A 70,943-nucleotide genomic window follows, 5' to 3' on the forward strand; every position below is an offset into this window, starting at 1 on the left:
TAATTGAATCCCGAAAATGTTAACAAAAGTGCCACTACCCCAAAGGCCATAGCCAATGCTCTTTTAATTCAGTAGCCTACCACCCTAAAGAAAAATATTAAAGTCTTATTAATCTTGATGTGATGCACAGACTCCTTGGACTTGTAAATAGCCACCTATGTTCATGATTGCGTGCATTAAAAACGATTCCGACACAAGACTCAGAAGGAAATAGAGCGACGACACTCTACGCCATCACCGCCACCGCCACCACCACCACCACCTCGGTAGTGTTCTTTCCCATTGGACGCTTAACCTTACCACCAGAGACACGAAACCCACAAAAACATTCATCCCATGAATTCGAGGCACGTGTCAGAGTGGGTTAGGAATGGTCCGAAATTGTACCACAGACCTCTTCCTACAGTGTCTCTTTTGCTTTAGGCCTTTTGTCTTACTTCCTCCTCCATCCAATTGTGACAGAACGCTCTCTCTTAATTATTATTTTTTTTTTTTGGTGAAATACTTGTTTCCAAAATGTAAATTTTCTTTTTGGGTGTACCCCATTAGTCTAGTCATATTTTTGTGTGGAGTCTATGTCTCTATATATATATAGTGCTGGTTCCATCTCACTTGGGCACTCTGCATCCTCCATGTTTTATGAGTCACTTTTGCCCGAAGTCTAAACCAACAACAACAAACCCAAGAGAGTTGGAAAAGGCTCAAGTGGTTGACATGGAAGAGGAGGAGGCTGTGAGGTCAAGATTCAAGAGGGTTTGTGTGTTTTGTGGAAGCAGTACTGGGAAGAGGGAATGTTACAAAGATGCTGCCATAGAATTAGGCCAAGAGCTGGTACTTAATTTTGTTTCAAAAGTTTGTTTCTTTTTTGTGTTGATGTAGTGTTTTGTTGTTTTGCCTCTGAGAGCTTTGAGCTATGTCAAGGTGTCAAGGAGGCTGGACCTTGTCTATGGAGGTGGAAGCATTGGACTGATGGGTTTGGTTTCACAGGCTGTGCATGATGGTGGAGGCAAAGTTCTTGGGTGAGAAATCAACAAGCTTTTCACTTTTCTTGGGTTTCTCATATGTTTTGTTCCTGAATTTCCTTTTTGAGTCAATTTGTTGTTCAATTTTCTGATTTGGGTTTTGGTGTACATTTCATAGGATCATCCCCAGGCCTCTAATGGGTGCAGAGGTAAATACCTAATCTCATTTGGGTTCAAAGTTGGCTCCTTTTTGCAATTTTCTCACAAAATGTTTGCATGTGATATGTGGCTGTTCATCAGATAACAGGTGAAACAGTTGGGGAGGAAAGGTCTGTAACCGACATGCACCAAAGGAAGGCTGAAATGGCCCGCCATTCTGATTGTTTTATAGCATTACCAGGTCCCATCTCTTTTCATTAGAAAACTTAGAAATAATGTGGCCTTTTTTACTTAGCTCATTTGGTCCTTAAACTATTCAAATGGGTTTTAATCTCTGGCTTTGGTGTTTCAGGTGGGTATGGAACTTTGGAAGAGTTGCTGGAAGTGATAGCTTGGTCCCAGCTTGGTATCCATGACAAACCTGTAAGAGAGCATATTATGATACTGAAAACCCCCACCACAAGCACAAGAAGAGTCATTAGAATCATCAAAATCTTGTCCTTGAAGTTTCTAACTTTTGAAATTTTGCAGGTGGGTTTGCTCAATGTTGATGGCTACTACAACTACCTCCTCACTTTTATTGACAAAGCCGTGGATGATGGCTTTATTGAGCCTTCCCAGCGCCACATCATAGTCTCTGCCACCAATGCCAAGGAGCTTGTTGAAAAACTTGAGGTGTGATTGATTATGTGTGACTTTCATTTTCATCACACTATTTTTGCATGCTTGTATGATTAATTTGAAGCTCATATATGGAATATAAACTGTCCTGTGATTAGAGAAAGAATCTTGACCCAATTACCATCTTTGGTCTCTGATGTTTCCTTTTGCCTTTGTTTGGTTGTGAGTAAATGATGACACTGCTTTTGTTTTGTTTTGTTTTGTTTTGTTTTGTTTGGGGTTAGGAGTATGTGCCAGTGCATGATGGAGCCATAGCCAAAGCAAGTTGGGAGGTTCAGCAACAAGCGGAACAGCAGGAGAAACAACAGGTGGGGTTCAATGTTGCTTCTGCAGCTGCTGCATCTGCTACTACTTTGCAGACTGAGATAGCTTTGTAAAAGAGGAAAGAGGAGGAGGAGGGATAAGGGATGAAAGAAAGCAAGTTGTAAGTTAGGGAAAAAGGTGCTTTGGGCGCTCTTTTGCTTTTGCTTTGCTCTCTGATTTTGGTCATAATAGACCAGCCTAATACCATAATGGTATGACTAGCTTTGATTGACAAGTAGATAAAAGGATGAAACATCTGACTGGTCCAATTGTCCAATCTTCTTTTGTATGCTTAAGTTTAATCAAAAGGAAGGGCCTCTATGTTTAGGCTAGAAAAATATCAATATCATTATGCTTGATGCTTGTAATATGTGATCCTGGATTTTATGTACAAATATTATATGAAAGGAACACGAAGCAAGATCCAAAAAATGCAGCAGCCAGCTTTATTCTCTCTATTTCATTGCTCTAGGAGTCTAGGGCATGCATGCCATTACTGCTTGATGTTATTATTTCTCTTCTTTTTTCCTCTCTTTCCTTTCCTTTTTTCGTATGCCAGTTTTAAGGTACTGTGCTGTTGTGTGGTGAGGTTTTAATGATGTAAACATTTTGCATCACCTTGAGTTAGATGAGGTCCACTGGTGTGGGACCCTGTTTTCCCCTAAACTTCTTTTGTGTGTGTTTTTGGTTGGGTTGGGAACTTGGGATACTTATGATGACGAGTGACCAAACAGTTGTATTCTACAGAAGTTTTTACTTTTGAAATGATACATCGGCAAATAATTTGCCTTCTTTTTTCTTGGTTGGTAATTGTACAATATGAGAAATAACAGATGACATATTATTTAAATAAAAATTTACTTTTGGATGTTATTTACTTTAATTATAGTTTTTTTTTTATCACATGAGTTATTTTATGAGTCTTTAAAATAGTAATATGAGTTTTTTTGTTTTTGAAATAAATAATGTGAGTGCTTAATTTAATAGATATTACATGAAATAGGACATGTGCGAAAAATGTTAATGCACCATAGATTTACTGATTTCTGAAATTTTTGCCTCCTTTAACACTAGGAATGTCGTCAAATCAAGAAAACCATAGGAGATTCGTCCATATATATATATATATAATATTAGATTATTGGAGGAACCGACTCCTAACATAAAGTAAAATAAAGAGGAGAGATTTCTATTTTACAATCCACACTCTTCATTTTATTTTTTGATAATTTAAAACATGAAAATCCATAAAAGAAGATTCATATGCAAGGAATCATGAGCCTACTAACATGTCATATAAAACAATCATCAATTAAACATAGCAGGAAGTGAAGAAATACTGGAAATACTTATTCCTAGCTTGAAGCATTGAACCAAGTACCATCTGATGATCATGACATCTCAAAAGACTGATAGACCAAAACATCAGATGGGCATATTCAAAAGCTGAAGAAAGCATACCCAGTAACCCAGATCCCAAATCCAATGAACATCAAGAATCTTGGACCTACCCCATCTGCACTAACGATAAAGTCTTACATTTAAAGAGTAGTTATTTGGCGGGTGATTTAGTATATGTATTACAGAGTTGCAGAGAACCAGACCTTAATTACTAGAAGAGTGGCAGGTAGATTGTAATCAATGTATAGCATTAGATTAGAACTTTTTTGGGTCCTTGAGGGTTCTAACCTGGCTGTCAACACCTTGTAGACAAAAAAGCAAGGGAAATGAAATCTTTATGCATTTTTTTTTTAAGAAGCAAATAAATTAGATATTAAAATCTCTGGGATATCCAAAGTTTACAGTGTCAAAAAACAAACCACTTAAGGCTTCCGTTGGAATCTTATTGGTCCCAGTTACATGGTATGGCCTAAGTTGCTATTGCGTCTGTTACAAAGTTTGTTTCTCTTAAAACATGCTTGAATGAAATTGACTGGAACTAGATATGGTAGCTATAACTGATACGTAATACTCTATGATCCACATAATTTCATTTTAACATAGCTTACAATTCAAAAAAAATTCAAATACACTTGTGCTACACATTCCCTAAAGAGTTTCATAGGCCTCTCTCTAATTCCCAAAGTTTGACTTTTCATTGCTAGCTACAGGCGCCTATCAATTTGGTAAAAACTTCCATCGAGAACTTTTGGCTCCTGTGTCCTTTTGGGTGATGTAACATACCTTCTCGAAGCTCTTTACGACAAAAACATTTGCGAACTTAAGCCATTATTTTCTACACTTTTATTTTTATTTTTATTTTTTATGCTCCATTCAATTACAAATGTTGAAAGATCAGTTTACTGATTAATTGATCTATAAGGCATTTGGAGCCAACACTGACGCTTGGTGGCAACGAGTTCGGGGGCTCCGTGCACTTGACAAACTTCCATCGTAATATCGTATGTAACTTCCGGCTAAAGTATAATTTTTGGTCACAAAACATACCGTCTCAAAGCTACAGATGGAACAGAAAATTCTAACATGTGAGAGTACATGTAGTTTTTACTTTGTTATTTATTTTTTTTAAGTTTTACTAATTAAAATTTGGAAAAGCTGGAAATACCAATTTACTGAATAATTGCTCTTTTCAGTGTTGAGAGCTGACCATCATGTTTGGTGGCAACAGTTGTACTCCCCCCCTAGTTCTTCTTATCGCAAGCTATAAGACTATCTTAAGCTCAAACCAGATGCCTAAGATAGCAAATATGAAGACCTTAATTAAGTTTCGCCTTTCGCCACCCGCATCGTGGCGCCTTTCAATCTAGTAAGAACTTCCATCATATTTAACTTTCGACTCTGGTGTCCTTTTTGCGCATGAAATATACCATTTCCAAACTTTTGAACCCAATAAATTTGTTGGCTTCTGCCGTTATCTTTTACTTGGTTGTTTCTATTTTCTAAGCTCTACTCAGTTTAGAGAAGCTGGAAGACTACTTTACAAAATGATATATTGGTCTTCAAGATGTTGGGATCCGACATACCCAATTTAGTTGCTTGAGCTATAGGAGTTATGAAGACCTTAAGTCCGACCTTTAGTCGTCCCCTCCGTGACTTGTTAATCTGTTAAGAACTTCTATCGTAATTTCTAGCTCTTATTGTTGGGAACCTAATATGACATCCCAAAGGTCTTATTGTGAAGAAATATTCTGGCAGTCTGGCTTGTGCCATTATTTTGTACTCGTTTATTTTTTAAGCTTCATTCAATTTAAATTTTAAAGAAGCTCGAATACCGCGGTTCAAGACGATAATTGGGAGCTGACTTTCAAGCTTGTTCTTCTCCCTTATACTTCTCATCGCATGCTTCGATCTCAAAAGACAGAGCTATGAGTTATGAAGACCCAAAGTTTGCCTTTGGGTAGCTCCATGTGCGCCTTTCAATCTGGACATTCAAGAACTTGCGAAAGTGTCTGCTGATGAGAAGCTCGTTACACATTTCTACACGAAGATTCACAGATAGAAAGAGTCTGCTGATGAGTGTTGACTCGTAATCATGATAATCATGTTATTTCTATCTGTTCCGTTGGCAAAGCCAATGTTGATTCAAGGAGAAGCTATTCTGGTTAAAGCTTGTCCCAACGCAGTCTAGCTAACTTATTTTCATTTCTTTCGATTGCACTTTTCATTCTTTGCAGCCAACGATTATCGCACCTAATGAAAACTAAAATCTTAAAAGAACATATATGTCCAACGTAAAGTTAAGGAGCAATAATGGAGAGAGTGTACAACGTACTCGATCTACCTCTGTCTGTGCCTGGTCCAAGAAATACATGCATATATATAAAGCTTGAGCAGAGTTTACCAAAACTAGTCGGTGGCTAAGGTCCTACTTCAAAGCTTGGGGGTAACAGTTTAGATGCTGTCTAACTGCCCTTTGCCATTTGTCACTGTGCTGCTGTTCTCGATTAGTCTGACCACTCAGAGATTCACAGAGAGAGTCTGTTGTGATGATGAGTGTTGGACTCATGATCATGGTGCTCGTTCTATCTGTTGTGTTGACAAAGGCTATTATGATTCAAAGAGTTGTATTCTGCTAAAAGCTTGTCCAATGGCAGACTGATAATAGCTAGCTAGCCGCTGATATATATCAACTGCTCCATGGTGGCTCGCTCTGGTACAGAACCAAAGGGCTGGGACCCTATGTCACTTAAACTAGCTAGTTTTTTATTTTATTTTTTGCCTTAAAAATATTAGATTTATTAAACTGGAAAAGAGAACCATAAGGGCATGACATGAAGCTAAGACTCTTAGGAAAAAGAAAAAGATAAAATTCAAAAGGCATAACTAAAAAAATAAATGTTTAAGACGCACAGTTGGCGTACGTCTGGTTATGGGTAGGATGGGGATCCCGCGAACTAGTTTGACAATAGTTGGTTTTCAATTTATTTGTTATGAGCTACCAAAAAGGAGACTTTCATCTTCTAAGGTTGTGTCAACCTCATCATACCAAGAGCTAACAGAATTGATGTCAGACCGAACATAAACACTCTGCCCAATAGGTACTTCTTTTTTTAAGTCACCCAAACAAAACTTAGTTTGAACATTATGTCGTGAAGAGCTTGTTGGAGTTGGACTTGTTGTCGGATTCAACATATCCTGAACTACATCATCAACATTAATCGCATTCAAGCTCTCAATTTGTATGTCAGGTTGAGCATCATTTAAAACCAAATTTGCATTGGATTCATCTCCTTCTTCACTAGAAGAGTCTACAACAGTTTTCTCCCCATGATCCCGTTCACGCTCTGCTGAAAGAACTTCAAAAGTATTAGACAAAGGAACTGGAGAGACATGTTGTTACCCAATCTTAACAAGAGGACTACGTGCATTAGGTGTATCAATAACACCCATGACACATGGACTATGTTGACCTTCAATGCGATTGTCCACAAGAGTGCTAGGTCTTGCCTTAGTGTGTTGCTCCTCACAAATGATCGTAGAAGCATGTCCCTAATTATTTGGAACATAAATGGGAGAATCTACAACATTTGAAGGGCTACTCCACTACTAAAAAAAACTCCATTTGCGACGCCTATTTTGCGACGGCAAATTGAGCTTTTGCGACGGAAAAAACTTTTTGCGACGGAAAATTGAACTTTTTGCGACGGAAATGTTAACGTTGCAATAGGTGGCGTCACAAGATCCATTTGCGACGGTAAATTTCCGTCGCAAAAAGTATTTGCGACGGAAAACTGTTGCCGTCGCAATAGTTAAACTATTTGCGACGGATACTTTGCCGTCGTAAAAAGATATTTCATTTTTAAAAAAAAATGGGATGAATTGGTTGCGACGGATACTTTGCCGTCGCAAAAGAGTATTTCATTTATAAAAAAAAAAAAAAAAAAAAAATGGTGTGAATTTCACACCAAAGCTAGTACCATCTGCAGCAAATATCATAAATTGAAAAATATTGCAAAGATCAACCAAAGGTTGAATTGCACACCAAAGCTAGTACCAGCCAAAGGTTGTTTAAAAACAAAGATCAGCCAAAGCAACTCATGCCAACACTACAGCACCTTCATTAGAAGTGGAAGAAATGGCCAAACTATCAACATTATCAAAAGCAGGGGCATCAAGTAAAAAATTCTTCAGGTTTTGAAAAGTGTTAAATTCACTTGACAAAACCACACACTCAATGCTAGGTAAGTAAACTTCTAGAATTCCCATCAAGTAGCTCACCAAAACATACATGTCCCGGCCCTGCACCAAAAAACAGCTAAAGAACTCAGTTTGAAGTCCATGTAAATGACAGAAATTCATATTCCATTTCATCTTGATTCTAAAACGGAAGCTATAAATAAATGAAGTTGCAGTGCAATGAGAACATTGATCCATCAACAATATCTAGTTGGTATTTATCTAAAGCACAGTGCCTCTAATACGTCAATAGAACAAAAGAAAAGCCCAAGAAAACTCTAGATCATGTTCCAAGCTACACCGAAAAGAAAAAAAAAGCAAACGCATACCAGATTACCAGGAGCAGTAGTGTTGGAACTAGTGCGGGCAGGAGAAGCCGCCTTAGCTTCTGTCTTGCTACCTGATTTTGACAGTAACACATAAGTAAATTCTAAGCGGTGACATAAAATTTAACATAAAAACATTTGTCAAGCACCATATCAAGAGTATATAAATTGATCATGCCCAGTTATTGTGAAATAAGAATAGAAAAGACCAATTTAGATTGCATCTCTCCATCAGTAAGCAAATAAGAACTAGCACTATAGCTTAGATTAACGGAAGTAAATTCAGAATGAGGGGAAGACCGAAGTAAATTCAAGATTTAGGGGAAGACTACCATACCTAGAGCAGTAGAGTCCAAACGAAGCTCTGTTTCTTGAAGAAGATGAACACGACTAAGATATGGATTGTCAGAGAACAATGAATTGGTCTGCAATGCAGCAACCCAAACTGTTCATTCAACAGGTTATTATTGAAGGATTATCCGTACTACCACTCAACCACTCCTACAGTCCTACTGAAGTACCAGATTACACATTACACTAAATAATGGATTGTAATATCGCACCTAGGAACATGTAGACATTTTTTTTTGGTAGCTAAACAACACAAAAAATAAATCTATAAATTACTAGTCAACTGAAGAAACAGGCTGTGGTATAGCGGTTATTTGTATGGTAGGTACTCTCCCTCCATGATTCCTAAAAACAAAGAGCCAAAAACAAATCCTCAACCAAACTGTCCAAAACCTGGTGGTGATCCATCTGTTCAAGACATTACAGGTACATTAAGGTCGTCTCTCCTTTAACAACTATATGATATGCTTAGGGTTCAAATTGCCGAAGCAAATGTTTTACTTAAGGTTAGACACTAGGTTTGTATTGTGACGCCCAACTCCTAAAGAGCTCTTTTAAATAGTCACTTTAACCTTCCATTTATAATCTCAAATTGTCGTACCTTGACATCTGTATTAATATGCTATGTGTCCATACAACTGAATTCAGATACTAGAATTTCAAATTGCAGTTTCATATTCCAAGGAATATCAATGAAAACTTAGAAGATAGAGGTTGGTTACAAGCCATTAGTGATAAAAGACTTTAGTTCTTAAAATATATTATCAAAAGTTTGATATTTCCACAGAGCATATACAAAATTATCATGTCAATTGATTATTCACTGTGCTATAACTTGGTTAGTAGCCTGGCAATAGAGAATGCACATATTAAATTCAATAATGTAGCCATATGTGTTGATAGCTAATAAAAACGGTGCATGCAGCCAACCATAGGTAACCAATTAATGTTATATGTATTCATATATAGCAGAGCTAGCATGCATGAGCGGTTAACTGAACACGTATATGGCATCAGACATATCACCCTATTAGATACGAGGCACTTGTGAGAATTCTATAACCAAATAGCAAGACACAGGTAATTAGAATTAACAAACCAATTAATAAAGCAAAGGGTAATCTATATTTTACAATAAAAGATAGAACAGTTCTATCTATATATGAAGTTAAGAACAAACCTGATAATGATTATAGTGAGGAGACAAAAGTAGACAGCAAGCTTAACAAGCCGGCACTTCTTCTCAGTATTAAGAACCCTGAATACTTCAGTGACATCAATAAGATGCTTTTGTTTTACAAACCTGAATTATAGAAAGTGGATGGTTAGGACTTGGGAGGGGGTAACGCTAGTTCATCTTCCACCAATACACCAAGACATACATAGAGGCAGACATGTAAACAGACAATATAAGGCAAAACAAAAGCTTATGTTGTGAGGATCAATTATTGCATTCTTTTGTGTTTCACAACCTATTCTAACTGGAACAGTAGACAAAAAGTCATGATCATCACAAGATGCACCAACCATAAACTGTACCAACCCACTAGTTGTGTCGCTGCATATATCATTTTAAAAAGAGATGTTCCAGAACTAATATATGTGTAATGTGAGTATAAATATAAATAACTCCATGCTATTAGAGCAGGCTTAGAGTAGTGAAAGACAAAGGTGTGGTGCCTGTTTTCATTATATTCTATGGTACAGAGATTGGTCCGATAAAATGTTTCAGATATCGGATCAAAATTAGGTAGGAAAGAATAATGAACCTACATATAATGGGTCGCTTAACAAGAAACAGAGTGAGAATAGAGAAAGTCGCTCTCATTCACCATCAACAATCAGCCAAGTTTACAATGAAAATTCATACTCTAAGCTAACAATCAGCCAAGTATCTATTGTCAACTAAGCAATCAACATAACCAAATCGAGCCCCTAACCTAAATCCAATAAAATCTACAATTAACAGCAAAATAAAATGAAGACATCAAGTAAAACTACCTTGGTGATTACTCGGTAGGAGAAATAGGCCTACATGCCATTGCCCAATTACCTTGGTAGGTTCCAGTTCGAGGAGCTGCAAAGCATACACAATCAAAAACCAAGATCCACAACCCAACCAGGTAGCTCCTAAAGCTACTGTAATTTGCAATCAATAAACTAGATCTTCTTCCCAATCACATCCCATACAAACCCAAAATCAGGACACAAAGACAACCAAGAGCCAAAATACACCGAAAGCTGAAAAGCAAAGAGTCACCTGTAAGCTGCCGGCGAGAAGAAAATTCGGTTATCGAAATGTTCAGAACGGCGGGAACAGTGAGGTTTCGGAGTTGAGAAAGAGGGTGATGTTTGGGCGAGAGAGAGAGAGAGAGAGAGAGAGAGGGGTGATGTTTGGGACTTTGGGAAAAAGAGGGAAAGAATTAGGGCTGAGTGTTTTGTTAGTAGGACATTTGGCCAAAAAAAACAAAAGAAAAAATTGAGGGAAAATTATTTGGGTTAGCGCCAAGACTAATACGGTGACGTTTATGTGTTGCCATGCTTCTTTCCATTGTATTATTATTATTTTTTTTTTTTGTAAAGAACATATACAAATAAGTTTTGCGACGGCAAGTGGAAAAGGCGTCGCAATTGAGTATAAAATTACTACGGCAAATATTTTCCGTCGCAAATGATAAGGCTTAATCGCGACGGAACATTTTCCGTAGCAATAGGGTGTCAATTGCGACGGCAACTGTTGCCGAAGTAAAAAGGCGAAGCAATTGAAGTTTTTTTTAGTAGTGCTCAAGCCATTAGAAGTAGATGGAATATAAGCTTTGCAACTACATCACCTGAGCCCACTGGCGGACCTAGCACATGCCCAATGAGGGCTGCTGCCGTCTTACCATATATGATATGAAAAAGTTTAATAAAAATCTAAGGACAGCCCCACTTAAAATGAAATTCAGCACATAGTTATAATTTTTATACATTAATTATACATTCTTTTTAAATTTCATTGTACTCGTTGGGCGCAACACATATTAACCAAAATATCGTCCCCACAAAATTAAAATCCCAAGTCCCGCCAGTGATCGAGTCTTAGAGCAACTCCAACAGATTCCCTATATTTTGATTTTTCTCTATTTTAGGGAAAAATAAGCCTCTTTTGCTCCAATAGATTCCCTATAACTATCCCTATTTTAGGGAAAGTGAGGAAAGAGAAAACCAAATTCCCTATATTTACAGCAAACTCTAAAATTTTAAGAAAGAATGTGGAGATTTTAGAGATTGTTGCAAAATAGGGAATCTGTTGGAGTTGGAGAAGAAAAAGAGGCTAAAGCTTTGACTTTTGCTTCCCTATAATATAGAAATTGTAGAGAAGTTGTTGGAGTTGCTTCCTCAGAGTAGATTTTTATATAGATTAAAAGGACAGCTGAGGCAGAGAGACAAAACCCATTCTACGAGCATTAAAATCACAAAACTCATTCATAATAGTATAATAATTACAGAACCCATTACTTATAGCATCAAAATCACAAATCTCTTTCCTAATAGCATCAAAATCACAATATTCATTATTAATGATCATTAAACCCATGCAAACAAAGTAAAAAAAAAAAAACCTAGAGTCACATAGAGAGAATGCGTTGCATAGTCTTCTATCAAGAGCTTATGCCCTGTCCGATGGTACACCCTCGCGGCGTCGACGTCGTCCGATGGGACAGAGGAGACTGAGTATCTGATTGTGGTTGATCATGGAGTAAGCCTAGCCAGAGAAGAGGAGACGCAGTGTCGACGCTGCTGTCCATATCGCGTAGAGGTGAAGTTGGGGAGTTGTTGTGGGTTTTTGACTGCCGGTGGACAGGGAGGGTGTACTTCTCTACGAGGTGGTCTAGGGGTCAACCCTTTCATGGAATTGATGGTGGAGGCGCAAAACTTGGATGGTGGCGCAAGCATCGATATGGGCTGGAAGGTTTAGTCAGGAGGCTTGGGTGAGGAGAGGTCACTGTTTGGTATGTGTTTCCCAAGATCACAGTGTGGTTGGTCAGTGATCTATCCATTCAAACTGGGTTGGTGGTGGAGATGCCGCTAGTGGTGGGTCGGTGGAGGAAATACAGGCGAGTGTGTACTGGCGTGGCACATGCTGTCTCCAATCTGGATTTGGGTTTGGTGTTAGTTGGGTATGAGCTTTGGCTCTGGGCCTATGTTACTCTTTTTTTTTTTTTAGTTTTTACTATTTTTTTTATTGTAGGATATGGCATTATGGTGGTAATAAGTCCTTACCGATATGTGGTAGGGTGGGGCGGGCTTGGTCCCGAGCTGTACATCTTGTGTGCCTTGTCTGTTCTGTGCAGGCGGCGAGTTTCTTACTTTGTCAAATGGTCGTAACCTCCTAGTGGCAGGGTGAAACTAAGTATCGTCGGATTTATCATTCCGCAGCAACATAGTAGGGAAGCTGTGCTTTTGGTAATTATGTTTCTTTGTTTCTTTGTAGTCTAGTTATCTTTTTGTTCTGTCACTAGTATGTCAAAGCAAATGGAGTAGCCAGTAGAGCACACTTTGCTAGTTGTCTAGTTGTTGTCTGGTTGAATACATTTATTTGGTAGAGACTCTTGATATCAGTTTAAGACGTTCTCTAGATGTTTATTGTAATCAGGGATTTAGGCTCAATATCCTCCTTGTATTAGGCAATTTCATTAATCAAGACTTGAGGGCGGCTGCATCAGCTCTTTATTAAAAGAAAAAAAATCCCATGCTGAAGTTAAAATCAGAGTACTTGTCTAATTAAACTGTAATACATAGAAGGAAACAAGATATATGTTTTTTTTTTTTTTGAGCTCGAAACGACAGACTATATTAATGGAATCAAGAAGATTACATTAGGTGGAGAGGAGTTCCTCTAATACTGTGGAAACAGATCCACACCAAGAGATTAACAAACCTGTGCCTAGAGCACATTTAGCCAACTTATGAGCTAATACATTGGCTTCCCTAACAACATGAGTAAACAAACAATTCTGTAAGATAGATAGAGAATGAGAAATGTCATCCACCAACCTACCAAACTCCAAAGTATCTTCGCCCTCATCTTGTATTACATTAAATAACTAGAGGCAATAAGTTTTGAACACAACTGGAGCCAAACCAAATTGCTTCACTAGCTGACAAGCTAGACGCCCAGCAAACACTTCAACCAAAGTTGGGAATAACACTACACTCACACAAGCACAAGCCCCAGCAACAATTCTGCCATTTTCATCTCGAACTACCACCCCCAAATCACCTCTATAAGCTGCAGCATCAAAGGCCCCATCCATGTTTGCTTTAAGCCAACCTGCTGGTGGGTCTAGAACGAGGTCTCCCCCCCTTGCAACTTTAGCAAGAACAACAATTTTCAAAGACTGAAACAAATTCATAGCTTGAAAGTAAACTTGAGAGAGGGATTGGAACTTATTATTCCATACTCTTTTATTTCTTTCTTTCCATACCGCCCAAAGTAAAACGAAGAGAAAAGAGAAATCCTCAAGAGATAAGGAAGAGTAGCATGCCTGTAGCCAACCCACTGTTGAATCAGAGAATGGTGACGGTAGCCCAGCTTGCAACAAAGGCCCATATTGATCAAATCCCAGACAAAAGGACCGTCCAAAGTAATATGGGAGATGGATTCATCTTCCTCATTACAAAAATAGCAGCCTCCCAACAAAGGAACCCTTCGTCAGCGAAGTTGTTGTATAGTAGGTAATATGGATTGACATACCTTCCATATATGGACTTTGACCTTGCCAGGCACCTTGGCATTCCAAATACACTTCCAAAAACTAGAGGACTCAGATGAACTAGAACCCTTCACCAAAGAAGAATGTAGCGAACCAAAAGTCAAATGATACGTACTTTTGGTTGTAAATCAACCTTTAGGGTCATAGTGCTAGATAATTTGATCAACAATGTTGTTATTGCTTAGACGCAGAGAAAGGATTAACAAAGTATCCTCAGGACTAAAAGCCGCTGCCACCAACTCTCTGTTCCATTCCCCATTTCGAATTAGCTCGCTAACCAGAGTATGAGGTACATCATGAAACTGTAATGGTCTGAAAAGGTGAGGCCGTGGAATCCAAGGATCCTCCCAAATAAGTACTGATGATCCATCCCCTATCTGCCACCGCATACCGCATACCCTTAGCTATAACCTCCTTAGAACCAAAAATCCCACGCCAACATGCAGAGGGAGTATGTGGACTTGGAGCTTGTAAGAAAGAAGAATTTGGAAAGTACCTCGCTTTGTATAAACGACTCACGTACCTATGATGCACTGACACGGGTACGGGGTACGGGGTGCAATACGATACGATACGTGGATACGTTTTTTTTTCAAAAAAACAAGATACGATACGTTTTGGACACATTTATAAAATAATATGTAAAATATATATATATAGTGTTAATAAATATATTTGATGAATATTGCATATAAAATGATGGAATTGCGATGAAACAAGCAATTGAAAGACATAATATTCAAACAATCAAACAAAACATAAGTCAAAGGATCAAATTACTTAACAAATAGTTCAAGCAACATAAATTAAAACTAAGTTCAAGCACAAACAAGCTTCCAAAACTTGCACAACTTCAATCAATTTCATCCTCATCATCAAAGATTACACCCTCCAATTCCGGTTCATCAAGAGAGAGGTTGGCAACCTCAAGAATGCCTCCATTAACCATATCCATTGAGTCAAAATCATCCCCTCCAATATAAATAGATGGTTGTTGCCAACTTGCCAAGACTTAACTTAATTTATCATTCATGTAATTGAATTATAAATAGATGGTTGCTGCCAACTTGCCAAGACTTCATACACCATTCATGTATTCCATTAATAACAAACCATACTCCAAGATGTGATATAAGGATAATTCATACTCCAAAACGTAATTGATTCCAAACCTACTGGCCTACTCACTATAATTGATATAAGATGATCCAAAAATCTGAACATACCTTTAATAATAGCCCACAGAACAACCTTCAACCCACACTCCCACAGAGCTTCAACCTTCAAGCTTTCAATTCAGAACATACCCATCTTCATCGTTTGTTCTATGACAAAGCAGCGAAGAAGCAACGAACAGAGATGCGAAGATAGAAGTCAGAGAACTCGACCTTCAACCTTCAAGCCTTCAACCCACAGAGATTAAAGCTTCAAGCTTTCAATCTGAACACACCCACTAGCTGCGAAGTGCGAACTCGGGAAGAAGCAACGAACAGAGAGAGACGCCGCGAAGAAGCAACGCACAGAGAGTCAGAGATGCGAAAAGAGAACTGATTGAAGCTCAGTGCGTCTTGGTGTGTATTAGGTTTTAATTGATCGGAAATTATCCAAAATACCCCAAAACGTATCCAAAATTATGTCAAACCGTATCCAAGACGTATCAACAAAGTCAACCGATGCTACATAGTCAATGATACGTTTTGAGGGTCTTAGATACGTACCCAGTACGTATCGTATCCGATACGGATACGATACACCATAGTCAGATTTTTGAAGTATCCATGCTTCATAGGTAGTGACAAGAGAATTCGGATTCTTGATAATATGCCAACCTTGCTTAGCCAGTAATGCCATATTGTGTGCATGTAGATCTCTAAAGCCCATTCCACCTTCCTCTTTAGGCAAACAAAGTTTCTCCCAAGACAACCAATGAATTTCATGATTTGCATCCTTGCTGCCCAATTAGAATCGAGCACACATTTGATGCAAAGAATCACAAAAATCCTTCGGTAACAAGTAGCAACTCATGGAATAAGATGGAAGAGCATGTGCCACCACCCTTATCAATAAATCCTTACCAGCCCCGTTGAGTAACTTTCCTTGCCAACTAGCAAGTTTCCTACTCAAACTCTCTTTAATATACGCAAAGGACTCCGTCCTGTTTTTGCCCAAGTAAGTAGGCAGGTCCAGGTATTTCTCATGCTTACTCTCAATCATCACACCTAAAGAAGCTGCTAGAGTCGCTTTGTCAACCTCAGGGACTTTCTTACTGAACACAATACTACTCTTAGCGAAAGTAATATGTTGTCCCGATGCCAACTCATAATCAAACAACACCTCTTTTATATGATTGCATTCAACAACATTAGCTTTACCAAAGAGCAAGCTATCATCTGCAAACAGTAAGTGATGAATTACAAGAGCGTCCTCACAAATTTTAATACCTGCTAGAGCACCCACCGAAGTTTTTCTTTCCAATAGAGCTGAGAACACCTCTGTACATAACAGAAATAAATATGGAAATAGGGGATCCCCCTGTCTGAGCCCCCGGGAAGGAGAAAGATAACCCCAAGGCTGGCCATTAATCAGAAAAGCACACCATACTGTAATAACACACTGCATTATAATCCCAACCCAGGATTCATCAAAACCTAATATCAACAACACTACTTCTAGGAACTTCCATTCCATCTGGTCATAAGCTTTGCTCATATCAAGTTTCAAAGAAAACACCCATTCAAGACTGGAATAACAGTTATGAATATAATGAGAGACCTCATTGGCAATCAGAGTATTATCTATGATCAATCTTCCAGGTATAAAAGCACTCTGAAAAGGAGAGATGACGGTATCCAGAATTTTCTTCAACTTGTTAGCTATCACTTTAGAACAAGTCTTGTAAATAACATTACAATGAGCAATTGGTCGCAAATCAGCAACAGACTTAGGGTTCACCTTAGGTATAAGACAGATATGAGTAAAATTAATCTCACCTAACAGCTGGCCTGAAGTGAGAAAACTCTAAACCGCTGCAACAACATCACAATCGACAACATCCCAATATTTGTGAAAGAACAAAGGAGGCATACCGTCCGATCCTTGTGCCTTAGTAGGATACACCTGAAAGACAGCAGCCCGAATCTCCACCTACGAATACACTTTGAATTATTTGCCTTAAGAAAAAAATGAAATTATGGTCAACTGTGTGTGTGTGTTTATTTACTTATTTATAACTATATAATATATATAGTAAAAAACTAGTTGTATTAATGAAATGACTCACAACATAGACATAAAAGAAAAACAAAATAGTTTGTTAGCTTTATGTAAAAAAAAAATTATTTAAGAATAAAGGATGCAGAGAGAAAGTAGAGAGAATAGTTGTATCTTTCATTGATAGTAGGAGCCCCTATATATAAGGTGTTTACAAGATACGATCCAATATGTATTAGGATTCCTACTCCTATTCTAAATCTATAACCATAATCTAGAAGGATTCACTTTCCTTATTCTAGTCTAGATATGATTACTCCTAGTTTGACTACGCACACACAAACAGGGTTTCCTTGAACACTCCCCCTTGTGCTATCAACACTAGGTGGTGCTCATCTCGTTGCCTCGTAAAAAACTCGGCCAAGTAACAAAAACTCAGTGAGACAAAAATAACCGTGGTCGAAGGAAAAGAGTGCAACACACCTTTCACATTTGGAAATTAGCATGTAGATGTCAAACTCCCCCTAATGTCTGCGTCTCCCCTTGATTCCTACAATCATGGGATCTTAGATAACTTAAGCAAACCAATGCTCTTTACATGCTTCCCAAATGTGGATTTAGGCAAAGACTTAGTAAATAAATTTGCCACGTTATCCTCATATCTAACTTGATTCACTCTAATCTTGAGGAGCGTTTGTTGTTGATGATTATAAAGGAACTTATGCGAAATATGCTTGGTGTTATTGCCCTCAATGAAACCTTGCTGCATTTGTTAAATGCAAGCAACATTATCCTCATAAATGCTCGTAGGTTCATCTGTGGTAGAACTTAAACCACATATACTTCGAATATGTGAAATTATAGACCTTAACCATATACATTCACGACCAGATTCATGAAGAGCTATAATCTCTACATGATTCGAAGAAGTAGTGACAATGGTCTGTTTTGAAGACCTCCAAGATATCACGGTGTTTTCCATGGTAAAGACATAACCAGTTTGGGAACTATCTTTGTGTCGGTCAGAGAGATACCCAGCATCAACAAAACCTACCAAAACATCACAGGGATTATGGTGGTAGGAGAGGGAGGCGGCAGCGGCAGTGATGGGTCCTATACCCATTTTGCCATATTTTCTTGATTCTCTGTAGGGATAGAACAATACCATATCAATCGAACCTCTTAAGTATCGAAAGATAGTCTTTATGCTAATCCAATGACGTTGCGTGGGCGCGGAGCTATACTTAGTTAACAAGTTCACAGTGTACATACCAGTAAATACTTCACTGTCACAAAGTTTCATACTACCACCAGACCCCGTAGGACTACCCAATTGCCAGGCCATGGGCAGGGCCCGGTACTCAGTAGGATGGTGCCCACAATGGGCGGTACCTTGGGCTGTACAGGTCTTAACTCAGGCCAGTAGGGTTAACCAAAGTGCACACCAAATTCGATATCAGTCTGCAAACTGTGGAACTGCGTCCCACATCGAAGAAATGGGAAACTCCTTCCCCTTGCTCAAAGTATATAAACCAAGCTCAACCACCTTAATGATGGTAGTAACTTTTGATCCTTTACTGTTACTCTATCAAATTACATACATAGCCTTACTTAAGCATCGGAGAGGCATAAACCGACTGGTTCTGTTTATACCTCTGACATTGTGTATTTCCTTTGACAGGCTCCCGAAGTTGTCTTCCTATCCGCCAGCGGGTACAGCATTTTGCCAGGCTACAGCGGAGAAACCAGCAGAAACACACAACAAATGAGATATTGGGCCTTGTGCACTGTGCTAAGTACAATAATGCTCATATTGCACTTAGGTAAGGCACTTCAGCCTCTAAAACGTTTTCATCATCATCCTTAGGATGAAACTGATCCTTCCTTGGATCTAGGCTGCGACCAATCATGGGAGTGCTAACAAGGTGGACTTTATCCATATTAAAACACCTGAGCATCTTTTGGGTATAAGCTGACTGATTAATCAGGATCCCACTATCAAGGTGCTCAAGTTCCAATCTAAGGCAAAATCGTGTTTTCCTAAGATCTTTTATTTTGAATTCGGATTTCAAATCTTCAACTGTTTCTTTCAACTCATCAAGAGTCCCAATAATATTCATGTCATTGACATAAACCGTGACAATTGGAAATCTGAAACTTGTCTTATTAATGAACATGCATGGGCACAATTCATTGTTCACATAGCCCCTTCCAATCAAGGAATCACTTAGACAGTTATACCACATCCGTCCAGATTTTTTTAATCCATATAGTGAGTGTCGCAATTTAATGGCAAACGTGCTCCGTGGTTTAGAGCCACTTGACTTGGGTAATTTAAGTCCATCCGGGACCTTAATATAAATCTCCGTATTTAGATCCTCATAGAGATATGTAGTAACCACATCCATAAGCTGCATATTTAGTTTTTCAGAAACTACTAAACTGACAAGGTAGCGGAACGTTATAACGTCCATTACGGGAGAATATGTCTCCTTGTAGTCGATTCTAGGGCGTTGTAAGAAGCCTTGCGCCACTAGGTGAGCTTTGTATCTTACAATCTCGTTTCTCTCATTACGCTTTCTAATAAAAACCCATTTGTATCCAACAAGTTTTATTCTAGAAGGTATTGGCATCACCAGCCCGAATAACTTTGTAAGGATAAAATTGACATTTAGAATATATGTATAAAAACAAATTAAAAAAACATGAGTTTTGTTGGTTGATGACCGTTCTTCATCATTTTATGGGTATGAATTAATGCTTCTGTATTATGTTGAAGATGAAATAATCAAGTTTTATGTTTAAGAAATATAGTAATCATGATTTGAACACCCAAGAGACTACTGATCCACAGAACTATGTCTAATCCACCAAAAGTAATCTCGTAAGTGTTCAATTCACGACAACTAAATTTTTTAAACATAAAATTCAATTATGTCATCTTCAACATAACCGAAAAGCATTAATTTATGTTCATTCGCTCCCAAATGACCCAAAAAATGATGAAGACTCAGGGTTGATAGTCCCACACAAAACTCATGTTTTTTATTTTATTTTTATACATATATTCTAAATGTCAATTTTATCATTACATTTAATTGAAAAAATTAACAGAAGTGTTAAAATGTCAAGCAGAGCCTAAGTTCATGTATCAAATTGTCCTCTTTGAAGACTAGGTGCCAAAGTGTCCAATTGGTCATACCTCATGTACTATAGAAGGAATTTATCCTTTAAAAATTATCTTTTCTCATGCTTGAATAAATTTTACAATACCTTTTTTTATATAAATTTAATAAAACATTGAAACAAATATTTGGTTAATGAAACTTATGAAATTAATATATCTAAAATTTAGTTACAGTATACATGTTTGAGTAGGCAGGATTACCCAAGATAGGCGGAATGCCTAACCAAGCCCGAGACAGCCATCTCTTTCTAGCTCTTTTCTTCCACAATTAATGGACAAAACAACATGCTCCCAAGAAGACACGGATTCGGCCCCATTAAGCCACCTCAATCAGCAAAAATGTTTGACAAATAGGCTCATCCAAGTGCCAAGCATGATTTGTGATCGAGTCTTCGTACAAAAAACAAATAGATATGCATTTTAGGCCATGTTCATGTATCATACGTTCTCACTTGGTTCCAGACAAAAAACAGAGCATTTTAAATGATGATTGTCCAACCCAATTTGCGCCGAGACCGTAGCATAACTTCATTTTGTGGAGGCTGCTAGGCAAAGGCGCAATTATATTGAGGGGGACTCAACAAGGTTTTGCAACGAAAATCACATTATAACTTTGACTCATTCCAAGACCCAAGACTTCTCTGCAGGGCTGCAACTTAGTTTTGGGGTCCTAGCTTGAAGCTGACATATAGTGACATGCATAATGCAAGCTGTTCATGATTAATGGGGATGTATATAGTGGTAACAAACCCGAATGAAGTGGCGGGAAGAGCCCACTGTGACGTAGATTTAAGGATGGCGGCTAAGGTTGTTTTTGGAGATTAAGGGTATAGGAGATTAAGGGTATAGAGTAAAGCTATAGTATGTTAACATTTCTCATACATCAATTATTTTTACCACTTTAAGGACTCATGTTACAATTTTAAGGACTAATATTACTATTTTGAGGACTCATGTGGTAAACTAAGAAAATTTACCACTTTAAGGACTCATGTTACCACTTTGAGGACTAATATTACTATTTTGAGGACTCATTTTACCACTTTTAAGGCAATTGTATGCATGTCATACGTTAACACATTGTAGAATTTTTCTAGGAGTTGATGTGCCAGGTAATGTAGTTGTAGACTTGTAGTTGTAGTTGTAGTGATGATCAACTGCACTCTTTAACTGGTACAAAACAATTGGTGTTCCCTATAGTGCTAGTCTCTTTTGTACAAGTGACTGACCGACCCATGAGCTGCGACAAGTGGATCCCATCTACCCATTGAGCAAGAAAACTTCCACTCCAATTTATTTGGCACTGTAGTGTGATGAATACTAGAAGGTTTCAGTGCGAGGAGACTTGCATACCAAGGATGTATATGCCCTCTTTTAATGGTCTTAACTGACGCATCCTTGATGGTATTAAATAAAGAAAACGAGGTTAATCTACCTAAAAAAAAGTAGTACTCCTAAAAATATTTGGGTACAGCTTAGTCTTATCCATACATAGTTACTCATCTAAGGGACAACTTTTGAAGGACTGTAAGGACAAGTAAATCTGACAGTTAAATGGTTGTACAGTTTTAAGTTATTATAATTTATGTATTTGAATTTAATAGATGTGGCTGAGAATCCTGAGATCCCTAGTAGTCCATTAAAATTGTCTTTTAGGTGAGCATGATTTGTTTTCTATAAATGTTTTTCACTAATATGTAGCATTTAAGTATTGATTTGTGATTTATGATAAGGAAAACAAAGTACATTTAATATATGAAACCATTTATTTCTTTTAATTGTCCATAAGAACTTATTTCACTTTACTTATGGCTAATTTCATTTTACCTCCTTGACATTTACACCTTAAATCCGTTGTGCTAATGCATTTCTAATTTCATGTCATATACTCTCTAATTTATTCAATCTTGTCCTCATATTAGTTTTTTCGTCAATATATTATTTTATAAAATTGAAATGTGGCTCTATTGGGCTCCCTTATAAGAAGATGATTCACTAACGAGAAATAACAAATTATATCGTAAGCGACGAGAATTTCAAAATATATTACACAATACTTGGCAAAAAAAATTAAGGGTCAGACAAAATTGATTGAAATTGGTAAATACAGGGTCACCCTTAATGAAATTAACAGTAAAAAGGGCATAAATGATAGATCAGGGAGGTAAAATAAAAAATTTCCTTTCATTTATAATGCATTAAAAGGTTTTTAAAATAGGGGGAGGAGATGGGGTTCTCAGAGTAGGGCGGTTTCCACATCTTCAGATTGACACTTTGACAGTGGTTGTTTTCGAGGAATTAATCTCCCCTAATTCATTATTTTGGAAAGGAAAAAAAAAGTTCTAATGTCCTTCACAGACGGTTTCACCCTCTCTTTACCCTCAACGCAAGGTGCAAAATATATCATTCATTTGAATCATTTCCTTCATTGACTACAATAGTTTATTTTAACCACTATGATCATGAAATCAATTAGCTCGGCCTAGTGGCACCAATGGGAGTATGAGACTCTGTTTCGTCCCATTGGTCAGAGTTACTTATGGTATTAAGTGTGAAAAAAGAAGAATGCATGTCAGACACAAGTTGATGTGTCATTATATATATATATATATATATATATATATATATATATTATCTAGAGCGATGTCTTGCTCTGAATTTAAAGTGCGTTTTTAGAGTTTAGGGTCACTTTTCGGTAGCATATCTACATCTCGACCGTTTAGTTTTTAGGTACTAATATATAGATCATCTCTGCAAAAGTTCAGCCAAATTGATGGTCGTTAAGGCATTGATAACTACCTTAAAGCTAGTATGGTTCAGGTTGGACAGATTCAGTTCGTTCATTGGTTTAAACGAGTTAGATACCTTAAAGATCATCAATTTGGCTGAAATTATGCAGAGATGATCTATACATTAGTACCTAAAAACTGAACGGTTGAGATATGAATATGAGATCGAAAAGTGACCCTAAACTCTAACCTCACACTTTAATTTCAAAGCGAGACCTCGCTCTGGATAAATATGATAAATATTATATATATATATATATATATATATATATATATATATATATATATATATATATATATATATATATATAGGGCCCTTCCACTAAGGGATCCCTTTAAAAAAAAAAAAAATCTTTTATAGGGATAGGACATTAGACCAACTTTTCGATCACATTTTAGCATCCCAACCGTTCAGTTTTTAAGTCCTAATGTGTAAATCACTTCTGCAAATTTTCAGCCAAATTGATTATCATTAAGGTATTCGAAATGGCGATTTAAGATTATATGTATGAACGGTTCAAGTTTGACAGATTTGGTTCGTCCATTGATTAAATCTAGTTTGATACCTTAACGATCACTGATTTGGTTGAAAATTTGCAAAAATAATCTACACATTAGGACCTAAAAACTGAACGATTAAGATGCTGAAATGTGATCGAAAAGTTGGTTTAATGCTCTATCCCTATAAAAGATAAAAAAAAAAAAAAAAAGGATCCCTCACTAAAAGGGCTATATATATAAGTAAAATGAGTTTGGTACTATTCATTTAATAGTGATCGGACCATTTTATCCCTGCATTCTTTGAAATTTTACCTAATTTCTTCTAACATGTGTCCGTCTTCTGTGTTACTAAGTAATTTCAGGGTGTTTTCTCTTCTTTGCTCCACCGAACAACAGAGGCAGCTGAGCGATTCTATCCTTTTTTTTTGGTGCTCTGCTATGCTTTGTTTGTTTTCCACTTTTTCTTCACTTGCGCCGAGTGATAAAGACTAAAGAGAGACAGACAGGGATGATTGTTCTTCTTCTTTGCGCGACTTGGCCAGAAAGAGAGGGATGAAAATGAAGAGCTTTCCATCTAAGGAAGAAGATCACAAATCTAGGTATTTGCTTTTTGATTTTTTTTTTTTAAGTTTCTTCTGGTTTCTCATGCGTTGGTTTTTTTGTTTTGATTGTAATATTTTCAAACTAAAGAGCACGAACAAGATGAATTCTTTGAAATTGGTTTAGAATATGAAAGTGAAAAATATGCATTGACGATCTATATATGTTTGTTTTGAAAGAATCCAACAATCTTTCGATCACTGAATACTACATTATAACCCTCCTAATTTGATATACCCTTATTGTTACTAACTTATGAAAATTATGTGAAGATACAGACAACATCTTATGTCCATTATAGTTTATGAAATTATAACTTCACCGTCACTAACTTCCACCTTCTTCTACTCCTTTATTGATGTAGCTTTAGAGTAACCGTGGTTATAAAAGATGAGTCTGATGAAAGCACCGCCATCATTATGGGAAAACCAGCTTATGAAATATGTAAATTTACAATGACAGTATAAAGCTTATCAAGCAAACAAACCCGCGGAAGAAATTAGCTAGTTTTCTTTAAAGAACAAATATTGTATGAGTAAATGTCACAAGCAGTGGAACAAATATTGTATGAGTAAATGTCACAAGCAGTGCTCGAAGTTTTAATTGGTCATTTGACACTTTGATTCCAAACATTCTAAAATTATCACATTGGTACCTCAAAAATAATCACTGACATATTTTTAATACATTCCGTTAATAACACCGTAAACTCCTCATTTTTACTAAGGGCATTTTCGTCTTCCCTTTCTCTCCCTCCACAAATCCATCACTGTCTTGATCGAGATACTTAGTCACTGATTACTAACTAAAAATTAGCGAGAGAGTAATCCTTCCGGCGGCTCGCCCTCGTGGCGGCGTCGTCGGACGGGGTTGATTGGACCTAGTGTCCGGCAGTATTGGTCAATGGAATAATCTCAGTCGGAGTGGAGGCTCTGTGGCGGCTTCGTCATCCAAAACGCGAGGAGGTATCGCCGGGGAAGTCCAGAGCCGGTTCGGCGGCATTTGGGTAAGACGAGGTTCGATCTCACAAGGAGAAGGAGGCGGACTGCCGGCGGTGACGTTGCTTGGTGGTGCGAGGACGGTTTTTGAGCGGCCTAGATCGGATCGGAGTTTTTCGATCTGGTGTGTGTCGTTTGGAGCCGCCCTGTGGAGAGGGGTTGTTGGGGATGGCAGTGATGTACGCTGGCGTTTTGGGAAGGACGGAGAGAGGATGGGATGGTCTGGTTTTGCTCAAGCCGGCGGTTTGGATGCCGGTGTTTGGACGGACTGGTTCCAACTTGCGGGTCGGTGTCGAGGTGACAGCAGCAGCTTGTATTTTTGGACTGGGCTGAGCAGGGGTTGGGCCTGGGCTTGGACTCTGGGCTCAACTTCCTTTTGTTTTATGTTTTATTATTTTCTATTGTTACTATTTAAATGCGGCTATATGCCGGAAATAAGTCCCTACTATTTTTTGGTAGGGAGAAATGGGCGTTGTCCCGGAATGCACACTCTGTGTGCCTTGTCTGGCCTAGCGAGGCGGCGATCTGTTTGTTTGATCAAATGGACGCAACCTCCTAGTGGCAGGATGAAATTGAGTGTCGCCGGATTTATTTCCGTGCGGCAACATAGTGGGAAAGCTGTGTTATTTGTAATGATGCTTCTTCGTTATAGAGTTATCTTTCCGGTATGTCACCGCTATGTCAAAGCAAATAGAGTAGCCATTCGTGCACTCTTTGCTAATTGGTGCTTGTTAGAATACATAGTTTTTATGGAGAATCCTGGTATTATTTCTGGATGTTCTCTTTATGCTTATTGTAATCTGGGGTTCAGGCTCTACGTCCCCCCCATGTATTCTGAAATTTCATTAATCAAGGCTTGAGGGCAGCCGCACCAGCCCTATTTCAAAAAAAAAAAAAAAAAAAAAAAATTAGAAAAAAAAAAACAAAAACAAGCAAAAATTGTACTAGTATAGCATAACGAGAAGTAATTAGAATAACTACTAATTAACCAACTTGGAGAGGGAAAAACGAGAATGTTCTTGGTAAAAAAAAAATGAGTTACCGGTATTATTAACGGAGAGTACTAAAAATATGTTGGGGATAATGTTAAAAGTTAAAACCAAGGTGTCGAATCACCTTGGTTTAATTAGGAGACTCTTTGAGTCTTTGTGATAAAAACTCATAGATGAAAGTTGATGGTCGCTCCTAAAACTAGCGTTTGTAACCCATAATTACTAAATGAAACTGTGAGTTCACCAAATACCTTTGATTCAAAGTTCAAAGCTCAGCAACAGCAACTTAACATGCCCAACTGTTAATTTACCCTTTAAATTTTGTGCTGTCCTTAAAATTATCGGAATTTTCGAGAAAAATTTCTCGACGAGGTAACTTAGTTCCTAAGAAATAATTGTAAGTGATGTTAAAAGTACGTACCTCTCTTTCCACAATTCATGAGATTGACATCTAGTTGTCTTGATCAGTTTGGTTTTAGTTAATTTATTTAATATGGAACATGATTGGATTCATTTCCAATTAGTTAATCTCTTCAGTAAGAAAAGAAGCTAGCTCCTGCACTACCAACCAGATTAATTGTTCTGTGAACTCCATCAAAGAAACATTTAATTGTATCAAGTACTACTCCCAGCATACAGAAAATTCCAGGAACCAACATAAAGAAAGCTACAGCCCCTACTGGGTTTTCAATGTTTAATTTACTTCTTTTTCTGCATCATTGGCATGGTAATGAAAGGAAAAACAGTAGGGGGAGTACCAGAACAGGTGAAGAAGGTCGACATATATGTTGGTGAGGCTTATCGTTTACCTAAGAAAAAGACTTGTTGAAGTCTTTACAGAAGACTTCCAAGTCAATATTCTCATCAGAAATAAAATATCCTCCAAATTAAATAAAAAAACTTTTCCTCATGTACATATTGTATATTAGAGCAAGTTATGATATGAAAAGGAATGCCTCCAAGTAAACAACGCGTAGTTGCTTTGAATCATGACAGCATTCCCAGTCAGTGGTCACCTGATTACATGTCTAGACTCTAGACTTCTTGAGATGAAGAATGATGCCAACAAATTATAGGTAAGGATTTAGTTAAGAAAATAAGAAGTGCTATTTGTATAATAATATTATCACCATGTACTCCATTGGTTAATTATAGACTCGGTCACTAGAAAGAAAAATTTGCTTTTAATGATTAAGATTTTGAAGTCCTGCTATGGGACCCTTCACGTCAACCCAACTCAATGTAGATTTTCCTTTTCTTTTCTGATGAGCAAATAAAATTGATTTAATTACCATAAGCATTATAGAATAAGAGCAAGAAGATCACTTTGAATCAAACTGAAGGTTCCATTTTCCACTTCAATTAATAAAATTATCTTCAAGTAATAACAGGATATATAATTCTGAGAAATTAAATTCATAATGCATGCATTAAAAGTTGACTGTTGCAAAAAAAAAAAAAGTTCATTGAAATTGCATTTAAACTTCTTTACAACCTGCAATCAAAAATATATGACTCTTCTTCTTAATTTGAGATTTTTTTTTTATCAGGTAGTTAGCTGTTAGTAACTCACACACCCATGTAGTGGTATCCCAGCGCCAGGACACCTGCACCGACATTGCGGCGAAAGCCAGACTAATCCACTGCACTACAGACGCACGAATCCAAAGAATCCAAAGGATTACTTTTTCTTAATTTGAGATTGAGAGTTTCATTTATGGAGACCTAGTCTGCAATTTAGTTCTAAGAAAAACTGTTTTTTTAATTAGAATCGTACATTTTTCGAGCCATTTTTTTCTCAACTAGATGATAACTAATTTGAAAAGTAATGATCCACGTATGAATATTGCAATGTATGTAACTATGTATGTGACTATATGTCTGTGCATACATTGAATGATATATGTATGAATGCACGGGTTCTAACTACCAAAGTCTCTTTTTCCAAATTTTGCTTCCAAACCACTAATTAAGTTAGTTCAACTCAAAAAATTGATTATTCGATGATCTTCCCTCTTTATTTGTGTTTTTTTTTTTTTTTTGGGATACATCTTTTTGCATATGAAAGGAAAAAGGAAGGAAGCCTAACAAGTTAAGGCGTGAAAATTACTAGAAGGTTTGTAGTGATTTTTAGTGTTGGGTTCCATGTAACAAGAGGAGACTCAAAAGTAATTAGATCGACTTGCTCAAACTGATACTACAAATAGCATGACCATTGAATAGACTGGCTTAGCTGACTATAGACCCTCCGAAATTTTGAAGCTCTAGCTGTTTCATCCAAACTATAAGGATTATGTGGTAGCAATTTACTTGGAAATTAAACCAGAATATTGTCTCCGCAAAATTTCCAGGTAAAAGTCCAAACCGCTAAGAATTTACAAGTCAAGCAAAGCAAATTGCCAAAACTGTCCCTGTCCATGTCACTAGGACTTTCTATATCGAAACCGCGTGGGTCCCGGTCCGCATATAACTCCAATTTTGTATTGACTATTGATTGGAGACTCGGTCTGGTGGTCCCACCCAAGCCCCCTTCTCCATCAAACTCCTCACCAACATACAAAATCCTGGGCTTCTATAAATATTCTGTGATATTATGTAATGCTTCAGTACACCAAAATCAAACCAAACACATTGTGCATGCCTTCCTTCATTTCTTTCACAATCATAAACTAGCTAGCTCAGCTCGCTTCACTACTGACCACTAAGCAAGCCTTCAATGGCATCTGAAATGACACCACCTGCAGAACTCGAACTTCCGGGATTCCGATTCCATCCCACAGAGGAAGAGCTTCTCGAGTTCTACCTCAAGAGCGTGGTGTTCGGAAAGCGATTGCGCTTCGATATAATCGAGTTTCTGAACATCTACCGTCATGATCCTTGGGACTTGCCTGGTACTTTTACACACATTTTCCCTCATACTAATTATTCTCTAAACTTAATTACTTGTTTATTTTGGTGAATGGTAATGGTGCAGTGATTAATGGGTGTTGTTTGGTTGGTGTTATAGGATTGTCAAAGATTGGAGAAAGGGAGTGGTACTTTTTCGTGCCCAGGGACAGGAAGCATGGGAGTGGAGGAAGGCCTAACAGAACCACTGAAACTGGGTTTTGGAAAGCGACTGGTTCCGACCGCAAAATTGTGAGCTTATCTGATCCGAAGAGGATTATCGGGTTGAGGAAGACTCTTGTTTTCTACAAAGGGAGAGCACCAAGAGGAACCAAGACTGATTGGGTCATGAATGAGTATCGTTTGCCTGATAACTGCAAATTGCTCAAGGTAAATATTGATGCATCCCAATTTTTTTTTTTTTTTTTTCAAATTTAGAACCTCATCCAAAGAATTTTTTTTTTTCTTTGAATAAAATCGAAACAAATTTTTAATACGAAGAAACTTGAAAGCGTAAGTTTTATATTAGTGTTTAATTTTCAAGGAGCTAAAAGACATTAATTTCTACCTGTACATGAAATTTCTTGTGAAGTTTCCATGCAAACTCCTAGAATCCATACATGGATTGTGTTTGCTTCATTAACAGATTGGTGGGCCCCCGAATATATTATGATGAATCTTAATCTCAGTGTAGAAGTCAATTTTCAATTAATTAATTTGGTAGTTTGCTAATGGAATTTTATCTTATTCTTAATGCAGGACATAGTACTGTGCAAGATATATAGGAAGGCAACTTCCTTGAAAGTGCTAGAGCAAAGGGCAGCAATGGAGGAAGAGACGAAGATGGGCTTTCATGCCAATTCCCCTAACATTTCCTCGTCCCCTCCAACGTCAATGGACACCACCATGTCATTTTCCAGCTTCCAAGAACAGGAAGCACACCAGCATCATCATGATCTAACTGCGCAAATTCCCATAATTCCCACCAACCTTAAGAAAGAATTAGCAGATGATGCAGCACTAACTCCAGTAGAAGAGCAGCGAAAGGAAGAGGATGAGCAAGCAATGGAGATGAAGGAGTCTCCCACATGTCTTCAGACTCCTTTTGGAAAAGACAAGCTGCCAGAGCTCCTGGTTCCCAAAATGAGCATGGACTGGACCCAAGACCAATTTTGGGCACCCATGAATAGTCCTTGGCTTCTGCCGACCCCTTATGCCAACATTCTCAACATGGAATTACTTTGATTAAATTGGTGGGTACGTAGGAAATAATAAAAGTTTGGTCATGTAGATAAATTTTGGTCGCAACTTGAGGACAGTAAGTGCGTCTCTAACCCGATCCCAGAATCCAACCTCGACTATGCGTTGTAGAATCTAAGATATTTAAGTGAGGAGTAAAATTTTTAATGGCAATTTGAAGCTAGTACGTATGCACACGTAGATAAGGACTTGGCGTTGTTTCAGTAATAACTTTGCATAGGTTCAAGTGTTTGCATGCTGTTCTAGATGAAGAGCAGCTTTGAATTTAGTTTCCTAGCTCAATGGCTAGCTTATCTATACATTTTTTTCTTTTCTCTTGAGAGAGAGTAATGCTATCTATCTACATTATTACATTATGTAATATGTGATGGTAAGATGTCTCATGGATAAATACGCCCGAAATCATGGGTATTGCCGTATTGGGTAATGAGAATTGTTTTTTTGTTCAAGTTAATTTGGGCTTCTCATATTATTATGCGGGGACAAACTTCCTCGTCTTTGATCGATGCTTACCCTTTGGGTTTGTTCTACGAATTGATCAAACATTTCTGGACCAACAAAGATCATTAAATGTCAGTTTAACTTTTTAAGTGTGTTTTGACTAGGTCCTGATTAGTTGTTCCCACTACTAGAATTTTGTTAATAGACATCAGTCCAGAACTGATGTTAAACTAAAATTCAACCGATCTCTTAGTGGGTGATGTAAAAGATCAAGAAAATCAGACATCGGTCAGAAACTGATGTCCAGGATAACAACCAACATCGCTTCTAAAACACAAATCGATGTATAATCGTTACAATTATCATAATTTTGTATGTTAACTATATTTAATTCCTCATATTTTGACATTTTATGGTTAATAAAGTATATGTCGAACAATACCTAAGTGGACATTTAAATCGATTACTATTTCAGAAATGATGTCTGATACTCTTCTAGACATCAGTTTTCAAAAACTATTGTTTGGTCTTGACCATTTTTACTTGTATCTTGCCACCTTATTTTCCTAGGAATGATGGTTTGTGCCTTCAGGCAACATCGGTTACTTTATTAAGAATGATGTGTTCTTTACACAGGACATCGTTTTTATTTATGTAAAACTATGTTCACCGGTTTTATGTACATCGCTTCTTTTCACATAAACTGATGTGTTATTTCGTCGTAGACATCACTTCAGTTTTTTAAAACCGATGTTCTCTATTTTATGGTAAATCAATTTACTTTATAGAAAGTGATTTGTATGTTAACAATAGATTACGTTTTGGTGTTTAGAAATTGATGTGCACTGGCTTTGGGTACATCGATTTTTGCGCACACATTTCGATATGTTGATAATCATGAGACATCGATTTTTATTTTGATGCTGATTTCTAATCCCTCAATTGACTTCGTTTTCCTTGAAATTACTGTTTTGTTATACTTTTATATACATCACATCATTTTGACAAGCATGATGTGCAAAGTTTTCATATATCTAGCTGCTGCTGGAAAAAGAAATACATTTTCTCAACATATTAACTCAAGCACATCATCTAAAAATTGGGGCATTCCATATATTTCTGTCCAAATTCATGATCCAACATAATTCACAAAATAAAACCCCAAACCTACAAATGCTAGCGTAAAAACATATAAACAAGTTAAAAGATTAGTTACATTTTCAGTCAAGATAAAGAGTTGCATGGGTACGCCAAGACTCCTTACAAGGACACGTTTTTATTGAAGTGTCCTAAATACCTTAAGAGGACGAGAAAAAGAAAAAAAAAAACAGGGCAACATTAGCCTTTTTTGTTTTGGCCAAACTCAAATTTTGGCCAGAAGTCAAAGCTCCTCAAACTCCCTCCCTCCCGCTCCCTCTTTCCCACACAAATTTGGGCAAAAGTTAAAAACTTCTCAATTCTCACACTGACCCCGTCCCCCCCCCCCCCCCCCCTCTCTGTCTCTCGTCTGCCATCTCTTCCTCGTCGAAACCAAATCTGGCCCCCAAGATCAATCCAAACTCTCTTCAAATCGTTTTGGTTCGAGGAAAACCTAGAAACTGAAAACCTCTCTCTCTCTCAGACACTCAATCTCCCCGACAGTCGATGGCAGCGGCACGATGGGCGGCGTCACTCAATCTCCTTGACAGTTGACGTTGAGTTCTCCTTGTAAGTCATTCTCTCTCTCTCTCTCTCTCATTCAAAAATTCGATTTGTTCCTTTCTCAGATTCGATCTGGATATATGGTTGAGAATTGAGATGGTGTTATGGGGCGATGGTTTTGTGGGGGGAGATTTTGGGGAGTTTTCTCACTTTCTGGGTTTTTCTTTTCTGATTTACTCTAGAGTCTGGAGGGAGTTAGTATTGGTCGGAACTAATTATTATTCGTTGTTGCAATTTTAATCTGAGCCTGTCGAAGTTTAAAGACATAAACAGACAAAGCAGTTGAGATTAGAATATGGGTTCTAGCTTCTTGCAAACTGAAACTCAGTTCTAGGCCGAGCTGTGGGAGGGTTATTGTGTTCTTACTGGAAAACCAGGGCTATGTATCCTCCAGGTGGAGTTTATGCTCATCCGGGTATGGTCATGATATGATGTTCTTCCTCCGATGGAGTTTCTGAAAGGTCAGTGGTCCTTGCATTGTATTCCTGGTGAATGAGCAAAAAGTTAATTTCCACAGTACTATGATGATTAATTTATGCAGTGGTTAATTTGAGGTGGACTATGAGAGATAGAACAAATTAGAATCAAGAAGATTATAAAACAGCTACTGAAATTCAATAGGTATAATATTGCTTACAGTTTCTTTGGTTCTTATGTTATAATGGCATTTTGTGATCTGCAGGCTCCCCTCATGGTTTTAGATAGCCCGATTAATAAAGCTGGGAAGTTGCGATGTGTGTATATGAAGACCGAGGATGGTAAACTTATTGAGATTAAACCATATGTTCGTATCCCAAGGTGTCATGTGTAAGTCCATCTTATTTCCTTGTCTTACATTGTGCTTTATAAATTGTTTCTGTTCTGATAAAATGTGAGGAGGAATATCATCATCTTTTATCTTATTTCTGATGCTATGCAAATATGTTCTTAGCTCACAATGGTAAAACAAGAAAAGCATGTTGAATGTAAATGCCTGTAATGAGCAGCCAACATTGACCACCATCCATGTGGTGATGCCTTAGTTTAACTGACTTCTAACATGTGCTTTGCTTTTTTTTGAAAACCTGTTTTAGTGGTTTGTTTAATCCTGCCATTCACCTTGCAGTGCAGCTGCTACGGAAACTGAGTATAGCTGAGCAAAAAATCTAGGGATTGAAATTAAAAGCAGAAGATGTAAGAACTCATTTCTTCTTTCTTCTAAGGCCTACGTTTCTATTTCTGTTTTAGTTTCTTATTGTATTCTATAAATGTACTTTGCTTTTCAGTTTCTCTATTAAGACTTTCATCTATGTTTTGAAACCATAATTTGTGAAATGCAGAAAACATAGCTTTACTTGTGAAGGATTCTTTTGTATGGTTGCAGCTTTATAAGCAAAATATGCTTTTGACTTTGGTGTCTGTTTTTTTTATGATAGACTTTGGTTTATGTTACCGGTTCATATGTTTTTCAATGCTGCATGTACCATCATGTTGTCACATGGAATATTGGAGAAGAGCTCTTATTAGGGATAGCAGCTTGTCCAGCCATTATAAATTTGATAGTATCTTGGAATTGATAAGAGAAACTTCTGCTCAGTATTACAGATCTCTGTCTTTACTGGGCAAGTTTTTCCACCAAAATTATAGAACCTTAATTCTTAAGCTTTCAGGGGTTCCATTAACCAATTAATAAACTCAAATCTGAAATATTATAAATTTAGGTTATAGCTATGGTGCTTTTCATGTAGTGGGAAACAAGTATGGCAGGTCTGAGACACATATATATATATCTCCCAAAGCTAAAAAAAATTAGTCCCAAGCACCTCGCTTCTTCCCAAAATTAATTACTTATGGGTTTGGTATTTGGTTTTTTTTGTGTGGATTGAATGAAGATGGTGATGGTCCTGATGGATATGTACATACAGGTAAATTTTCCTATGTTAAATTCTAATTACCTTTATGGGCTTGTGTTTAGGAGTACATATTAAAGGAGTTGACTATTGTTAGACAGAGTTTTCTTGTTGGAGAGCTATTATTGTTGGCTGTGCTGCTATTGCTGGAGTTGTAAGGAGCTAGCTTGACTGGTGAGTGTTGCTTGACTGCTACTCTTTGCCTTTGTTTTGTTGAATGCATTTGTTGAAGCTGGAATGCATTTGCTGATATTATGAGTTGTTTATTCAGTGGAAGAGGAGAGGCAACAATCAATATACCCAAGCAGACATAGATATGATGCGAAATGAATGGGCAAAGTATGTCGTGAAGGCGTATGTGTAGGAGCTAAAGGAAAGCATAAGAGGAAGTAGGTTGTTGCTGAAGGAAAACATCATTTTTGTGCTTCTCTGCTGGTACAATATTCATGCACTGTGTGGCATGTTTTGTAACAAATAGTTTGTATTTGTATAAGCTTTTGATGTCCCAAGTAGATAGGCATGCAGTTGAATGCTTTTCTTCTTTCAATGTTGGCTTGGATGATTGGGAAATCCTCCCTTTCAACATTTGAATGCTTTTCTTCAAATAATATGAGTTGGATTACTCATTTCATAGATTCCAGTGTCTTTTCTTTATAATTAGTCACTGTTCATTAGGTAAAATAGAGCATTATTATCAATGCACAAAATCCAGAAAAGACGATTATCACACAACAAAATTTCTAATGTTAATAATGTTGTCTGAAGTAACAATTTAGATGTTCACACAATGAATCCTTATATAACCATGCAACGGTTCTAACAAACATACGTTGTCTTATTTACAATCACACAATTGTAATAACTAGAATACGTTATCTAAAAACTAACACACAACAATAAAATTTCTAAAAGTGAAGTGTGAGGATAACTCATACAATAGAGAAAATAAAATGATGTTGTCTGATTCGCCTTTCATACAACGGCTCGGAAACAACTTTCGTTGTGTGAATGATGCCAATGACTTGTGCAGCATGACTGCGCGGCAACTGTGGCTGCCATCTGCCGAGAGAAGCCACAACAGTTTTAACCAAATAAGTGTTGACTGTTTGTGATTCACACAATGGGTTTCCACCGTTGTGCCATTTTTCATCACACAACGCTCCGATACACAACGGAGATCGTCCAAATCACACAACGAATTTGGTCCGTTGTCTGTTAGCTTTTTTGGCCTAGTGAGCGGAATCACTTAGTAACTAAACCAACTGCTATACAAGGCAGAATTACAATTTGATCAACTATTATAGGCCTGGAAAATTGAAATGGTCCAATGATATCAGAGTATTAGGAAATCAGAACAAGCAAAAGCATGAACTGAGCACAACAAAATGGACAAACTAAAAATTGGAAACTAAATGCCAATTTCAGCCTAGTGTTATTTCACTCTTACAAAAGTTTAGAGTAGTGCCAACTGATATGTTTTTGTCATGTCCCAACCTCCCAACAGGTGAGTTATCTTTAGTTTCGACAGAGAGCGAGTTCTAAGGTTTCGTTGAGAATGGTGGCGGCGGTCCTTCTTGCATTTCTTTTGATAGCCTAAGTGGTCTTCTACCATTAAATTGGACTGTAAGGGCGGCGAAGTTCCATATAAAGATGGTTCATCACGTTTGTGTGTCTAACTAGATTGTACTACCTTTAGGCCAGCATCAAGTCCATGGACTAAAAAATCATCGAAATTTTTGTTTTTTTTTACAAGCATCAATATTAATTTTCACATATTTGTAATATTTTCTTTTTAGTATATTTTTAGTTAATTATTATACATTTACTTCAAATTTCGGTTACAACGATATCCTATATTTTCTCGATATTTCCATGAATTCCAATAGTTTGATTTATGATCAAGTCTACACTTTTATTTTTATTTTTTAGAATTGTATCAACTATTTTATAGATAATTGAAATGACACATAATGACCCACCTAGTAGGGTTGTCAGAAAGAGTCGTTCCCTAAACAATTCAACCTTTTTAGCAAAGGGAAAAAATCACAAACAGTGTACAAACTTTGAATGATTCTACACTTTGGTGTATGAACTTACAAAAATATCAAATTGGTGTATCAACTTTGCATTCCGTCTATCACTTTGGTGTATGCCGTTAATTCCCCGTTAATTCCTCCGTTAAGTATGCATTTTGCAGGGGTATCTTTGTCAAAAAGGAATTTCCCGCCAATATGTTGACCAATCCCATATGCCCACAGCTTACCCTCTAAGCCCTTCAACTTTCCCTCCAACATTAATCACTTCTCCCTCCAAATTAACTGATAAGAGATAAATAGAAGGGAAAAACTCACAAACAGTACCTGAACTTCAAGCCACTAATAACTTTTGTACCTCAAGTTCAAAAAATATCAGATTGGTACCTGAACTTCTGACCCCGATCCAATATCAGTATCTGGGAACAGTAAAATCGTTAACGGAGTTAATTTTTGAAGGGTAAATCTGTCATTTCACTGTTCATCATCTCCAAAACTCTCCCCTCTCTCTGCAAACCCAGATTTTTCATTATCTTCTTCATACCTCACACACACAAACCCAAATCGACCAAAGGAGAGGTGAGAGGTGAGAGGTGAGAGGAGTTGGTGGTGGATGAGACGGTGGCTATTGAAGAAGTGAAAGGTTGGTTGATAGTGGTGAAGAGGTATGAAGAAGAAATCTGGTATTGTAGAGAGAGGGGAGAGTTTCAGAGATGATGAACAGTGAAATGACAGATTTACCCTTCAAAAAATAACTCCGTTAACGATTTTACTGTTCCCAGGTACTGATATTGGGTCGGGGTCAGAAGTTCGGGTACCAATCTGATATTTTTTTAACTTGAGGTACGAAAGTTATTAGTGGCCGATAGGTCAGGTACTGTTTGTGAGATTTTCCCTAAATAGAAATACAATACCCAACTTATTTGAAATTGAAATGCCAGCAGTTTTTATGTCTTTCAACTCAAAAGTCCAAAATAAAATGGCACATCCAAGTGCAATACTGTTCATATTAATTGCTTCAAAATACAACCTCACATAATCAAGTATTCTCAAAATAGACCATAAATAAGTTCCCAAAACACCACAACAAACCAATAATGGGACTCAAACATTTGGTCATTTGCCGGAGCCATAGACATCACAAGCAAAGTATAGAGGTTGTCTAAACTCAAAAACCCTATATTAGATGTAATTAAGGCTTCCAAATGGGTCTAACGTCTCCCTCATTTGGTCCATTTTGAGGCTTCCTTGCAGTTAACTTGCCTCTCTTCATTTGGGCAGTTACTTGTTGTGTTGGAACATTGAAATGCACATCCATAATTAAGGAATCATTTGTCACTTGAACATCTCCATTTTGCGGTGATAATTGTTGCAATGAATTCTCCATACTTTCTTGTTCAGCTCTGATATTACCATCACTATTTAAATTTTCATTCATCACATTTTCTGCTAAATTGTCATTAGGAACATGGGCCTGCAATTAAATGGTATCAACACATCAATGTTTCACAAGTTTCAATAAGCATCAGCAATATTTCATGAGCATCAGCAATATTTCATGAGCATTTCAATTAAAAACTAAAAAGCCTAAGCTATCATCAAGCTCAAAGCTGCCTCTCTAAAAAAGACTTCAGACATGCTAGGACTTTTAAAGAGGGTGTCAAGGTGTCTATTGAGGATGATGTGCTTATTATAAAGAGTGAACAAAACAAGGAAGAGAACAAGGATGATGCATGGTCTAGTAGGAGCTTCAGTTCGTACGACACACACCTTCACTCTACCTAAACTTTGTACACTTTCTCATAATTAATGTAATCATAGATTTGTGTCTTGCTGATCAAAGAAAAAAAAAAAAGCCTTTGTGTGAACAAACAAAATGTTAATCAGTATCAATGAATGCATACCCTTGGTTGAGATGTACTAGTCTTAGATCGTCTGGCACAGGTTCTGCGATTATGCCCTTTAACCTTACAGAGCGTACAAGTAATTTGACTGTAATAACTTTTAGGCAGTTTTGTAGTTCCAGCTGGTGGTGGATCCTCACCTAGGAAAAAAATAATCAGACAAAAGCCTCATTGAACTAGTTATTTGATTTGGGATAATTATTAAAATGAATTCAAGCCCCATTGAATCAGTATAGTACCTGGTTCTTTATTCCTGCTCATCTTTGGCCTTCCAGGAAGTTTTCTGAACTTTGGAGGCACAATTGGTCTGTTTATTTACTCCCATTCATCAACTCCAGGGATTGGGTTGATCACTGGCTCATATGCCATCATGTATCTCTTCTTCGTAAAGCACTCATCCACAAAGTCATCAGGTGATAGCCCCTTAGAGTAAATTGCTGCAATTGCATGTGCACATGGAATTCCACTTAGATCCCATCTCCGACATGAGCATGATTTCTTATCCAACTGCACATAATGCTGAGACACTACACCAGAAGCACATGCAACACCCTTGCCATGTACTTCAAACCTCATGTGCGCAGACTCAAGTGGAGTATATTCATGACTCCTAGCCTATCAGCGTTCTTCTTGATCAACTTCTCTATTCTTGGACCTACTTTACTTCTCCACTTAGACTCAGAATTTCTCCTATTAGCCAACCGGACCATTGTACTTGCTCTCATCTCCTCCAAGCTAGTTAGTATTGGCTTCTTTCTGGACTCTAGGATACATACCGTTATTTCCATCAATTCCTACGACAGATAATAGTTGTCCTTTGTGAACTCCTTTAAGATGACAACCATCCAACCTAATTAAAGGTCTACACCCCATCTTCCAACCAATCTTCAGAGCCTCAAACATATATAGATTCTCTTAAACCTCCTAAGCTCACCTTCCATCTCAGTATGAATGTAAACTGAGGTTCCAGGATTTGTTTTTTTCAATTCAGCTGCATAGGTCTCTAATAAGTTATATTGATCCTCAACGTTGCCTTGAACTAGTTTAGCAGCCCTCATTTTGGCCCGGTAACAAGTCTGGTATCCAACTTTCATCCCAAAATCCCTACCTACAGCTGACTGAATCCCTTCTCTTGACCATTTTTCATCATTGGTGAAGCACTCCAAGTATTCATCAGCAATGAAAGGGGCATGACAGTGATACACTTTGCGATCTAGCAGACTACACTTGTGTTCCTGGACCAGAGTTCTAATGTACAAAGTTGATGAATTCTTTGGGCCAGAAGCATAGATCTTAAAAGGACATCCCTCAGAGGTCTTGCATTTCACATTAACCTTATGCCGTGTATTTAGATCAAACCTCAGCTCTTTTTTTGTTAAGACAAAATGTTTTCGAACAGCTGCCTTAAAAACATTTGAGTTGGGGAAAGCCATCCCAACCACAAATCTAGGGTTTTTCATGTCATATGTTTTGTTGAACTCTTTCCATTTTGAGAACCTCCTTTTCTTCTTCACCTTAAACCCCCCAACGTCTTCATTGGACTCAGATTTAGACTCGTCTTTACTATCAAAGCTCTCGGTGTCTTCACCTTCACCATCCGATATATATCCTTCAAACCCCATCTCTTCAAATTCTTGCACATTTTGCGGATCACCATCAACATTTCTCTGAAATATCACAAAGTCATCTTCTTCGTGGAGTTCATAGTCACTATCCACAATCGGTTCAAAGGTTGGATCTTCTGCACTATCCTCACTGTCAGTTGACCATTCGTGTGCTGCATAACTCGTCTCACCCATAAATCTTGTCTTGTATATGTTTTTGAGTTTTGGTTGTGTCTTCTTCTTGAGCCTTTGGGCAGGAGTACTTGGTAATCCGTCAGACACCTTTTTCTTTCCTTTGTCAACTTGTTTTCTAGCCTTAGATGATCCTGCTACACTTGTGCTTTGGGCTACTGGTGGTTCAGCTAGAATTGCTTGAGCATTCATTAACGGTGGCTCACTTTGTACATCTACCAAGTCTTCAATGTGATGGCCCATATAGATTAGGTGGTTCAATTCAACACCATTCTCTTCTTCTCCAACATTCCTTCTAACGCCTCCTCCCACAATAAACACTTCAATTACCCTCTTGCTTGGTATAAATGAAACCATATCTGTAGCATCACTGTCACTAGTTATAGGTAAAAAACCAGTTCCATTTTCACTTCCTGGTATCTGGAACCAATAACTGATTGGTGCCTCCCTATATCCCAAGTCAAAGGCCCAGACGTTGAATTCTGTCCAAGCCATTGTGTCTGGATCAATACCATCGACATATGCAACTTCACCTCCCCTGTACTGCCTGCGCAAACCTATGCTATAAAACCTTCCTCCATGATTTATCTTCACCGTAAAAGCTTGACCTGCAATGGGAATAAAGAGACAAGTCATGAGTTTTCTTGGAAAGTTGAGAATGTCTATGTTCAGTTTCTGGTCGACCTAAAATTAAGAGAGGCTCTCTCTTGACCAGGAGATTGAGCCAGTGTGTGAAAAAACCCAGAACAAAAGAATCGGTAAACCCCTAATCATAATCATATATATATATATATATATATATATATATAGAGAGAGAGAGAGAGAGAGAGAGAGAGAGAGAGAAGCTGCTGCCAATTTCTTAGTAATGGGAGATGCAAAACCACTTACCATCCGTACAAGGTGCTTCTCCATCAAGCCTGAAATACTTCCAATAATTCCCCATTATCACCCGAGCTACTTGTAAAATTCGCAGATTGAGTCTCACTATGTGGTATAGTTTGAGTAAACCCTAGTTTTCTCAGAATCTCATAGAACCGACTGCAAGAGAGAGTTGGGTTCTGACATGATCGTTTCCCTGTTTGGCGTATGGTTTGAGAAGAACAGTACCAATTTTTTCCCTCTTCTATCGAAAGGGTTTTGACATCTTCGATTCCAATAAGACGAAAATACCCTTGGAAAATGACACATGACACATCATGTGATCCTTATTGATGGAGGGATTAACGGCATACACCAAAGTGATAGACGGAATACAAAGTTGATACACCAATCTGATAGTTTTGAAAGTTCATACACCAAAGTGTAGAATCATTCAAAGTTTGTACACTGTTTGTGATTTTTTCCCTTTAGCAAACAATGAAGCATATCCAAATATACCCTACACTATCTACTTAAAACTCAAATGTGCGTAGATACTGTGGCAATATTGATGACAAATCTCAAACCTGAGAAATTACGAATTCCTTCCCAAAAAGAGAAGAAATTCAACCGAAATAAAAAAACTAAAGCCAAGCCCAAACTCCAGCCCATAAACTTGGACAAAACCCTAGTCTAATAGGCCCAGATAGAAACAACTCTCTCTAGCCCAAAGCATCCTCTAGTACGGCTATCGTTGTCACTATCAACCTCGCCCCTAGCATGACCACCACCTGCACCCCTGAGCCACACCGATAAAGAAGAGTAGCCACCATGCCTAGTGACTGTAGCCCCTAATTAATTCAAACCACCAGCAAGGCAGCCCCTCCTCTAGACTCGAGCCTCACTCCTAGCCAACTCTACTGTCGCAGGCAATCCACCACTAGCAAAGCTCGAAAGGCCCAGCCACAATCCATCGCGATCGCACCACCACAAGGGAAACACAACAACGCCACCGGACAACGACCAAAGATAAGTGTTGCGCTGATAATTCGTCTACGTTGTGAATTGGTTTACCTGCACCATAACAAAGACAATCAAACTCTTCGTGAGTGAGGACCTGTGTGGTACCGGTCAAATGGACTCTGACGGTCAAGTCAATAAAGGTGTTTAGGGTTTTTGTGTACATAATAGCTTGTGTAACTTTGGATTACCTTACCCTCGAGTGGTGGAATATGATGGGTATATATAATGACCGTGTATGAAACCCAGTTGGTTTCAGATTGCAATGGGTTCTTGGAGCCTAAGGAAGGTTCCCGAATTTCGTTGAAGTATAGTTGCAGTAGAGGTTTAGGTGAGATTGTCCTTCTTACCTGGCTGAGAAGAATTAGCGTGTAACCCACCACATGCTCAAACTCGTTATGGAGTCTTCTAGTCTAGATTGGATGAACTCGAATGAGATTGTTTTATTCCACACTGAGTGTTGGGCCTTAGTGCTGGGCTTAGGTTATTTAATATGTGACGTGGAATTCGTCTACTGGACTTGGTCCATATCCGTTCTGAATAAGTCGTGGGCCTCAGCCCATATCTCGTGGAGACGTTCTAGATAGCTTTCCAGATTATACAGACATGATCTAGTTCTGGATTCAACGTGAGCTCGGCTCATTCTCTTTGAGGGTAATTTGGTTCTTTCGGAGCCAAGAGACGTTTGTCCCGAAGCCGCGTGTTATTTTTGAGCTCCACAATAAAAAATCAGACGGTGTCTTTCACCCATATCCACCACCATGTCAAAACACAAATATAGATCTCCCCGATCCACTACATCGTCAATCGCATCCGCGCCAAACTGAAAAACACTGCCCTTCATTCAATCATGTGTGACAGTCTAGATTCACCATCAAAACCATCCCCATCCCCACCAACGAGAACAAAAATGAGGAAGAGAAATAGGCTAAGGCTTACAGACTTCTCCATCAGCAAGAGTAGACAAGAAGAATCTTGACTCCTAGCCTAACGGCTACATTCCCAAACCCTTGTAGTGAAAAACTGTAAGTCTAGAATTAACAGTTGTATAGTTTGCAAGTTATTACTAAAGCCATTATTACTATATACTAATCAATTCTACACTTGGTCTTTACAATGAGAAGGATGGTTTGTGTAGAGTTACATCAGTACTGGGGCGAAGGCTAGCTTTGCAAGATGTCGCAAGAAGGATGGGGGAGGGGCTTGACCCTTTGAGCTTAGGTCTTAATTTTATTTATGTGTTTATTTAATTTTTTTTTTTTTTTGGGGAAAAAGTTATAAACTGGTCTTGAACTATAAGTTATTTGACACTTTGGTACTTTAATTTTCAAAATTATCACTTTGGTATCTCAACTTGTACTTATTGGTTAGCTTTTATATATGTCGTTAGGGAAAGTTTTGCAAACAGTACACCAAGTAAAGACCACTAATAATTTCGATACATAAAGTTTCAAACCGAACATTTTGGTACATGGACTTTTGAGCCCGACCCACTATGTAGACACGACGTCAATGATGCCGTTAACTCTTATGTCATTGTTCATTTATTAAAGGGTAATTTAGTACTCTCATACTCTTATTCATTTTTTTGGTGTAAAAAAAAAAAAAAAAAAGGAAAAACATATCTCTCTGGCTCTCCTCCCCCCCCACCCAAACCCAAACCCAGATAGCTCAATCCCGACACCCAAACCCAGAAAGCTCAATCCCGGCGACCACCGCATGTCCTCCACATTCCAAATCCCAATCCTCTCTCTATCTGATTCTCTCACCCCCAATGGCGTCACCCACTCTCGGCTCCTCCAGTCCATGAACTCCGCCACCAAAGTCACCGGCGACCACCGCTCTGCCCTGCTCCAAGTCATTGGCATAGTCCCCGCCCTCGCCGACTCCGACGACCTCTAGCCCAACCAAGGCTTCTACGTCCAGCTCTCTGACTCCCTCAACTCCACCTACATCTCCCTCTCCGAGAAAGACACCGATCTCATCCTCGCCAACCGCCTCCAGCTCGGCCAGTTCGTCTACGTCGACCGCTTCGATTTCAACTCTCCGGTACTGCGCGTCGCCGGAATCAGCCCCATCGCTGGCCGCCACCCCTTCGTCGGTTCGCCGGAGCCTCTGGTGGCAGATTTCTCCAGGGAGAAGATTGTCTGTTGGGGGAGTGAAGGACTCTACTGCAAGGAAGAAAATGGCTACAATTGTTGCCGGAATTTCGAACATTTTGGATTCAATCGGGATGTGCCGGAGTAAGAGAGAGAGATAGAGTTGGGAGATAGAGTTGGGTGGCCAAAGTAAGAGAGAGAGATAGAGATGGGTGGCCAGAGTAAGAAACAGATAGAGACCAATTTGGCCCTAAAAATATGCCAGCTGGCAGAGATCTCACGGCGTCATTGACGTCGTGTACGGAAAGTGGGTCGGTCTTCAAATTCCGTGTACCAAAATGTTTGGTTTGGAACTTTATGTATAGAAATTATTAGTGGCATTTACTTCGTGTACTGTTTGCAAAATTTTCCCATGTCGTTAATAACGTCGCCAACAAACTCAAATTACAAAGGTACTTTTATCTTGTTCTTTCTCTTGCAATCCTTGAGTTTTTTTTTCTCATCCCGATTTTTCACTCTCACTCTCACTCTCTCTCTGTCTCTCTCTGTCTCTCTGTCTCTCTCTCTCTCCCTCCGTCTCTCTCTCTCTCTCTCTCTCTCTCTCTCTCTCTCTCTCTCTCTCTCTCTCTCTCTCTCTCTCTCTCTCTCTCTCTCTCTCTCCCCCCTCCCCCTCCCCCTCTACACCCAATTATTCAATATTCATCATTTCAGCCCTATGTATAGCCAAGAAGGCTTATGAGTTTCTCAGAGAATAAAATAAACAAAAACCAGTTTAATCTCTCTCTCCCTCTAAAAAGTTTTATCAACAATACTCTAGCAAAAATTAGCAGAAATAAACCCTGGCACGTCTTTTGGTCAAGAAGTCGGCCATGCTTAATGATCTAAACGTTTCTTCCGGCGAGTTTCCTAGATAAAGGTTTCAAGATTCATGAGAGAGCACCGAACAAATTTGTCCTTGCTTTTTATCTGCCCAGGGATCGAAACAAGGTTTTGAATGGTGGACCATGGAGATTTAATCAAGCACCTGTGGTTCTTCTAGAATATGATGGCGTCACTCCCATCAATGAGATCAATTTGAACTCACTCTTCTTCTGGGTTCGAATCAGCAACATACCACTCTTGTTCAAAGAACCTGATATGATTAGAAACATAGCTTCGGTGGCTAGCTAGTAAGTTTTTTGAAATGGATGACAAACTTTTTGCAAATGTGGGCAAAGTTAGGGTTCATGTTGCGCATGAAATTTCAAAACTCTTTGTTCTCAAGAAAACCCTAAAGTTGGCGCCTAGGGTTGAAGCTGAAATCTCTTTTTTTTTTTTAGAATCTTATTGGCAAATGCGATCACTGCAATTTTATATATCATGAGGGTGACCATTTTCCTCTACTCGGTAGCCATGCTGCACTAAGTGTAGCACGTGGTCCTGGTGAACAAAGAGTGGAAATTGCAGGTCCCCTCTTAGGTAGGGGTGGGCGTTTTAACCCGGAAACCCAAAAACCCGGTCCAGGCTTTAGAAAAAAAGAAGAGAAAAATTAAAGGCCCGGACCGTTTAAGAATAAAACGGGACGGTCCCGGGTTCGGGGATACTGCAGCTTGAAAGCCCGGAAAAAAGCCCGAATTAATGTATAATTGTATATAAGTATATAACTATATATGCCTTCAGAGTTTTGACCACTTCATTCGAGCCGCCAAGTCGTTGACTCGTTTCTCTCTACTCTCTACTCGTCTTTATTCTTCGAAGAAACCCTAATCCCCAAATTTCCAATCCCAGTCGGCCCACCCTCTGTTCCAAAATCCCAATCTATTTCAACCCCAACAAAATCCCATTCCATTTCGAACCCCAATCTTAATTTTCCAATCCTAAATACTAAGTTTCAATCAGAAATCTTGAAGAAGTGAAAAGCTCTATTCGTCTAAATGGAAGCGTCTGAGATACAGAGTTCGGTGCCGACAATGACGGCAAGTCCGGCTGCTGAGGGAGGTGAGGCGAGTGAGGCGGTTGCTAAAGGTGAGGCGAGTCACCCAACTTTGAAGAACCCAGCGAAGAGAAAGAGGGAGGATGGTTCGAGTCAAACAGCAGTTGCTGGTCCACGGTTTGGGAGCATTTTGAGAAGTTTGACGAACCAATAACAAAATTGGTGGATGGGAAGGAAGAGGTAATCGGACACTCTAGCAAAGTCTAATGTATTTATTGTTTTACTATTTTCAAAGATGATTCCTCTTATAATGGTACTTCAACTCTTAGACGTCATATTGAGAATGTGTGCAAACAATATTCTGGTAGAACTGATTTGGAAGATGGGCAGAAGATTTTGACTAGTGAAGGGATGAGTAGCTCTGTAGTGATGAGAAAGTGGAGTCCAGATGCTTGTACAGATGCTGCTGTTGTGATGATAGTTATGGATGAGTTGCCTTTTAGTCATGTAGAAAAGGAAGGGTTTAAGTATTTTTGTTCGGTTGCCATTCCTCGATGGGAAATTCCTAGCAGAAGGGCTGTTGTTAGGAAATTCTTAGAAATGTATGATGCTAAGAAAGAGGAGCTTAGGAGTGAGTTGAGTAAACACAGTTTGTCTCACGACCGATACTTGGACATCACTACAGAATGTGAATTACATGGTGTTGACAACACATTTTATCGATATGGGGTGGAATTTTCACAAAAGGATATTGAACTTTTGTGTGATTCCTAATCATCAGGGCACCACCATTGGTAAAATTCTGGAAACCTGCTTGGTTAGTTGGAAGATTGATAAAGTGATGACCATTTCGGTTGATAATGCTGCTGCGAACAAGCATGCAGTGGAGTATGTTCGAAAGAAGATGATGAATTGGACAGTTCCACCTATTTTGGGAGGCCAGCATATACATGTAAGGTGCTTGGCTCACATTTTGAACCTCATAGTTAGATCTGGCTTGTCTATTTTGGACAAGTCGGTTGCAAGTATTAGAAATGCAGTGAGGTATGTGAGGTCTTCATCTTCTAGGCTCGACTCGTTCAAGATGTGTGTTGAAAAAGAGATATTGGATGTTAGGAAAGTTTGCATTCTTGATGTTCCAACTAGGTGGAACTCCACATTTTTAATGTTGGAGACAGCGATGGACTTGAGAAAGGCCTTTGATAGGTTAGCTGAAGAGGAAGAGGGAAAGTATTCCGGCTATTTCGAGGAAGATGAAGACCTTGAAGAGGAAATTATATATGTGGGCCAAGTGGTAGAGGATCCTAAATCTAAATCTCGTAGGAAGAGGGTGGGACCACCTACTGAAGAAGATTGGGAAAAGGCTGCCATTATCTGCAAGTTTTTACGAGTTTTCTATGAGGTTACATTCAGGATAAGTGCTACAATGAAGCTGACTGCCCAATCAGCTTTCCATGACATTGTTGCAATAGAGTGAGAGATTAATGGCCTGTTTTTGAAGCCCGGAATGGCTTATCACCATGAAACAGAATCATTGATAGCTCGGATGGCAGTGAAGATGAAAAATAAGTTTGAAAAATATTTTGGCAACGTCGATGATGTCAATCAGCTTCTTTTGGTTGCCTTAGTTCTTGATCCGCGATATAAACTTCGCAATGTAGTTTCTGTTTGTAGGAGAATGTTAGGAATGGAAGATGGTGAGGTTAAAGTAAAGGAAAGAAAGCTCAAAGAACTGATAGTGGCCATGACTGATATCTATGCATCTTCAACCTCAACCCCAAAACAGAAGGTAACCACCACTGAAAAGCAGTCTGCTAGGACTTCCCACAGAGGTGTGAGTGGAAAAATGGCTGAGACGATGGAAGGTTGGGATAAAGAACTGGCGGAGTCTGATGAAGTTGTGGTGGAGTCTGAAGTTGATCGATACCTTATTGATCCATTCGAAAAGCCTAAAGATGGGGAACCCTTTGAAATTTTGGACTGGTGGAAGCACAATGGGCCGAAATATCCTAACTTGCAAGCTGTGGCAAGAGATGTGCTAGCCATTCAAGTCTCCACAGTAGCTTCTGAGTCATGGTTTAGCACAGGCAAGCGAGTAATTGATCCACATAGGTGGTCCTTAACTCCTAGAAGTGTTGAAGCCCTTATATGCTTGCAAAATTGGCTTAAGAGTCTGGGAATAATGGCTCTAGAGTATGTTCCAACTCTTGAGGAGGTGCAACTCTATGAACAGATTGAGAAAGGTGCCTTTCATTTCAATGTCTTGATTTTTCATTGACTTCTCTTAATTTTGTCCAGTTGCTAGCGTTTCCAGTTGGTAACTTTCTATATTTTGAACTTGCAGATTATCAAAATAGAACACCAATGGCAGATCCGGCATTGTCTACTAGTAATACTTCAAAGCCTCCAAAGCCTTCAAAGCTTTCAAAGCCTCCAAAGTCTACTACTAAATGTATGTTCTTAAGTTGTTTCATAAATTTGCTCTTGGTTACTGTTTGGAGTAGTTAGGATGTTGAGACTTGCTGCCTAATTATGAATGCTTACTGAATTGGTTTATGAGAATGCCTAATTGTGAATGCTTACTGAATTGGTTTATGAGCATGTGATCTGTTGGTGGCTTAACAAAAATGTTATTGAAGTTATTTTGTGATGCTTTTTGTGAACTGGTTTAAGTTAAAATGTATATTTTGTATTTGTAGTTATGAAGACATGAAGTGAGTTTGAAAAGGGAGTCTTGGACTTTGGTGGTGAACTGGTGGTGGAGGGAGTTTTCGACTTTGGTGGTGGACTGGTCCTCTCTGCTGGAAATGAAGTTATATGTGGCTGTAGCTGCACTCAGTCTTTCTATTTCTATTTTGCAACTTTGGAGTTTGGTTATTTGGGTATTCTTCATTCGCAAGTGTGGTGGAGTGACTGGAGTCTGTAAACACTTCATTTCATTTTGAACTTTTTATCATTTCATTTTGAACTTTTGATTATGTAACCATGCAAGTGCCCAGGTCTGTAACAACTTTTGTGCCCTTGAACTTTTGAAGTTTTGACTTTTGATTATGTAAAAAGACTGTCAATAAAAGAGCGGTTTGGGCCTGAAAATCATCAAGGCCGGGTTGTTCCAGAAAATCATGAAGGACCAGCCCGTTTCTACCCGGTCCGGGCCTTCCCGGTTCCTAACTTTGAAATGTAAAGTTTGGGCCATACCCGTTTATTTTTGGGCTCTGTCCCGGGCCCTATGAAACTCCTACCGGGCTGGGCCCGTGCCCAGGCCTACCCTTAAGGTTTGTCACTAAAAGAATTATGGATGAGCTTTTAGATTTCAAGGTGTGCAAATGCCTATATTACCGTATGCAGGTCTCTATTCCAACCCAAAAAAGGCAATAAGGGCAGCAGACCTATTATATTGCATGAAAAAGTCCTCAATTCCAAAGAGGGAGATGATGCTTCTGTCAATATTTTGTGCTAGCAGTGATTGAAGCGTCAGAAACTGAAGTACTAGAGCATGCAGACTTTGGTCTAAATACTTTGCATTTAGTTGAAGCAGATAGCAACATCAAAAGCAAAGATACTTCTGAGGACCAAACAAGTGAGACTGTTCTGACTGCAGAAAAAGAAAAAGAACACAGGGGTGACAAGCGTAATCAACCTCCCTCTCATGCCAAATCTCCACATAAGCTCAAAATATTACTGCCTGAACTATTCAAGCCACTCCTAACTGATGTACCTGCAAAGAAGCAAAAAATGTTAATGTTCACAAGCAAATTCTCTGCCAGGTCCTTAGGTATGATTGAGGCTCCTGGTAATATTCTGGTGCCTAAAGAAGTGTTTGCAGCCAAGCTCTGAACCAAAGAAAAAAAAGGGAAAGGCCTCTCGGTTCCAAGAATAAAAATCCCCCAAAGTCAAAGAAGATTGCTGAAGCACAAGAGCTCTGTTTAGCTTTTCTCTCTTAACCTCCTAGCCCAACTGTTAGGGCAAGGAGAAAATTTAGTTTTGTTTATTTTCTTTTTCTGAACTTGCCTAATTGCTATGTATTACTTTCATAGTTCTTAGGCTCGCTTGAATAAGTGAGCACTGGTTGTCTACTGATTGGTGCTAGCATAACACGTCCTAAACTTGCCCTAGAGTTGGCAAGGGAAGGTCTGTATCCGTGCCATTCTGGCTTGAGATGAATGAATGACTACTTTGATTCAAAAAAAATCTATCTCTCCTCTCAAATCTCATTACTATAAGTTTTTTTTTTCTCACTCTTATTCATCTTTATGGGATTAATCTCAACTCTCAAGTCTAATTGATGGGTTATTGAATTGATGGCACTTTAAGGACAAAGTCCGCAAGTTGATTATATAATATTCACAGCATAATTGAATAGAATTCTATTGTTGGAGAATAGAGACGAGTTGCATAAAAAATGGACAGGATAAGAATGCGGCATTTTAAATGGAGAAAACAAAAAAGATTATGCTAAGACAAAAATACCCTTGTTATTTGTTTTAAGTTGAAGCGATTATTAAAGGTATGTATGAAAATTAATCGGTATAGGTTAATTGAGGTACCAAAGTGATAATTACAAATCTCGGGTACCGAAATGTCGAATGCCTTAAATTTCAGGAACTTATTGTGACATTTTTTGTTTTGTTTTTTAAAGGCTCTAATAGGTAAGAGGGATATCCATCTTATCCTCTTATATTAAGAGAAGAAAAAACAGAATACAAAGGAGGGGGACCAAAAAAAAAAAAACTCCCAAAAGAACAACTTAATGCAAATGTGGAACTAATGAAAACAAAAGTTCGGAAGAGCCAACTTGTCTTTATCATACCGTACAAGGATGAAAGATGGAGCAAAGTCCCACCAAACCAAGCTTGTAGGTAGCACCATAATTCACTAATGCATTAGCAACTTGGTGAGCGGAAATTCATTTGACAAATATGATACAAGAAATTGCACCATTCGATGTGAAACGCCTATGGAACTAAACTAGAAGTGAGAAGAAAATCAAGGCTGAGAGAAGAATCCACTAAAAACCAAATATGCTTTCAAATTCTAAACCTAGCAAGTCCAATGGCCTTGATAACTGCCATTACCTCCGTAACATCTGAACTAGGAATTTCAAGATTAGTAGAGAAATCACCAAGAACATGACCTTGGTAATATAAAAAAACTGCACCATATCCCCCCAAATTAGAACTATGCTTTTAAGCACCATGAAAGTTAATTTTAATCCATCCATAAGGAGGTAGATGCTAATTAACCTCAATTATTCTGGGAGCACAGCTAGGGTTGCATTAGATACTAAACCGTTTCAATATCTAGAGATCCCGTATCTTGTTATACATGTTTCCGTGAGCAAGTCGACTAGCATATTGAATGTGCCCTAAGATTATCAGACATATCACATCCACTTTAGTTGCTACTTCATTATGAACCTTCTTGGTTAAAGGAAAATTAGATGAGAGATTACTAGCTAGGGACTGATTTTTCATTAGCTTTTCGACTTTTCTTAAACTCAGCTTAACTTCTCTGACCACATTTGAGTGCCTTGGCAAGAGTTAGTGGGTGTAGGGCATCTAGTCCTTTTCACAAGAGCAAGGCTAGCTGTTGTCAATTGAGGACTTGCTAATTGATTGTTGAATAAAATTTAGTTCTTTTTTAGAAAAAAAAAAAAAAATGATTTTATTATTATTACTATTATTATTATTAGGATTAAATTTAGTTTACTCCCCTGAACTTTAGGCCTAAAATCAGATTGGTCCCTCTTTCTGAAAATCAATTACGATGGTCCCTATACTCTCAAATGACATCACCCGAGTCCAAAATTTGAATTTGGCTCGAAACATGACGTCAACTGCTGAGTTGGAGCCGACATGGGGGCCCACAATGAGGGCAAAATGGACATTTCAAAATTTTTTAATTTTTTCTCTCTTTTTAAAATTTTTTTCTCTATATTCTTTCTCTCTCCCCGATCTGCTCTCTCTCTCTCCCCTCGGATTCGGCCCAAGCCCGAACACTGGACTTTCTCGACCCGAAACTGGCGAACGACCCGCCGTCTCTCTCCACGCTCCGCCTCTCTTCTTCCTCCTCTTCCCCTTCTCCTTCTTCCTCCTCTTCTTGCTCGTCCTGTCTCTCTCATCGCTCTCTTCGGATCCGCTAGAAGATTCCAGAAGCTCGTACGGCTTCGGCTGGGGCCGTACGTCCTCTTGCTCCTCCGGCAGTGGCGGTAGCGGTGGCTCAGGTTTGAAGTACGAGGCAACGACGTCGTTTATGACGGAGAGGTTGGTGGTGAAGCTGGTGTTTGAAAGCCATTGAGGGTCGTTTGAGACTTGCTGAGAGGCGGCTATGACTGGGAACAGCGACGACGACGGCTTCGCTTCTTCTTCCGACGGCCTGTCGTCGTCCATGTTTTCTGATCGAAATATTCGAACTGGAAATAGGAGAGCGCACCTTCACTGAGATTTCTACTAGTAATCCGAGGGTGAGGGCGCGGTCGAGGTTTTTGGCCACGTCGGCAGCGATGCGTCGGACGAGGCGCTCGTAGAGGGAGGGGGAGGCGGCGGCGATCCAGACGGCAGATCGGAGCATCTGGGAGAGAGAGAGAGAGCAGATCGGGGAGATAGAGAGAGAATATAGAGAAAAAAATTAAAAAAAGAGAGAAAAAATTAGAAAAATTTGAAATGTTCATTTTGCCCTCATTGTGGGCCCCCATGTCGGCTCCAACTCAGCAGCTGACGTCATGTTTCGAGCCAAATTCAAATTTTGGACTCGGGTGATGTCATTTGAGAGCATAGGGACCATCGTAATCGATTTTCAGAAAGTGGGACCAATCTGATTTTAGGCCTAAAGTTCAGGGGAGTAAACTGAATTTAATAATAATAATAATAATAATAATAATTATTATTATTATTATTTTTGTTGGGAATAAACAACAAAACTTTCTTTTGTCAAAAAAGAGAAGAAGATAAAAACATCAGTTGACAAGCCAAGTACCCCCGCTTCTTAATGTCAATATCGAAGACAAAGATGTGTAGTCATCACTGGCTAAAAAGAACTATCAAAAGTAGAAAAATGAAAAACCTGAATTGGGCTAGAGCGGAAATGATAAAAAAAACCAAAAGTGTATGGATCTCAAACTCCTATGTGAAACCCATCAAAATCAAGAAGTTGAGATTAGTCCTATGCCCAAGACCCAAAACAGATTTAGACTAAGCACGCTGAATTGGTCCCATTGTGAGCAACCTAACCAGAACCACTGTCTCTTAGAATTGCTTACCATTTTGACGTTTGAGTTTAAGATTTTGTTATGAGTTTTAAAATTAGATTGGCACTCTAAACCTATATTCATGTTGTTTGGGTTTATAATTTAGTTATTAAATTTTTAATATTTAACAATTAACTCTAAATCCACGTTGTAGTAAAAGTACATCCTAAATAATCAAGGAAACCACCATTGCAAATTAGTACATACTACATAGCCGTTTAATCTTCAATTTGGAGGATAGGCAGTGATTCCCATTGAAAATTGGTATCTACTTTGCAAAAAATGTGGAGCCAAAAGTAGTGGTATGCAAAATAAGGTACAAACTGGTCAAAACCGACTGATAAATATGGTTTGGTTAAGATTTTTTAACTTTGAAAACTAAAAGCTGGTTTAATACCAAACAAAACCATTTATGAACTGGGTTGGTTTGGTTTCACTTGTACTTAAACCGTGGAAACCGAACCGACCGGTATGTATGAAATATAATAAGAAAAAAGTTTTAAATTTTTATATATAATATTCATTTGTACAGTCTGTTCTAAGTAAGTTCTAAATCTCAAATTATGGGTTTATGGCTTTAATTTATGGCTTTATGGTTTATAAGTTTATGGCTTTAATTTATGGTTTATAAGTTTATGGCTTTAATTTATGTAAATATGGGTTGTGAGTAGAATAAATTTTGGGCTAGGGTTTAGCCCTAGCCGAATTTGTGTACAAACTATGTAGTTAAATTTAATATGGATCATGCCATGAATGAATTTCTACTTTGCTAGTTTAATTGTTCATCATTTATGCATCTTAGATTTGTCACCTAAGGTTGGTAAGTGTTGATAATTTCATGGAAGTATGCTAGGCTTGAAAAACTTAGTAAACTAAAGCATGTTGCAAATGTAGACATGGTAATCTTGTGATAATCAAATAAGGTTGCTTGGGTCCTTACAATTGGGCTTATCATGTGGATGTGGCTTAGGTGTCCGATAATCAAGGGATCTTAGCTTGCATTTACATAGGTTTACTTGTGTCCGATAATCAAGGAATAGGTAGAAACTAAAAGGTTTGTAGGAGAGTTATGTCCGATAATCAAGGTGTAGCTTAAATACATTCTCTAGTACAATTGTTTCTTGGTTACTCGATAATCAAGAGAACCGAGGGGGAGTCCATCTTGGCATGAGCATGTTAGATTTGGTTACTTAGATTTGGCACAAAGGAGGTTAGGTGTGATGCCTTACAACCTATTTATCTCATTGATCAAAGTCTCTATTATATTTTGTTTTTATTAGCTTAGTTTATTTTTATGCAACTTAGTAGTTTACTTTATAAATAATTAAAATCAACCAAGCCGATTCACCACTTACCATTGTAAATATCATTATTGATAGTTTTGGCTTCCAATTGGCTGAGACTATTAATTTGTAAAAAGATAGACTCACATGTGTTTTTCTAGGTTTCTTTTCATGGTGATCCAGTTAGGGTAGAGTTACTCAATCCCTTGAATACGATACTCTCACTTTCCCTTTACTAAAACTTGACCTCCTATACTTGGGAGTAGGGCACATCATACACAAATTTGCACATAGTTTTCATACTCGTGATGCACCCAACAGGTTACAACATTTGTATCCTTCATGACAGGATTTAGTTGTGCACTAAGCATTATAGGTTCTTCTTTCTTCCTTGTTAAATTGGTTTAATCCCTGGAGTACTGAATGGATGGCCAACTTGGTTTAATTCTCTTTTTCCTCATGTTAGGGCTTCATTATTGTGCTACATTTATATAATTCTGATGTGATGTGGAACATATTGAGCAACTTGATTTATGTTCTGTAATAGACTTTTGGATATGTGTAATTTTCATGATTTGATAAGTTGTTGATGGAAAGGTTGTGAATTGTTCATACATTTTTTGTTTTGTCATTGGTGATGTGATCTGTATGAATTTCTGAATTTCTATTGACTGAAAGTACATCAATGTGTTGAAATCCAAATGATAGCAGCATTAATTGTGATGAATTTCTGTTGAAATCCAATGTGCAGATTTTCTGTGGAAGGCTTGGACCAATGTGAATTGCTGCTGCTGGAAACCGGTCTTGAAGCATGGCCTGTGCAGTTCTTGAATCCTTTGTTTTATTGAACTGTAATTCTTCGTGGTCATTAATTGATTTAATTCAATTGGACAATTTCAATTTGTTCTATTTTTTTTTTCAGTTATAACTTGTTGTAATTTGCCAATGTGAGTCAACTTGTGTGATGCCCTGGAAATTCATATTTATTTTCCGAGGATTTTCTGGAATCTAATTTGTGGTTATTGGACGGTTTCGTGGCTCGTGGATGGAGCGGAACTGTTTCGGACGAATTTTTATTCGGAAAATATGACTTTAGGGGTGGCGCAAAGGTTGACTTTTGATACGTTGAGATTCTCTGAAAACTTCCTCCCCGAAAGTTGTAGAGTGAGTCGATACGAGTTCGTGGACATGCGATACGTGCCAATCAGAGTTCGTATGAGGAAGTTATGGTCATTGGAAGAAGTTTCCATTTTAGTATAAATAGGGAATTTCCGGAAAATCTTTCATAATTCCATTTTCCTTTTCCGGAAACTTTCCTTCTCTCTCTTCTCTCTCGGCTGCACCTTCAGTATCTGAGTTTTTCGTCTGACCCGACCCGAACCCAGCGGACCCGACCCAGATTTTCCGGCGAACTCCGGCGGTGAAACTTTCCAGATCGGTTCGTCGTTGCCGTCCGCTCCTCCCTCTGGCATCCTCTAGCAGCGATTCTCCTTCACGGCTGTGCTACATGGAGGCAAAGTTTGAGGTTTTCGGACCCGGCCGGAAATCCTTGCTCCGGCGACGGCACAGCTTCAAGCTTCCTTCTTTGGGTTCGTGGGAGCCTTCTGGATCGATCTATGGTGTTTGTTTGGATCGATTTACGTGGAAATCAGTTCAACTCAGATTGAGCAAAAATTCAAAGCTTGTGAGGTAGTTTTCGACCCTTTATGCTTGTTTTCTGACTTCAAGCTAGTTATGAAAATTCACAAGCATGCTTAGATGAACATCTTTGATGATGGAAGTTTTGTGAAATATTGAGTTTTGGCCGGCGGTGGTGCGCCACCGACTGTGGAGGCGTTCTGGCGGCGTTCCGGCCATATTAGGAACTGTTTCTGGTATTATATATCTTCTACTCATCGATGCGAGCGTTTCGATATATAATATGAAAGTTTTGGAGTTTGTATGGATTTGTTATGATTTTTACGGTTTCATACCGGTTGATTTATTCGATCCGTGAGGATCTGAGCGTCCGATCGACTTGTGGTTTGGACATATCGATCGTGGAAGTGTTCCAGAGAATTTGGGGGGTCTCGGATGTGGTTTCACCTGCCACGTTGGGGATTTAAGTTCAAAACAGGGGTTTCAGATTTAAATCGTTTGGGAATTGTTATTAAGTTGAAACCGTATGTGATTAGGTACTTGACGAAGTATTTGGACGGTTATTTTGTGGATTGGCTGCTTTGTTCTATATTGAAGACGCAACGGGAGTTTCGAGGTGAGTAATCTCACAATGTTCATTTATGAACGGAATACCCTTATCGTTTTGAGAGTTATTTATTAACTGCAAACTATAGTTGGTATTAGTAGGCATTCCTGAGCGGATGACTACGTATATATATATTTACGTGAAATATATATGTATTTGTGGGTTTTGTGGATTTATGAAAACAATATGCATGAATGATGCTTTTTATTGTTTTGGGTTATGGCTTTTCGGAAAACAAATGATTGTGGAATTGTTGATTCGATTTGTTTTGAAAGGTGTTGAGATTTGGGTATGAAAACAATATGCATGAATTATGCTTTTTATTGTTTTGTGTTATGGCTTTTCGGAAAACAATGATTATGGAAATGTTGATTTCGATTGTTTTGAAAGCGTTGAGATTTGTGTAATGTTTTTGAGTCCTGTGCGACTGCTTTAACGTTTTGCTCCAAGGGACAGAGAGGCCCGAGGAACGAAGGTCTATGACCTTGGGCAGAATATTAGGTAATCACGTCTTTGGCCGGACGAGTGGTTACGTTTCAGTTAGAGCTCTAGTCTGTCTGCCATATAGGTAGTTCATGGGGTAACGGGAATTAGTTATTGATAACTCATGACATTACGTGTTTTTAGGGAACAAGGTGTGAGTTGCTTCCTTATTAACGGTTTTTAAGGGGACAAGGTGCAAGTTGTTTTCCTTATTAACGATTTGATAGAAATCAAGGTGTGAGTTGCTTTCTATGGTACGATTGATAGAATTCAAGGTGTGAGTTGTTTTCTATGTTAGATTTGATAGAAATCAAGGTGTGAGTTGCTTTCTATGGTACGATTGATAGAATTCAAGGTGTGAGTTGTTTTCTATGTTATATTTGATAGAAATCAAGTGTGAGTTGCTTTCTATGGTACGATTGATAGAATTCAAGGTGTGAGTTGTTTTCTATGTTATATTTGATAGAAATCAAGTGTGAGTTGCTTTCTATGGTACAATTATGGTACAATTGATAGAATTTAAGGTGTGAGTTGCTTTCTATGTTATATTGATAGAATTCAAGTGTGGGTTGTTTTCTATGGTACGATTTTGGTACAATTGATAGAAACCAAGGAGTGAGTTGTTCTCTATGTTTCGTTTTAAAAGGAACCAAGGTGTAAGTTGCTTTATTTTATTTCGATTTGACAGGAAATAAAAGCGTGATTTGGTTTCTTGATTGAAACGTGCGGGTTTTATCCCGTGATTTTGTGTGAGTTGTTTTGAGTTACTCATAGGGGCTTGCAAAAGCTTACCGGGTTTGTTGTGTGACAACCCGGTGCACTATTCAAACGGTGTAGGGGTTAATCCTGCAGGTCAGGGTAATCGTGGCTGATGCTGAGGTAGCTTGTTGGCAGCAGAACGGGTAGGAAGCAAATTTGGTTGGCTTTGCCATTATTATGACTTCCGCTATGTAGTAAACTCTGAGGAGCATTTACGTTTTATTTTGTTGTTGACAATTTAATTCGTAAGCTTATGTAATATATGACTCTGTGGGCAGGTCAATATTGACATAGTGGGTTCAAGGCATCAATACGTATGTAGTTTAAAGGGCAAAAAGTTTCCAGGTGCTTGGTATTGATGGTTGAACGATCATGCATATGTAATTATGGGATTATATATCGATTTTTATTTGTGTTAAAAATCAGGGGCGTGACAAATTATGGGCTTGTGGCTGTTTTGTTATTCTGCACTATAGCTATTCTGGTTTTGGACATCTGGTATAGTGATATTCATGAGTCTGAGTTCAGTTGCAATGTTGCATTGTATGAATAATCATGAAATGTCTTGTGTAATAAACTAATAATGTAATCATAAGTTCTGTTATGTATTTCATTGTGATTGTGTTGCATTGCCATAAGAAGATGTTGGAAAACAGGAAAAGACCATTTCCCAGAATGCAGAAGTAGGAAATCTGGGCATGCTTTCAATCTGGTGTATTTATGTGTCACAGGACCAGTAGACTGAAAGCCCGGACCAAATATAACCGGTTCAGGTTCCAGTCAGTTTTTGAATGAAAAATACTTAGGACCGAACCGAGACCGATAAGTCGGGTTCGATCTCGGGTCCACACAAATCCAGGACCAGACCGGACCGCGCCCAGCCCTACTTTATTTAAGGAGCACTTTTTTAAGGAAATGTTCTCTTGTCAGACAATTTGACATGTTACATTATTAAATTATGAAGATGAATAATTAATCAAATGTTCAAGTAAATCCAGAATATGTGTCTGACCCAAACTCTAGGTTACTTGTACAAGTTGTAATAGAGTTTATGTTAGAGATATTCTCTGAGATATTCATAGATATCTCTATCTCTATGCTTGTACAAGTAAATCCAATCATTGTACTATTATCTTTTCATGTACAACTCTATCTCTATGCTTGTAATCTTCTATATAAAGAGCCCTCTATTATCAATGAAAGCACAACAAATTCTCTCTCAAATATCGATTCCCTAAAACACGTTATCAGCACGAAGCCCTAACTCTGAAACCCTAATTTCATAGCCTTCAAAACCTAGCAACCACCGCCGCACATATGGAAGCCCTCAATCCCAGAAGCCTAGAATCGGCGGCAAAACCACAAGAATCGGTCGGAATCGCCTTGAACCGGCCGTCTGAAATCCCTGAACCGGCCGGGTTAGCCTCGCTCCAGCCCTGTACGTAGCCCCCGCGCAACCCTTGCACACCCACACCGATAGCTCCTGCTTGCTTCGCGCCCCACTGCGCCTCTGCGACCCCTGTCGACAGCTATCAACAGATCGATAGCCTCACTTCCGGCAAATCTTGCAAGCTTTCCGCGCAGCTCCTCGACAGATCCTGCTAGCTGACCTCGCTAGCCCTCGGTAGCACTCCACAACACCCCTCAGCAGCACTCGGCAGCACCTGCACAGCCCATGCGCAGCCCTCACCTAGGGTTAGCCTTGCTACCAGTCAGCGCCGACCACATTCGGCCACCGCCGAGTTCTGGCTGCTACCTCCAGCAAATTTTTCCAGCGACTTTTTCCTGCAATTTTTTCGACACTTTTTGAGGTATGTTTTAAAAGTTCTATAAGTTCCCGTTTTTATTCTTTTTCTCTTCTTTTTCTTGGGGACTCGCAGCCTCCCTTCTTCTACCCCCCTTTCTTCTTCATAGGGGAGACCAAAAGCCGGATTGTGGGGGTTCGTGCTCACTCCAAGCTTGGAGCTTGTAGAGTCCTCCAAACATAGAGTTTGTTGAGAAGTTATGATCGACCACAAACACATCATTGTTTCGATCTAATCTAATACCTCTTGGAATCAGATTTCTTGGAAGCGACTACGCTCAGAAATCCCTAATTTCTTGAGAGCGACTACGCTTAGAAATTTTATATGTTTTCGTAGTAGCATTTTTTTCTCCGAAACTAACCTTAATTTCTTGTTGTTTTTCAGGATGAGTAACCTGAACAAGTTGAACTTTATTCCACTGGAGACAATAGGCGCAGGATACCACAAATGGGATCCTAGATACGATCCAAGAGCCAAGTCAGAACGTGCTGACTCCTCAACAAGCTGCCGCTTTGGAAGCGAATAGAGTTATTATGGAGGAAAACTAAGTAAAAGCCATCATTCTCATGACAAGGCACATGAATGACGCGCTCCAGAATGAGTACCTCAATGAAGATGACCCTAGAAAGCTATGGGTAGAACTCGAGCAGCGATTTGGCAACGTTCGTGACTCCCTGTTTCCTAATCTAGAAGTGAGATGGCATAGCCTCCGCTTCTGTGATTTCAAGTTTGTACTTAATTATATAACTACAATTCGGAAGCCCTTCGTATCAAGTCTTTGATGGAGTTCTGTGGAAAGAACATCACTGATACGATGTTGATCGAGAAGACTCTCTCTACCTTCCCCGTCTCTACACTAAGGGAGTACGCAAGGAGCGAAACCCTAAGACTAATGATGATTCTGGACGTTCTGGTCCATATTCTTGCCCCAAGAGGAAGGAAATCGCCAAGATAGGCGTGCACGGAACCATGGAGGTTAACGTGTGAAGACAAAGAAAGGCAGAGCCTCCAGCCATGGTGGTAACGCCACCAAGGACAATGGCCGTCAAAATCGCGCCCCAAAGGCGCCTCAATCAAGGGAGCCTAACCATAATGATGCTTATCTTTGGTGTGGAGCGTCTGGACATTGTGAGAAAGCTTGTAAAGCATCCCATAATGTTGCAAACGCGTACAAGACGTATCGTGAAGTAAGGGAAGCAAATTACATAGAGCAAGAAGATCAAGATGATGATCTCACTCTAAGGGTTGAAGACTTCAAAGGCCAAGAAACTGGCGATTTTGATTAAGTCTTTTTATTTTCCAAGAGATGTAGGCAATTGCCATATGATTTTTGTAGTAAATACCAATGGTTTAGTCTTTCGTCAAACTAGGCTCATCCAAAGTAAGTTTGATGTCTAGGAAGGTTTTGAGATAAGTGGTACGTAAGCAAACTTTCACTACCAGAAAAATGGTCTTTTATGGCCCACAAAGAGCGCCGTAAAAGACAATTTAAGGCACACAAAAACGCGCCGTAAATGGCCATGCCGTAAAAGACAAAATTCTTTTACGGCGTTTTTTGAGAAAGCTGTAAAAGACCCCCCCAGCACGCCGTGAAAGACATAAAAGAGCGCCGTAAAAGGGTTTTAGATTTCTTAATTTTGATTTTGAAATATAAAAGCACGCCGTAAATGACGAAATATGTGCGCCGTAATTGATCTCAAAAGCATGCCGTGATTGATCTCAGAAGCACGCTGTAAAAGACAAAAATGAGCGCCGTAAAAGGGTTTTAGAGATTTTTATTTCAATTTTGAAATAAGAAAGCACGCCGTAATTGATTTCAAAAGCACGCCGTAATTGATAATTGATATCAGAAGCACGCCGTGATTGATTAACAAGCACGCTGTAAATGTGGTCGTATGATATATTTACGGCGTGTAATATTTGCACCGATTTTTTTTTCCTGTAAATTTTGTGATACCATTTCAAAATCTAAATAAATCTATACAATTTATTGAGATAAAAAGAGAGATAACAAACTGCAAGTATCACATTACCAAATATAAATGAATATGCAACACTAGTACTGTATAAAAACAACTTAATTAAACCAACAGTCTATCATCACCATGCTAAAATATAAAATATTCTAGATTATTAGAGACCACCTTAGATTAGAATTGTCTTTGTTAATTGCAAAAGATAAATCTATAGTGATCCATGCTGTGGCCTTTTGAACATCTTCATATTATGTTTGATGCCAACTTTTACCTGCATAACCAAAACAAACACAAAGAGAGCAATGAAATCTAATTTTCATTCAAGGAAAACACATGAAGCTAAAGTTCTAATTCAACAATTCATGCATCATAAGCAAATAGAAGCAATTACCTCCAAAATGCCTAATTCACTTTGATGTACTTGATAGGCCATGCAATCATACTTCCTATGGATGCATACAGTTTACTAAACTCTCTTGTTGGGCGATACAAGGCTATATCATGAAAAACTTCATGCACCGATACTTTCCAGCAATCATGGCCAAGAGGAACATGATGCACCTCAACTTGTGGATCTTTTGATATAATGCTAGCACATGCAACAACTACTTCTTCTTTAGCAAACCAACTTAACAACTGCACTTGTTTCCCCAAATCTGTCTTGTGGACTATTTTTGGGTTAACTTGTCCAGAAAGTTGTTTCTTTCCATTAAAACTTTGATGCATTGGGCTGCCATTTTCTGTCTCATTATAAGAACTTCTAACACTTGCATCTTTCTGTTTGCTCTGTGCTATATTACTACCAGTATTTGTAACACTTGGATTTTCTTTACGTTTTCTATTTCCAATCTCAGTAGCAGATTGTTGTGCAATAGTGTGTTCCTTTAGTGAAAAAAAAAAAAAAGGCAGTCAATAGTCTAATTAAATGTGTCAAAAAGAGGTAAGATATGTACTGAGACTAATGCAAGTCAAAACTTACATTGTTATTTCCTCCTTGGTCTAGCCGAGCACAAAGGCCTCTCACCATCTCTTGCAATTTGTCTACCACTTGTGTTTGAGCAGCAAGAGCATTCTCTAACATTGTGACTTTATTACTTACATGTGATTGAGCATTGACTTTTGAAGGTAGTGCACCGAACCCATACCCTCTTACTCGTCCTCGTGGATCTGGACCAAGCACTTTTGCAACAACATCATTCTTTATAGAAGACAGTCCAGAAACTGTTTCTTCTTCTTCCTTGTACTTTTTCACTTGTTTCTACATATATAAAGAATACATAACTAAATACATAAGCACAAAGTTTTCATCACATGATCAATGAACAAATATATAGCAAGATCAGTGCTGAGAATATTTATGTAATTCAAAGGCTAAGACAAAATTGAGCAGGGAGGTAATAATGTAAGAATAGTACATATATATATTATATACTTTGAACAAAAACATTTTACTATAGATGCTTGTTACCACTATTTCTGAATCCACAGCTTCCTCAGTTGACCCCTTCTTCTGCTTTGCTTCATAGGCACGAAGCCAAACATCAGACCTTGATATTGCATCCGGCGTTTCACTTTGTTGCTTCTATGGAATAAGTAAGCACATATTAATTATGACTGTTATTTTGATATTATGACCTCAACAAATTGATCAAACAAATTGATCACTATAGGACAAGGATATAAACAGAACCTGCAATTGCTAGGACTAGTGCTAAAGGCATCAATGCTATCACAAATATTTAAAACAACAAAACATATAGGAAAAAGATAAGTCACTTACAATACAAAGTCTCCTCTCCGCATCTATTTGAAGTCTGGACGTCTTCCCTACTTAGATCCTCCCCATGATTTTAAAAGGCTGACCAATTGCTATGACTAGTTCTCTAGATAGTTAGGAAAGGAAACATGGAAAAGAAAGAAGATTAGCACCTTAAATAATGGTTGATTAATTGATACTTCTCAATTAATATACAGTAACCCCCATAATTTCTACTAAGGAAATCCTAAGAATGAATATCAAATAGACGTCTAGACTTCAAATAGAGGCAGAGAGGAGACTTTGTATCTACTAAGTACTAATTAAAGAGCTAGCTTTGTATGCAGACTTTGTATGCAGGGAATATACTAATTAAAGATAAGGCACTCTCAGACTTTGTGTTTCATTGGCTATAGTGAGAATATACTAATTAAAGAGCTAGCTGCCATATACATGACCTGTTGCCAAATGGGTATTTGGAAAGAAAGACAAGCTTATATCAATATGGTGGCACAAACAATCTGGCCTTTGAAAGCAAGTGCATATTTCCATACACATATATTCACTCTTAGACTAGTCTAAGATAAATGCAACATAGCAATACACATATATTCATTCTAAGATAAGTACTCTCACTGGAGAAACTCCATCCTATACAATCTGCAGTCCCCAAACACAAAAGAAATATTAAAAATTCAAGAAAGGAAGAGAGAGAATTCAAAGGTACAGAAATCTTTCTTTACCTCTAGATCAAAAAGAAAGGCCACGAATTGTAAATATTGTAGGATATCAACCTCCGAATTTCCCAACTACGATCGAACTTATCTTGATACACCTTTCAGAGAGAGAGAGAGAGAGAGAGAGTTGGAGGAAAACATAAGGTTCCATTTGGATGATCGAAACTGTTTCAAAAAAAAGAATTTTCTTTTGTGCTGAAAAAACTATGAAAGATTACATATATCTGTTTGATGTAGCTAGATGCTGTACATTTGAAACGGTTTGCAAACTACACACAATGAGTCATTTACTTCAAAGCTAGGTATAAATGAGCAGCAATAGTTCAATCAAGCAATTTAAGCTACATATATATTAGTAAAAGAATACCGAGATTTCAAGTCAATCTCTTCAAATGGAATACAGAAAAATCTATAAATGCAAAATCAGTACTAATAACAAAAGTACGGGATCTTTTGATTGCAATAGTTAAAATTGAGAAATTAAACAACGTAATTTGAACCAAACCACTAGATTTCAAAGGAGAGTACAAATTAAGTAGTGTGGTACTCACTCAAGCCACGGCTGCAGAGGGTCATCTCATCAATTGCTTGAATCAACCGCCTAACCATTGAAAACAAAAACAAATCAAAATGAAAACTAAATGGGCATACATACTATAGAGCGAATGAAAATGAATTTTCGAGAAGAGGACCTCCGTTGTTCAAAGAGGGACTTCTTGAGTTGGTTGTCAGTTTGAGCTTTGAGAGCGTCGTTTAAGATTTCAACAAAATCAAACAATAGAGAACAAAAATTTCCAATTATTGCTAGGAAGAACATATAGGAATCATACCCAGAAATAAGCGGTGGGCATTCTTGAAATTGTGCAATCTTGTTGGGAACTTTTCTAGATCTAGTGGTGGATAGCGGTGCAATCGTCTTGAGCAAGTTCGATTCTTCTGCAATCTTGTAGATCCGGCCGCTCTTCAACTCTTCTCAATGTAGATTAGGAGCAAACCGTCTTCCGCCGCTCGTTCTTGCCTTTTCTCTTATCTCAGTTCTTTTTCTTTTTCTTTTTTTAAGAAACATGTTCGCTTATCGAGTTAGCATTTGGCAAAGTTGGGAAAACTGGAAGGAGGGAAAAGCTAAAAAATTTCGCGCTAATCGCAAAATTCACGAACTCTTTTACGGCGTTTTCACAAACACGTCGTAAAAGACTCTAGATTACTCATTTAAGGCCTGCATATTGTGCAAGCCGTGAATGAAAAGAGATATTTACAGCGCATTCCAAAAGCATGCCGTAAATGAACTAATTCATACATCATTTACGGCCCACATAGAAGTGTGCCGTAATTGATACTCATTTACGGCGCACATTGAATGCACGCCGTAAAATGTGCGCCGTAAATGATCAATTTTCTGGTAGTGTTTACTCCACCGACATCTCTCTACTCACCTGGTCACATTTATTTTGGAGTTACCGAAAGAAGTTAGATGACTACCATTATTTTGCATTAGCTAGCTTCGTGGATTAGATTGTCTCTAGTTAAAGAGACAATGAAGTAATTCCGTTTGGCTTATTAGTAAAAGTTGAGTTCTTTTCATTATGACTCCTTTTTAATTATGAGCCTTTTCTTTTAGGAATGGATTCTGGAGAACTGCAATGTCTTGCGGATAGTTTGACTATGCACACCATTCTTTGCCATAGGCAATTATTCTTGGAGATGTTGCCTACATACTCCTCTGTGACTACGATGGCTGGGCCATCAGAATTAGTTCAAGGACATGAAATGGCCCAATTCCTCTTTCCAAATGGCACCTTGATTAATGTCGCAGAAGCTCTCTACGTTCTTAAGGCAAATCGAACCATATTGAGCTTTAAAGATATCAGAGCCAACTGATTCCAAGCGAAAATGCATATTGAGAACTGAAAAGAGTTCCTTTGCATTACCTCTAATGATTGCGGATGAAAGCGCAGCTTAGAGAAGCTTATGTGTCAATTTAGTGGCCCTAGGGTCGCCTCTATCCCCCTTGACAACGCTATTGAAGGCGTCATACATGGCCATGATGCCATGGATGTCAATCCCCATAGCCATGGAGCCATAGATGCCACTTCCCATGGTCCCAACACCGTGACTGGTGATGTAGTCACCAATTTTTCTTTGAATAACGTTTCAGACGCTCAGGCCCAACCAAAATCCTCATTGGTTGCTTCTAAGGCCCCTCGCTCATTTTGCAAAGCCTGTTCCTTAGGAAAATTAGGACCGAGAAGATCCTACACAAAGGATCTAAAAATACTCATTCCGTTCTTACAAAGAATCCAAGGGGATATCTATGGACCAATTCAACCATCTTGCGGACCTTTTAAATACTTTATGGTATTGGTTGATGCGTCGACACATTGGTCACATGTCGCGCTGTTGTCCACTAGAAATGCTGCTTATGCTAAACTCCTAGCCCAGATTATCCGTCTACGGGCTTACTACCCGGACCATCTCATTAAGTCTATTCGACTTGATAATGCTGGAGAGTTTACATCGAAAACATTCGATGACTATTGCATGTCACTGGGGATTGATGTAGAGTATCTAGTTCCTCATGTTCATATCCAAAATGGTCTTGCAGAAGCTGCTATTAAGCGCCTACAAATGATAGCACAGACATTGCTTATGCACACCAATCTCTCTGTTTCCCCTTGGGGATATACAATATTGCACGCATCAACACTAATTCGTCTACGACCCACTGCCACCCAACCTTACTCTGGGTTACAGCTAGTGACTGGGTACGAGCCTGATATCTCGCACTTACGCATTTTTGGGTGTGCATTTATGTGCCTATTAAGCCGCCACAACATACTAAAATGGGTCCACATAGACGAATGGGCATACATGTTTGATATGAGGCTCCAACTATCGTCCGCTACCTAGAACCCTTGATAGGCGATCTCTTTACCGCTAGATTTGCAGATTGTAACTTTGATGAGACAGTCTTCCTATCGTTAAGGGGAGATAAGAACACACATGTTCAACAGAACGACAGGAATTGTCGTAGTCTGTCCCCACTATGTCTAATCTCGATCCTCGTACCACACAGTCCGAACTTGAAGTGCGAAGAATAATCGAGCTCCAGAACGTGACAGACTTGTTTACTAAGTCATGAACCAAATCCACGTTCGAGAAACATGCTGCAAGCATTGGCTTGCGGAAGTTATTCGAATTCCCATGATTGTAGTCATCAAGGGGAAACGTAGACATCAGGGGGAGATGTCTACATGTTAATCTCGACTCTTTTACGGGTGTGTTGTGCTCTTTTTCCCCTTCGACCGAAGTTATTTTTGTCCCACAAGGTTTTTGTTACTCGGCAAGGTTTTTAATGAGGCAACGAGAGGAGCACCATGTTTGGGCGACACAAGGGGGAGTACTGTTCAAGTAAATCCAGAATATGTGTCTGGCCCAAACTCTAGGTTACTTGTACAAGTTGTAATAGGGTTTATGTTAGAGATATTATCGGAGATATTCGTAGATATCCAATCATTGTACGATTATGTTTCCATGTACAACTCTACCTCTATGCTTGTAATCCTCTATATAAAGAGGCCCATATTATCAATGAAAGCACAACAAATTCTCTCTCTAATATCGATTCCCTAAAATATTAAATAAATTGTTGTTAATCAATACACATTTATAATAATCTAGTGCACAACATACCATATGTGTATAAATAGCAAAACGTAACAATGATCGATAAGAAAGTTCCTTTTTTACCATAAGTAATGTTTTTTTTTTTTGATCAAGGAGAAACTTCATTAATAATGAACTGGATACAATGAGTTTTGGCAACATCTCATATTCAGAAATGGCCACTGGACTTCACACTCGAACTCCAAAATGACTGACTGACAGAGCCAAAAAAGGCCCCGACTCAACTACAGACTTAAAACTTGCACAACAATTAAACAACAAAGACAAAATGCGCAGGAGCAGTTAATCCTTGACACACAACTTTGTCAACACAAACTCGCCACTCAGAGTCCTACTGACCTGCCTTTGATCGACCAAGTCTACACTCGTTGTGACTTCGAACCCAACCAAATTGAAATGCTGGACAGTCAGACCTGAGACTAAATGCTGGACCCTAATGCCAACAACGTCAATCCACAAATGCTCCAAATCACCATCACCTCCGACCCGAAATCAGACAGGAACAACCCACTAGAAGGCCAAGGATGATTGTCTATGCTAGTATGCCACCGCCAGACATTTTCTCCACCGCTGCTGACCCAACTCCAGAACAGGAATGCCCCTTAGACCGTCGAAGAGAAGATTGTCTATGCCAAAATTGCAGTGCACCCGACCCAACAGCTAATACTTAAAACAAAACCTTGAAAATGACTTAATGCTGAAAAACAAAACAAAAAAAACTCAACCCTAAAAATAAGTAAAAACAGGCCAACGACAAAGCCCATCCGCCCCACCCCCTTCGTCCCAGCAAGGGACAGCGTCGCACCAACAAACCCACCTCGCCGCCACCTCCTTCAGACCCCAACCACCGTCAATCAACATCGCCGGCCAATCCCCAACAAAAAAACATCCCCTACCACCTTCACCTCAATCCTCGAAAGCCCAAGTTGGAGAACAAACCCAGCACCGAAACACTCGCCACCGCCCCCTGCTGCGCAATCCGAGACACTCACCACCGTGGTCACCGCAGGAAGAGTGCCAAACTGCATCAGTATCAGATCCACACTCCCAATTTCGGATCACCTCCAACTCAACACCGCCACCACCCCACCCATCCCCCCTAAACCAGATCGGGAACGAACCAACTATCACCCCCGATCTGGGGTTTCCCGTCCCCAGCCAGCCACCAGACCATCCAAGCAGGATCGATCCAGCCACTCCATCCAGTCCCGATGAGTCGCGCCCATTCCAATCCATCTGTCCATCCTCTGCCGGCCGAAAAACCCACGAACTCACAATGGTCAAAACCTAATACCTACTGACCAAAGATCGACGCCACTACTTGCCGAGAAACAGAGACACTAGGCCTACCCGTCCGGCAACAACGTCCGTCGGACGCGTCGCCGGACGAGTGAGAAGAAATTTGAGAGAGACTCTTGCGGCTAGGGTTTTTTTTCTATTAGAATTTAGAATAGTATACCATAAGTAATGTTAAGGCATATAGTCATGCAAAATTTTGAATATATGAACTCACTGATTAGTAGTTTCATGGGAAGTTTGGGCTAAGAAAGCAGCGATAGATCTCCCTTTTATTAATGGCAGCATTGCCTGTAGCAAAGCTGGGGAAGGACTTGGCAACTGCAACGAAAGCATCAAAGGTATAAAACCCTTGTGCAGGGCAACCACCATAATTTCTATGCTTAAGCATCTGATCTAAATTTTCCCGTGATATTAGACCGCAGATATCACTGCTGCCGCCGCCTCCATCGCCGCCGCCACCACATTGGCTTTGTCAACCAGTGCCGCAGTAATCAGGTGCAGTGCAGCACCAGCCATACTGGCTGAACCATTTGCCCTCCTGGCCGGGCATACAGCACCCCCTGTTTGCTTTCCATCCACACTGCTCTCTGGTGAGCCTCTTTCGAGATTTGAGGACACCAGAAGAAAAGAAATGCCAAAGCCCACCACAACATCATGGAATTAATTTGTTTCTTGCTTTTATTATTGTATGAGAATTAGTAGTCGATGTGTGTGTAAAAACTAGGGGAAGAAAAAAAAAGTAGTCTTCAGTTAGTCAACAATTGGTGGCCACCTTACAACATCTTATCTAGTACTAGTAGCTTGACTCATCAACTTTTAATTAACTTCTTGTTGATGAGTGCAACTTCAGGTAGATCCCATATATTGATGATTGTGGCATTGACATTCATGCATGTCTTTATGCATTGAGTTCAAATCCTTAATTAAACAGAGACGGATAGTTTCGGACTTTTGGGGGTATATATGGATCAGGTCGGAAGACACATTAAAACCAGCCTGAATTGAGCTACTCCGGCACTCACCCATGAATGATGACGTTCATAGGGTAGTAACATAAGCAGATTTTGCCGCATATATATATATATATATATACACACACTTTTTGGTTAGTAAGAAATATTATTATGTTTACTATCATATGAATGACCTCTTCAAATGAACTCATATAGATAAGTTAAATTTAGTGAGGATTTCAAATTACAATAGTCAGTTAAAAGTGTAAAACGATACAAGTTGACCACATAGTTAACTACATCACATAATTTTGTATCAAGATCCGATATATTAAAAGGTCTAATTAAATGGATGCTTGTTGTGTCACAAAATTTTAATCAGAAAATAACTGGACATAATTGACGGTAGACTGATTATTGGTAAATTTGATAGCAAAATTTCTCAGATTATTCTCTCTTACAT

At 38.7% G+C, this 70,943-nt stretch overlaps 5 protein-coding genes and 3 long non-coding RNA genes across 12 annotated transcripts in view; 3 read left to right on the forward strand and 5 right to left on the reverse strand.

Annotated features, from left to right (window-relative positions):
- Positions 1-566: 566 nt before the first annotated feature.
- On the forward strand, positions 567-2,561 carry LOC133738982 (cytokinin riboside 5'-monophosphate phosphoribohydrolase LOG5-like). Of its 2 annotated transcripts, none has more exons than XM_062166687.1 (7): positions 567-831; positions 988-1,019; positions 1,141-1,171; positions 1,263-1,362; positions 1,474-1,544; positions 1,653-1,796; positions 2,027-2,561. In XM_062166687.1, the coding sequence occupies exons 1-7, from the start codon at positions 640-642 to the stop codon at positions 2,177-2,179; spliced, it is 723 nt and encodes a 240-aa protein (XP_062022671.1). In that variant the 5' UTR covers positions 567-639; the 3' UTR covers positions 2,180-2,561. The 2 variants fall into 2 exon arrangements, with proteins under 2 accessions (XP_062022671.1, XP_062022670.1); XM_062166686.1 differs by having other exon boundaries at positions 591-831; positions 922-1,019.
- Positions 2,562-7,487: 4,926 nt separating this feature from the next.
- LOC133739622 (uncharacterized) lies at positions 7,488-10,869 on the reverse strand. 2 transcript variants are annotated; one of them, XR_009860714.1, is made up of 6 exons: positions 10,680-10,869; positions 10,421-10,496; positions 9,600-9,722; positions 8,406-8,513; positions 8,072-8,142; positions 7,488-7,805 (listed from the first exon to the last, which is right to left on the reverse strand). It is a non-coding gene; the product is annotated as an uncharacterized LOC133739622 (long non-coding RNA). The 2 variants fall into 2 exon arrangements; XR_009860713.1 differs by having other exon boundaries at positions 8,406-8,493; positions 10,680-10,855.
- An 18,177-nt stretch (positions 10,870-29,046) lies between these two features.
- Positions 29,047-30,957, forward strand: LOC133740861 (NAC domain-containing protein 6). Its single transcript, XM_062168797.1, has 3 exons — positions 29,047-29,346; positions 29,463-29,731; positions 30,101-30,957. Exons 1-3 carry the CDS (start codon positions 29,172-29,174, stop codon positions 30,584-30,586), a joined length of 930 nt encoding a protein of 309 aa, XP_062024781.1. The 5' UTR covers positions 29,047-29,171; the 3' UTR covers positions 30,587-30,957.
- Positions 30,958-32,525: 1,568 nt separating this feature from the next.
- On the forward strand, positions 32,526-35,265 carry LOC133740075 (uncharacterized). Of its 3 annotated transcripts, none has more exons than XR_009861003.1 (6): positions 32,526-32,749; positions 32,926-33,204; positions 33,426-33,550; positions 33,849-33,916; positions 34,698-34,806; positions 34,904-35,265. It is a non-coding gene; the product is annotated as an uncharacterized LOC133740075 (long non-coding RNA). The 3 variants fall into 3 exon arrangements; XR_009861004.1 differs by having other exon boundaries at positions 33,000-33,204; XR_009861002.1 differs by lacking the exon at positions 32,526-32,749 and having other exon boundaries at positions 32,776-33,204.
- Positions 35,266-37,857: 2,592 nt separating this feature from the next.
- Positions 37,858-39,333, reverse strand: LOC133737627 (uncharacterized). Its single transcript, XM_062165148.1, has 3 exons — positions 38,809-39,333; positions 38,570-38,709; positions 37,858-38,139 (listed from the first exon to the last, which is right to left on the reverse strand). The coding sequence occupies exons 1-3, from the start codon at positions 38,828-38,830 to the stop codon at positions 37,858-37,860; spliced, it is 444 nt and encodes a 147-aa protein (XP_062021132.1). The 5' UTR covers positions 38,831-39,333.
- Positions 39,334-62,259: 22,926 nt separating this feature from the next.
- Positions 62,260-63,860, reverse strand: LOC133737628 (uncharacterized). The gene is made up of 5 exons (XM_062165149.1): positions 63,832-63,860; positions 63,520-63,633; positions 63,031-63,309; positions 62,463-62,933; positions 62,260-62,322 (listed from the first exon to the last, which is right to left on the reverse strand). Exons 3-5 carry the CDS (start codon positions 63,130-63,132, stop codon positions 62,260-62,262), a joined length of 636 nt encoding a protein of 211 aa, XP_062021133.1. The 5' UTR covers positions 63,133-63,309; positions 63,520-63,633; positions 63,832-63,860.
- An 809-nt stretch (positions 63,861-64,669) lies between these two features.
- LOC133741094 (uncharacterized) lies at positions 64,670-65,602 on the reverse strand. The gene is made up of 3 exons (XR_009861600.1): positions 65,375-65,602; positions 65,096-65,145; positions 64,670-64,709 (listed from the first exon to the last, which is right to left on the reverse strand). It is a non-coding gene; the product is annotated as an uncharacterized LOC133741094 (long non-coding RNA).
- A 5,292-nt stretch (positions 65,603-70,894) lies between these two features.
- LOC133738528 (probable inactive chitinase-like protein LaCIC) overlaps positions 70,895-70,943 on the reverse strand; it is a 1,751-nt gene continuing 1,702 nt past the window's right edge. The window contains exon 3 of the mRNA XM_062166085.1: positions 70,895-70,943. This exon is cut by the window's right edge and continues 643 nt beyond it. The gene's annotated coding sequence lies outside the window, so the exon portion shown is untranslated.

This window comes from Rosa rugosa, chromosome 3 (assembly GCF_958449725.1).
Source record: "Rosa rugosa chromosome 3, drRosRugo1.1, whole genome shotgun sequence".
Lineage (NCBI taxonomy): Eukaryota > Viridiplantae > Streptophyta > Magnoliopsida > Rosales > Rosaceae > Rosa > Rosa rugosa.

Bases quoted from the DNA above. Each gene is read 5' to 3' on its own strand.
- LOC133737627 (XM_062165148.1), bottom strand. From the start codon at position 38,830: ATGAGCAGGAATAAAGAACCAG. The intron at 38,710-38,808 runs GTACTATACTGA...TTTTTTTCCTAG, and splicing joins GAGCAGGAATAAAGAACCAG to GTGAGGATCCACCACCAGCT. The intron at 38,140-38,569 runs GTATGCATTCAT...ATTTAATTGCAG, and splicing joins CTAGTACATCTCAACCAAGG to GCCCATGTTCCTAATGACAA.
- LOC133737628 (XM_062165149.1), bottom strand. From the start codon at position 63,132: ATGTTAGAGAATGCTCTTGCTGCTCAAACACAAGTGGTAGACAAATTG. The intron at 62,934-63,030 runs GTAAGTTTTGAC...TTTTCACTAAAG, and splicing joins ACCAAGGAGGAAATAACAAT to GAACACACTATTGCACAACA. The intron at 62,323-62,462 runs GTGAATTAGGCA...TTGGTTATGCAG, and splicing joins GGCCTATCAAGTACATCAAA to GTAAAAGTTGGCATCAAACA.
- LOC133738982 (XM_062166686.1), top strand. From the start codon at position 640: ATGAGTCACTTTTGCCCGAAGTCTAAACCAACAACAACAAACCCAAGA. The intron at 1,172-1,262 runs GTAAATACCTAA...GCTGTTCATCAG, and splicing joins GGCCTCTAATGGGTGCAGAG to ATAACAGGTGAAACAGTTGG. The intron at 1,363-1,473 runs GTCCCATCTCTT...TTGGTGTTTCAG, and splicing joins TTGTTTTATAGCATTACCAG to GTGGGTATGGAACTTTGGAA.
- LOC133740861 (XM_062168797.1), top strand. From the start codon at position 29,172: ATGGCATCTGAAATGACACCACCTGCAGAACTCGAACTTCCGGGATTC. The intron at 29,347-29,462 runs GTACTTTTACAC...TTGGTGTTATAG, and splicing joins TGATCCTTGGGACTTGCCTG to GATTGTCAAAGATTGGAGAA. The intron at 29,732-30,100 runs GTAAATATTGAT...TTCTTAATGCAG, and splicing joins ATAACTGCAAATTGCTCAAG to GACATAGTACTGTGCAAGAT.